We start from the raw sequence: 57929 nt of genomic DNA, 5'->3' as shown, positions 1-57929 counted from the left end.
CTAGAAACATGCCAGCAACTTTGCTAATCATGTTAGAAACATGCTAGCAACTTTGCTAATCATGTTAGAAACATGCTAGCAACTTTGCTAATCATGATAGCACCATGCTAGTGACATGCTAATCATGATCGAAACATGCTATCGACATGCTAGTCATGCTAGAGACATGCTAGCGACATGCTAATCATGTTAGAAACATGCTAGCAACTTTGCTAATCATGCTAGAAACATGCTAGCGACATGCTAATCATGTTAGAAACATGCTAGCGACATGCTAATCATGTTAGAAACATGCTAGTGACATGCTAGTCATGCTAGAAACATGCTAGCAACTTTGCTAATCATGTTAGAAACATGCTAGCAACTTTGCTAATCATGCTAGGAACATGCTAACGACATGCTAATCATGTTAGAAACATGCTAGTGAAATGCTAGTCATGCTAGAAACATGCTAGCAACATGCTAGTAACTTGGTAATAATGTTAGAATCCTCTATCTATCTTTCCGTCGATTGACAATCTGACCAATACTATCTATCTATTTATCTGACAGACTACATTCAAACTTTAAAACTTCTAAATATATCAGACTGAAAACCATCCAAACTTAAAACTTCTTAAACTATTTAAACTTTTCAAACTTCTTAACTTTTCAAACTTTTCAAACTTTTCAAACTTTTTAAACTTTTCAAACTTTTCAGACTTTTTAAACTTTTCAAACTTTCTGGTCCGGCTTTCTCAAGCCAACTTAAAGTTTGTCTTGACAAACTTTTTTATCTAGTTATTATTATTATTATTATTATTATTATTAATTTTATTATTTATATATTATGTACAGTATTTGTTTTTTAGTTTATCTGATGTATGTATACCCACTGTAAGTTCTGACTGAAATTAGAGTACTTAAGTTAGAGCATGTGAATGACACGCTGAAGATATTTTTAGTTTTATTCTGATGATTCTATACTAGATTTAAAATATTTCTTTCATTAGAAGGGTTTTGTATTGTGTACTATTTAAAGGGTTTTTCTTCTACTTGTCTCTTATAATTGTAATCAAATGTAATTGTATTTAAATTCTGTTTTCTGTTCTTGGGGTCAAGAAATAAAACTTAATTTGCTTGCATTTCCCTTTCTACAGTTCACCTGCCAACTGACTTGCACTATATCCTAATTTAATTTTAGGATTTTGTAATTGTTGTTTTACCTGTAGATGCCTGTCTAAACAAGTAAAATTCATACTGAGATAACATTTGTTCATCTTTATGAAATTGTTTTAACATGTAGGAAACATATTTCATTAAACAAATAGTTAAAAAAATAAACATGGCACAAAAAGCAAGCAAGTACACTGTAGCAAATCAAGTATGTTGTCACAATTTGTGTTTACACAGAAATCACTGGCAATGCTTATAACAATCATATACATCTTCAATATACTATTAATACTAATATCATTACATGATAACACAGATATTTTAGATGTTAAATCAACAAAAAAATGTACTCTCACATAATAATTTGAATTAAGAAAATAATAATTAATAATTTGAGTTAAAAAAAACTGCAAAAGCAAATTCTGTCAGCCTGTCAACAATCTGTCAGCCTGTCAACAATCAACAAGAATGACATTCAGATTTCTCTTTAACCTGTCACATGAAGTGCTAATAATGTGTTATTCCTTTATTTTTTTTCTGATTGTGATTGCAAATAACAGAGAAAAGATATCTGAGTCAAGTATAACTGTATTAATATTTGAAAAAGTAAAATAAATCAAATACAGTTCTAATAACAAATCATGAGTCTTATACAGTATATTGAAATCAACAACGACAAACATCATGATAATTACATGAAAAAAAAAAAAAATGGAGGCAGTCAGCTGCTACTGATTCTTCTCTCACACTTCTTTCAGCAGAATCCCATAAGGACGAATGGACTTCTCCACGATCTCCTTCTCTACTGCTGAAGAGGTGCCTTCAGGAATCTCAATCAGCCAGTAGTCCTTTCTGTCACATACTTTCCTCATCACTGGATTGATCCTGTTTTGCATGAGGACTCTGTATTTCTTCCCGGTCTTTTTGGATGTAAATTCCCTGCTGTAGCCAGAAGCCTGTTCAATGTCATATGTTGAATAGATTCCTCTCCCGTACTGTTGTCTAGGACCTGCTGTGTAATGGGTTTTGACGATACCTGTAGCACCCTCAACGTTGGTTCCATGATAGGAGACAGGCCACTCACCAGCCACTGAGTGACTCCTCCATCCATCCGTACCAAGCCAGGTGTTTCCATCAGGGTACTTGTTCAGGACTTTAAGAGCGATACGGTACCATCCACATGGGCGTTTGTATGGTTCATTACCACGCATGCAGACGGAGTTGTTACTTGTGTTTGTGAAATCATAATCAAAGCGTGGTTCGAAGAACTCATCCATGTCCACAAACATCTCCTGACGTACATCCGTGTTGAAACCTGACAATAATGCTTGTTGCGAAGGTGTATAAGATAGATATAGAAGAGCTTTGTCTAAGGCTATTTGCAGAAAGTTAAATATATTGAGCTCACCCAAGTTATGCTGATCCGACTTTACATTTAATGCCTTGTAAGACTTCACATTCGTTTCAAGTAGGGCAGACAGCGCCTCCAGAACAACTTCCCTGTCCATTTTAGATATTATGCTGATTTGCCTTAACAAACTGGAAGAAGTCAAATCTTTCTGCTCGTTCACAGTGATCTAGAAGCTTTATATGACTTGCTCGGCTTTAAATAGACAAGGAGTTGTCTAACAGCAATAAATTAACACAATAAATAACTTTCAGTTTCACTTTTTAAATGACCCTTCCACTATTTAGTTCTAGTCACCTGCTCATTATTGTGTGACATTGGGTCAATGTTAAAATAGTTATGTATGATAGATGAATTACAAATAGATAATAGCAAATGCGGTAAGCACCAAGACCAAGACAAATGCTGATGCTGATGCTGAAAACCAACAAAACAACAAATATCCTACTTGGAATTTCTTTTCTTAATAAATAAATAAATACATAAAAATCAGATGGATTGTTGTTTGAGGGTAGTTTATTTCCAGACAGTAGCATGCTTGCTCATCACCATTTTGAGCATTTTTGTGCTAAAACAAGGTAATGAAAGTGTTTCGTGAGTTTACACAAGCATAGCTTTCACCCAGCATAGCCAATTGTCTCCATGACAAACAATATAAAAGAGATCATGCTGACATATCATATCTTTTTTTAACTGCAGATACAGAAACTAGCGAACAGAGTTTTTGTAATCATTTCAGATGCATTAAAAAATAAAACAGCATCTGTGAAACTAAAAGCAAAGGTAAAAAAAAAAAGTTGAGATTTTTATTACTTAGAGTTTTATACATTTACGATATTTGTGCTGTAAAGTTACACCTTAAATTCTTTAGATAAAAGATATATATCACTCTAGCCAGAGGGAAGTGATGTATGTTTTTGCAAGACTGACAAGGTACAATGAACTTTGGAAGACAGTAAAGCAGATTTCAACACATTAAATGACAAACAAAATGTACAGAGTTTCGGTGAAAGTACAGATATTTCCATTCCAGCCACACCACACTGTCTACTGCTTGCTGTAATTGACAGCCAACATTCTGATTTTGCTCAAAAATCTCTTTGGGAAAATAATTTCTTTACCTTTTATTTAAAGAAGTTCTAGGACATACAGTAGTTTAAAACACAAATACAAAATGTTGAAATGGTTGTTTGGGAGGTCTTTAATATTTGGAGCATGAACAGTTTAGCAGCACAATGACAGAGTTGTAAACTTGTGTGAAATTGTTTTACAGTTTCACTCATTAAATTGGTAGCTATTTATTTCTCTGTATGGATTTTGATCATTCATACCAATTTGCTTCATTTGCGTCATTTGCTTATCTCTGAAGAACTGTGTGTAAAGCACAAAGAGTTTTTGTGTTTATGTGTTTCCCATAAATCACTTCAGATATTTCCCCTTTGGTTCAAACTGCGTCTGTGAGAGAAAAGAAAACTTGGTACACCCTGTATCTTGTGTACATGTCAGTGGTAGTAGCTTCCTGGACAATGTCATATATCAAACAGTCATTCAGATGCTGTTAAGATAGTATTTTAAAAAAAATTACTTCCAAACAAAGACAGAAAATAAGCTGTAAAAAATAAGTTTCTTTATTTATTAACTTATTTTCATGGGTTGGTTTTACAGTATGTGTACTTACAGTGTACTTACCCAAAAAAGTACTGCATAGTACAAAGTGACGTCATGGGTTAAGTTTATGGGTAGATTCAAGGTTAATACCTAGTTATTACCCAGTTAATTTAACTGTTATAATAAATGCATAGTATGTACATGTGAAACAAGACTGTAAAATAAAGTGCTACCAGTTTTATTGTAATGTTGAAGGGCTTTATTTGCTCATTTTGCTCCCAGAAATTGAAAAAGAAAGAAAGATTTGAGAAAGATCTCAAAATTCTTAATAAATATACTAACCCACACAGAGTACATGTAAAATCTGTAACTTGCATGAATGCAGGGAGTGTCTCTCTCAAAATATCCCTCATAGAAATCAGGTGCCCTTGTAAAAAGAGAACAATGGTTGTGTTTGATCAATTAGTTTTGACAAGAAAACTTCATTTACTAGTTTTTGTAACATATAAGCATATTTTTGCTTTCAGTTTGCATTTACAATACCATTCAGTAATAAAATATCCCAATTTACATAGTAAAAGCCACACAGCATACCTTCATATATTCTGATTCATATTGTTAAATATAAAAAGGGAATGTTAACACTGTTGTTTAATATATCAAAGGTTGCTCTAATCTAATGCTAACAAAAATAACTTCCGAGTAAAACTCCCTCATGATCGCAATTATGTCACAGTGAGCCACCTGATAGATTTAGTATAAAAAACAATTTGTTGAGTCAACTTAAAATAATTTGTAACCTGGCTGCCTTAAAATTTTAAGTTTAGTCAACTCCAAAAAAGTTTATTCAACTTGAAATGTTAAATTATACTAAGTGACAATTTAGATATTTGAGTTGAATCAACTTAAAATTTTAAGGCAGCTGGGTTACTTACCCATCTGTTAAGTTTAGCAAACACAAATATCCAAGCTGTTACTTAGTACAACTTAACATTTCAAGTTGACTAAACTTATTTTAGTTGACTAAACTTAAAGTTTTAAGGCAGCAGGGTAACAAATTATTTTAAGCTGACTCGACAAATTGTGTCTGTCTGCTGTCTCCCCATCCACACATATAACCCTGTTTTATATTAATATAATAATTTATACTTCTGACTCATCTCTTTCTTAAAAAATGGTTTAAAGGCTGAAATGTGAGGTTTATCATTTTAGATATATTTTTTTGTTTTTGTGAAAACCTCAACTGTAAATCATGTGTTACAGTAATTTTACAGTTTAATATGTTACTATAAACATTGCCCTACCCTACTCATATGGTATTATTTATTATTTTTAAATTAATTTTTGCATATTTAAAAAAAAAAAAAAAAACATTTAAAGGAGAAGTTCATTTCCAGAACAAAAATTTACAGATAATTTACTCACCCCATTATCATCTAGGATGTTCATGTCTTTCTTTCTTCAGTCATTAAGAAATTATGCTTTTTTGAGGAAAACATTTCGGGGTTTCTCTCCATATAATGGACTTCAATGGTGCCCACAAGTTCGAAATTCCAAAATGCAGATTCAGTGCAGCTTCAAAGGGCTCTAAACAATCCCAGCCAAGGAAGAAGAGTCTTATCTAGCTAAACGATCTGTCATTTTCTAAAAAAAATTACAATTGATACACTTTTTAACCTCAAATGCACATCTTGTCTAGCCTTGAGTTAACTCTGTGTACTCCAGTTCAAGAAGTTAAGGTATGTCAAAAAGATCTCATTTTCCTCTCCAACTTCAACATTGCTGTATTACCTTTTTTTGTAAATGGCGTTTGGTCAAGACTTCTGCAGCGATTTAGGACGATTTTGAAATTGGAGGAGAAAATCAGATATACCTGTTGAAACTGTCTTGAACTGGAATACACAGAGTTCACGCAGAGTTAGACGAGACGAGCAAGTCGATATGATATCTTAATGACAAGTCTGTAACATACTTTGGTTAAAAACAACACCCTTTTTACCATGTCAAAATCAGCCCTTTTCACAGCGAGCCGTTCTGTTGAATTTTTCTTTAAATGCTAATGACCTCTGCTCACCCTGCACCTCTCTGCAGTGGGATGATGAGCAGACTGTAAAACTTCCCTTAAACTATAGTTAAACTATGGTAACCACAAATTTTGCTACACTAACCATAGTTTAACCATGGTATTTGTAGTAAAACTATGGTTACAAATGGTAATCAATACAACAACAACAACAAAAAAAATGGTTACTACATTAAAACCATGGTAAATTTTAATATTTGTCTGATTTCTAAATACAACCTATTTTGGGCCACCCAGATAGTAATTTTTAAGCAATAGTTGAGTTAAATAAAACTACCCCGAAGGTTGGGTTAAACATTTTACCCAACTTCTGGGTCAAAACAACCCAGTCGCTTTTGTCTGTATTTTACCCAGCACTGGGTTGTTTTTAACCCAGCATTTTTATAATGATCATTTCAGCTTAATAAGAGAAAAACCAGTGATCACATTTTGGAATGGTTTATAACACATTAAAAATGTATTTCAATTTTACAGTTTCTCACCATTGTGTGGTTCACTCTTCACAGAAATCTTTTTAAGAAAGAACTTAAGACATTTCTTAAGAACAATTCAGACAAGTTCGTAAGAAGTTATATGAGAAGTTATGCAAGTCTTTTTTTTTCTTAGGAAGAAAGTGACAGCATTTGTTTCATTCTATTTGGAGATTCTTGCCAAAGACCTGCTGATCAACTTTAGAAAAATACTACACCTTTTTGTGCTGCCTTAATAATACACTGTGTATATTGTTATTTACAAAGATCCCGTCTCAAGAAGGTTTGTCGCTTTCACTTGTGCTCTGTTTTTTTTTTTTTGTGCTCACTTTAGAGTGAAGTCCTGTTTATGTGAGAGTTCTGTGTGTGTGATCTGTGTATGCGCTGTGTAAAAAACATATTCAGCCAATCTGATATGTTGTAATACTAAAATGAAAAACAAGGTACTTATTGGATGGCTGTTACTGACTCATCATTGTTTTTATGATCAATTATTGGTGTGACTTCAGAGAACTCCTGCACACTGAACTCCTAAAAAGTTATTTACAATGATTTTTAAAAACATTCTTTTGAAGCATTTGAATTCTCCTTATGTTTTGACTTAACAACAATCATCAGAAAAAAGAATATTCTTAAGGGAAAACAAAATATTCTTAATGTTCTTCTTATAATAAGAAAATGGCAGTTAAAAAGAATTTTATTCATAAAGGTATATTAACAAATATTTTAGATCAAAAAAAAAAAAAATTAATAATAATAATAAAGAGATAAAATGTAAAAGTTTTCCCCTTACCTGTTGCATGAACAGTGGTGAATAAATTAAAAGGGTCCTATTATGCTTTTTCACTTTTTGAATTTTAGTCAGTGTGTGGTGTGTATATTTGGGCAAAACAAAAAAGATCGAACCTCAAAGTCCACTCCAAAGGGTGATATTTTTTATTTATTTATTTTTTGTTTTATTTTTAAATCACTTTTCTAGAACTACAACAAATGGTTCCTTTGGACTACAGCATTTATTTTCCGGGTGTTAGGATGTCACAATGCGGTCCATCATTAAAATAAATCCTGCCTACAAAAATTCAAATGGTTTTGGGGTGGGTAGGGATGAGGTGGGGGATTAGCCTAACTTTAGCGATGCAGCGTGGAGAACCGCTTCTGGGACGCTTCAACAAGCCGGAACGGGTGCAGTATAGAGGGTCGAAACACATGCAGAAGTGCGGCTGGTGTAAACACAAGCATTGACTAGAGTGGCAACGATCACCTCTGGTGGCCGTGTCGGAGCCGTAATGCACAGCAGACATGTGCAGTGTGTGGTAAAAGATTTATTCATCATACAGTACAAATAGCTTCACTTATAACGCAACCGTTTTTTAAACTGCATAAACTTGCACAGACAAGGCAAGGCTAATCAGTGATGATGTTCTTTGCTCGTTTTCTGTAGCTGCTTTTTGAATTACTAAGGAAATGGCAGCATTATAATTAGTAACTTACAATGTTTTTATTCAGTTGTTGTCATGTTACATACAAATTAAGTCATATTAAAAACATGCTTTTAGCCTTATGCTGGAGTTGGTTTCGGGCAATGAAACTAAGTACGTAAATAAATAAATTAGCATGATAATATCATGTATTGGCGATCTCACAGTCTGACGATAAGACTCAACACTACTGTAGCGTCAACTATACCTTATATCCTTAACTATAATGGAGCAGACTGAACTTGCTGCTTTGAAAAGGGGCGTGGCAGCAATGAAACACGGTCTAAGCTGTTTGCCAATCACAACGCACTGGCACAGCTAACCAATCACAAAACATTTTGTTTTTTCGTAAGGCGGGCCTTCATCAAACCCTGAACTAATCGAGCCATTTGTGCGAGGCTGGCGAGAAAGATATTATAATAATGTTCATTATGTAAAGAAAAAAGAGTTTTTTCAAACCACCAAGTATGAGATCATCTAGTACACCCCAAAAACAAAATCAAGATTTTGTAAAAGAGCATAATAGGACTCCTTTAACTTCTGAGAAAAATCATACTTTTTTCAATTTGCTTCTCATTCAAATCACTCCACCTGCTAAACAGTGAACAAAGCCACAACATTAAAGAGATTATACAGATGAGTTGTATACTTGTTTAATGAAAAGAAACAATGAATGCAAAATAAACAACTGAAAAGGGAAAATCATGGATGTACGTAATTTGGCAGTTATATATCCAACAATGCTTGTTGAACATGTCATTTTATAAATACAGTACTACTAAACATTATCTTTTTGTTATAAACAAGGCAAACCATATTTAACTAATCATGCAATTAATCCATAAATGAAATGTTTTTTTTTACATCACTCTTATGCTTTTGTGCTCAGAACCATTTCAGTTCAAATCAGTATCTCTATTTTCTCCACAACATAATAAAAACAGCAAGAAAAAATATGGATATCCATCCCTGATTTGCATGTCTCTGATTCAAAAGAGTATCTTCTTTTTGCTTGTTTGTGCAGTTACAAACAAAAAATATGCAGTATTATAGCCTTGTTGAATTCTCATTAAAAAGGCTGTTGAGGACTAAAGGTTTTTTGGTTATAGAACAGCATTTCTTTCTCTGTCTTTGCATTATTTTAGCACACAGATGATTTCCTGCAGCGGGAGAGGCGGAGGAGGCGGCAGAGGTGGTTGGTCAGACAGTTTTAAGGAATTAAACTATTACACACACTTATCAGCATAAAACCATTCACACATTTACATCCTCAAATGGAACAGATACTGAAACACTAGAATATATGACATCAGGTCAAAACCATCAAGAAATCATGTTTGACCTAATGACTGATGTGAAAAGATAAAAAAAATATTCAAAAATGAAAATTCTGTCATCATTTACTCACATTCTTGTGGAACAAAAACATTTTACACACGAAAAACATCTGTATGACCAGTGAGTAATTATTAAATAAGTGTCTTCTCACTTTTGTACCTGGACAAACAGAAATATTATGACTGAATAACAGCTTAAATTACAGTATGGGATGATATGTGGGTGAGTTTATAATCACAGAATTTTATTTTTGAGCAAATTAAAGCATTACAAATGATAAAGAACTGCACAAAATGAAGGATATCTTTGTAAAACATGTATCATACAGTATTGTGATGATTTTGTTAAAAAAAAAAAAAAAATTGAAGACAACAGTTATAACAATTCTTAACAGTTATAAACAATTCTTAACATTTCATACCGTTACCATCAAACCCCTTCTTGTGAAAAAAAAAAGCACACTCAGACTCTCAGTGAGGCAGGAAATCCATTGGCATAGGCTGAAACTGACCTCCTAGGTTACAAATATTCGCTCCAGGAATGAATTGCATATAACGGGCAAAGAAAGTGTGCAAGCTTCAAGAAATCTCAGTGATTAAAGATGATATTTCCAGCATCCCCGTGCCTAAACAATCTTATTTTTCACAGGCTGGGTTTCCTGGTCAGCACTTTAACATTGTCTTCAGTTTGGCTTCCTTGCTGTGACTCAGTGAGGCAGACTTTGCCATGGCACCTTAGCGGCCTTAGCAAAGGTTGTGAAGACCAACAGGCAGTTCTAAGATGGCTGTTCACAGGGTGGGTTACCTGAACACTCCCACATTAATCGATAAGGCCACCTCTGGTTTTCGGTTTTTAGTTGGGCCCGACTTCTTGGACCCAATGTCTTGTGAACATTCTCCAATGGCAGGACGACCCCTAGTGGACAACATTCAAAAATAGTTTTAAAATTTTAGGATTGTTTTCAAATGAATTATCTTATGATAACAAAGGATGTGTTATTTGATCAAAATACAGTATAAACAGCAATATTCAGAAATATTAATACCTTTTCAAATAACCGTTTTCTATTTGCATATATTTAAAAAATATATTTTATTACTGTGATGGCAAAGCTGAATTTTCAGCATCATTACTCCAGTCTGCAGTGTTACATGATCCTTCAGAAACAATTCTAATATGTATTATATACATAAATAGTCGTGCTGCCTAATATTCTTGTGGAAACAGTGATATATCTATCTTTTTTAGGCTTTTCGATGAATAAAAAGTTCAAAAGAACAGCTAATACTACTTTTTAATACTACAAATTAAATAAAATGAAACCAGCAAAGGCTGACCCTTATATATGACCCAGGGTTGCCAGGTTTTCACAATAAAACCGGCCCAACTGCTACTCAAAACTAGCCCAAAAGTAGCCTAGTCGCATTTTGAAGGGGTCCCCCCATTAAAAATAGCATTACTTGAGATAAAATACACATTTTTTGGTGAGGTTCCCCTGGTAAATTTCCAGGGGATAAAAATTACGTTATTATATGACCACAAAACCAGGGTCAATAAAGGTAAATTTTTTTAATTGAGATTTATACATCATATAAATAAATACAGTTTTCATTGATGTATGGTCTGTTAGGGTAGGACAATATTTGACCGAAATACAACTATTTGAAAATCTGGAATCCAAGGGTGCAAATATTATATATATATATATATATATATATATATATATATATATATATATATATTTATATATTAGAATATTGAGAAAATCACCTTTAAAGTTGAAGTTCTTAGCAATGAAAATTACTAATCAAAAATTAAGTTTTGATATATTTACAGTAGGAAATTTACAAAATATCTTCATGGAACATGATCTTTACTTTATATCCTAATGATTTTTAAGCAATAAAAGAAAAATCGATAATTTTGACCCATACAATGTATTGTTGGCTATTGTTACAAATATACCCGTGCTGCTTGGAGAGTGACTATAAAAGTAAAACAAAAGATGCACCTTGTGTTTTGATTCGCTGCCTCCTCCCTGAGTCTCAGCTGACCGATCTCATCTTCCAGAGTGGTGAATTCTTTATTATTGTCTATTAGCAGATTCTACACACATGTAAATACAAACAAAACAAAAAAATGACAGAGTGAGGCATTGCTGGAGACCCCAAAATCTTACAAAACATTTCCTTAAAACATACTGGGAAAAAAATGCAACAAGCATATCAGACATTTTCCATCAAAGTGATAATGTCAGAATGTCCAACTACAGTATGTGCACGTTATTGCAATTATATGTTGTACTTTGTCTCAATTTATGTGTTCGAAAAATATATTTCGACCAAGCCGCAATGGTTAGACTCATTAAATCAAATAAAAACTCAATAAACCCACAAAAAAAAAAAAAAAAAAAAAAAAAAAAAAAATTGCATCCTTAAAGGGATAGTTCACCCAAAAATAAAAATTCTGTCATTAATTACCCTCATGTTGTTCCAAAACTGTAAGACCTTTGTTTATCTTTGGAACACAAATTAAGATATTTCTGATGAAATCTGAGAGCTTTTTCTGACCTTGCATAGACAGCAACACAACTGAAACATTCAAGGCTCAATTGTAAAATTGGCACAGAAAAAAAAGGCAAAATAGTTCAAATCATTATTTTTGTTTTCTTTATGCTCAAAAAGTATTTTCATAGCTTTATAAAATTAAGGTTGTACCACTGATGTTACATGAACTATTTTATCAGTGCCCTTACTACCTTTCTGGGCTTTGAACGTGTCAGTTGCGTTGCTGTCTATGCAGGGTCAGAAAGCTCTTGAGATTATTAAAAATATCTTAATTTGTGTTCTGAAGACAAAGGTTTTACAGGTTTGGAACGACATGAAGGTGAGTAATTAATGACAGAATTTTAATTTTTGGGTGAACTATGCCCTTCAATAGCTTCAAAGTAACTATTTTCTGCTAGCAACTAAAAATAACTCAGTAAGGGTACATAAAATTTGGGAGGGAATATCTAATTGATTGACTAGATGGGGAGTAGTTTAAATTTTAGCCACAGTTTCTACAGTAGCTTCCGCAACATTACTTAAAATAAACATATTTTAGATAGCGTTTACCTTGACACCTATAATATCTCCATCTTTCAGGTAAAATGGAGCTGCCTGGAGACTCTCAGCTTTCCTCTTCTTCTTCTTTTTTGAGACCTGTTGAGTCTGGGATTATTCAGAGGTGATTATTTAAGTGTTCTCAACTTTTGCCTAAAAATGTCTATTCCCATTTTCCCTCTCTTCTCACCCAGTTGGAAATGGGCATCCAGGTGTGTTTGTCAGGCAGGTGTTTAGCCAGGAGCAGGTTGTCAGGAGTGAGACCGTACTGAGAGGCCAGAGCAGCGTATAGGCCCCTGGGGGTGCCGTCCCGCCCTGCGTCCCACAAAAACTCCTCAGAAGGATAATACGCCTTCTCTCCTGGCACCCCCATCTGAACCCTCAGCAACAAATCCTTCAGGCTGTACAGATGAACAGAAAAGATTGATCAATGTTTTTTTTAAACGGTAAAACACTGTTTTTTTCTTCCATGGATTTGATCGCCTCATTATCTGAATTGCTGTCAGAAAGTCTCACCCCAGGTCCTCCTCTTTCATCAGCCTCTGAACACACACCTCCGCCCCATTCCCTAGCTTCAGCTTCCTACAGGAAAATTTCAATACCATATACTGTACGATGAAATGTTTCACACGCTTTTTTTCACCATCACTGTTCAGTGTTTTCATTACAGCACCATTCGGTGGAAAACAGCTAAGAGAGATGTCACACTAAAAAGAGCATGAAGGAAATGTAAAGCTGTCAACCTGAGTGTCTGCTGGTTTCCTCTGAGTATCCTGGCCAGTTTCTTGCCCTCTAGCAGCCATACACGCAGGAACGCAGGACTGGGCACACACACATCCTGAAGCGCCGGCAGTGTCATGATCTACAAGAGCACAAACGTGTCTTTTCTCAAAGGATGGTCTGATCTGATACAGCAGTGCTCATTTTACTTGCACCAAAATCATACACTACTATTTGAAAGTTTGGGGGGGGTGTTTGTTTTTGAAAGAGGTCTCTTATGCTCACCAAGGTCATTTGTTTGATAAAAAAAAAAAAAAAAATACAGTTTAAAAAAAACAAAACAAAAAAAACATGCAACATTGTGATTATAATTATAATTAAATTTAAAAAAAAAAAAAAAAAAACCTTTTCAAATTATTCTTGTGATGCAAAGCTGAATTTTTCAGCACCATTTTCAGTGTCTTCGGTCACATTATCCTTCTTAAATTATTATTCAATATGCTGATATAATGCCTTCGTATTGTTATTGTGCTGAATAAGCGTAATGAGCATACATTTTCCACACAAAAAACAAAATAAATAAATAAAAAAATAAAACAATTACACTGAACTTTTGACAGGAGTGTAGCATTTCTTTCTTCATTGGCTTCTTTTCTTTTAATAGTTTAATCATTTAATGATTGAAGGGTGATAAGTGTACTCATTTAAGGTAAAGGGTATAGATGGATTTATTTTTTCTCTTATTCCAATTTAATATGCAGTACTATTAATATCAGTACTGAATACACTAAATGTATAGGGAAATGAACTAAACAGAAAACACAGCACATTTTAAGTTGACAAATACAGTTTTGCTTTTCTTGATGCATTTTGCCAATAGAACAAACTTTTCTCTTTTTTTTTAAATAAGCAGCATGTACAGTCAAACCAAAAATTATTCAGACACCAGATATAATTTTTGAGATTCTTTTACTAGTGGGTGCAAAACACTATAGTTAATTTATGTAAGTGAGGATAGCAAAATAATAACTGTGATGTGTTATACCCAAAAATTCTTCATACAGTGGACTACTAGTAAAACTATTTGGGACCAAAAATTATTCAGACACTTTGACCTGACCATGTTTTCCTTAAGTGTGTTTTTTTATTGCTAATGCAACCTTTTCACACCACAGACTAAACAAAATTAAGCATTGCTTTGTAACTGGTCAACAAAGTATTGATAGTTGTGTAAATACCATCATACTAACAGTTGTCTGATTTTTTTGGTTGACTGTAATCCATTACATACCTTTCTATCAAAGTTATCTGTCATTATCAAGTTAAACTCTGAGTTCTTGTCATATTGTATTACCATTTCATAAATTATAGCGAATAAACTGTGATCATTTTGAAGGTGTCTGAATAATTTTTGGTTTGATTGTACATGCTTCTTATTTTTTAACAAAAGAAAAGTTTATTCTATGAGCAAAATGCATCAAGAAGAGCTTGCAAAACTTTACATGTCAACTTAATATGTGCTGTGCTTTCTGTTTAGTTCATCTCTCTATACATTTAGAATATTCAGAGAGGCAACCTACAAATGGGATATTAATAGTACTGCATATTAAACTGGAATAAGACAAAAAAAATTCTAAACTATAGCGAATAAACTGTGATAATGTAAGAAATGTTGAAGGTATCTGAATAAATTTTGGTTTGACTGTATATGTGTCCAATAGATTTAGCTGTTCCAGTTCATACAGTGTTGGTAAACATGGTTAAACTTCGTACACTGGCCTTTTGTTTGTTTGAAATTTCGTGTCCTCTAAGGTTATGGTGTCAATATACACAGTGGTGATTATCAAGAGTGAGTTATCACACAAAATCAGGTCTTGTGACAGATATTTTGTATATTTTCTGTTTTTAAGGGCTGTTAGGATTATGTGGCGAAAGTGCTGGGACAAATTTCTGCAATTACATGCTTCACCTTTAATGTTTTATTAATGCTGTGAGTAGCAGTGTTGGGCATGTTACTTTAATAAAGTAATTAGTTATAGTTACTAGTTATTTGTCACAAATAGTAACTGAGTTCCATCATTATAAAGTAACTAATTACCACGGAAAGTAACCATTGTGTTACTTAAAAAAAAAAAATGCTGAAATATGTCAAATAACTGAACTTAAGACTTGTGGTGGTGCTAAAGATATTGTTTGTAATTTAATGTTTCTATAAAAAAAGGGGGGAAAAAAACTAAAAATAATACTGATAAGATAAAACTACTACAAATTCTACTACTAATAATAATATAAAACACACCTAAGATTAATGAGCTGCTGGGTTCATGAATATTAATCATGCTGTCTGCATTCGCTTGACCTGGTTTGCTGAAATTAAAACGGGGATGATAACAGGTGAGCGCCAGCCAATGAGATTGCTGTTTGCGCATTAATTCCTCCTGCTACCAGCTACAAGCTGAAGAATTCCAAAGGAACTCTGTTATTTTGACAGGAAAATACAACAAAGAATATGGTTTACATGGTGCATGTTAGTTATGCATGGTAGACTTGCTCTGTATCTTTCTTTTTGTGTGTGTGAAACAAAACGACGGCTTGTGTGCCTTCACACTAGAGTTTACGGTTCGTCAAATACAGGTGAACTGAAAAAAAATTATAATAATATTATAATAAATTATAGTAATGCCACAATTTATTGTCAGTAACGTTAACAGTGTTGTTACGGAGGAAACAGTAATTCGTTTGATTACTCGTTACTGAAAAAAATAACGTTGTTTATTTATAACCCCATTACTGTTGAGTAGTAATGCCAACCTGAATCTTGAGGTCATCAAGTGAAGCCTCCTCTGATATTTCCACATGACCAATGAATCTCATTTCTGCTCCAGACCCCTCTGAAACACCAAGACACACATAAACAATCACACACCAGAGATATTTGATTTGACAGAAACATGAATCTCACTTGGTTTCAAGAAAATTTGCTAAAAGTCAAACCTGCGGTGATGCCCTCAATGCTCTGAGACTCTGCTGTGTGGTTCAGCTCAGGAACGCTGGAGCTGTCAATCATGTCCATGTACATCTTCACAGACAGCTTGAGGTAACCCTGAAATTTAGATGAGATGAAAAAGCTGTTTGATAAGTTTTATTTCCTTTTTGTACTACATAAGAAACCATTCTGAACTTAAAACACACCTTTGGAGGCAGTCGCCCCTCCACCAGCACCAGTGTGTCTCCATAAATGACTTTTGCCTCTTTTAAAGATGCATTCTGGGGGACGAGAGTAAACAGGAGTCAAATATTTTAAATCACTGAAAACTGAGAAAGAGTGGTTAGTGAATTAGTATTAATTATTATGTAAGATACCTCATCCATAAGTGGCTCTCCAATCTCCTCACACCAGTCCACTCTCCTTAAGTGCCACAACTCACCTAGATAAAGAAACATGCGGTTCATTAATAAATCTGAGAAACCTGGACAATGTGTTATTAAATAAAAAACATCTGAATGATTTTACCATCAAGTTTCGCCATCTGCAACATTTCCTTAAGGCACTGGAATTAGAGGAACCAATATTTTTGAAAAAAAAACTTTTCTTTTTTTATAACAGCTAAAATTTTATACAAAATCCAGAGTTCACCTCTTTGACAGTTGTAGACTCCTCTACAATAATCTCCAGCTCCTGACCAACTGAGGGCGCTAGACTAACACTGAAGTACAAGAACAACTGCATGGAGAAAATATTATTTCTCATTACAGAAGGTAAATTAAGTGAAATAAAAAGTAATGTGCATTCTGCATTACATTCACACATGACCAACTTGTATGAACACACCTGTGTTGCTGTTGGCACTGGTCCAGGACACAGGTAGAGTGAAGTCATCAACCTGATCCCTGCATCCCGAACACTCAAATGCTCATGCACTAGAACATACAGACACAGGTTTAGCATGTAAACCTTCAGAGCGGATCACATTAGCTAATGACTGTTTTAAAAAGGTACCTGGAGGTAAAAGTTTTCCAGTTCGATCCATTTGCCTCAGACAGCACTCAACACCTAAAAATAATAAAAATAAATAAATAAAAACACTGATCTGAACAAAAAGGGAGACACAATCCCTTCCTTGAAACACAAACATAATTTTGCTCCTTTATTTCAAAATACTACTATATTGAAAAGCATTTTCTTTCCAAGCAGCACTGATACAGAGTATAAAACAAAAAATTTCAAAAAAATAACTTGGATAAGAAAAGGCTATGGGAAGCATTTTTGGGAACATTACTAGATATTATTGGGTATTATTATTAAGTGTTATTACCACTGAGCTCATCCTGTAGGTGAAGTTCCTCAAGAGCTTTTTCCTTTACCTCTGCCAGCAGCTGCAAGAGTCACAAACAGCATATCAGGACACCTGTACTACTATCTGAACTGTGTAGAACAGAGTTCCCCAACCACCAGGTCGCAACCCCCAAGAATGTTCTGGGGAAAATTTGTATAGATATGATGCTCTGTTATTTATTGAGCATAAATGATTGTTCTAATTATTCTGTACTTTCGTTGTATGCTACTGATATGGAGTAACAATCTGATGATTTCATGTTAAATTAGTAAACAAACGATTGCTCTGATATGCCATGTAATCTATTAGAGCTTAAACAGACTGCAGTTGATCCGTGATAGTACGAACCAGGTCCAGACCACACTGTTCGACATGTGATTTGCAGATTAATTTGCCAATTTACACGTTCAAGCTATTTAAAACCACAAAAAGAGGAAATGAAACAGAGCTCAATTCATTACTCACACTCTATTCTTGCACACACCCAAAACGCACACAAGCATAGAGACGTGTTTTAGACAGCGCAGCATATCGAGATTCCTCTTTATGTCTCCCCGAATTTAAGTTTGCGGTTACGTCGCAGAATTAGAAAATATTTCTGTTCTAAAGGAGAAGTCCACTTCCAAAACAAAGATTCACATATAATGAACATCTTGGATGACAATGGGGTGAGTACATGTCTTTCTTTCTTCAGTCGTGAAGAAATTATGTTTTTTGAGGAAAACATTTCAGCATTTTTCTCCATATAATGGACTGGTATGGTCCCCCAATTTTGAACTTCCAAAATGCAGTTTAAATGCGGCTTCAAACGATCCCAAATGCGGTTGTAAACGATCCCAGCCGAGGAAGAAGGGTCTTATCTAGTGAAACGATCGGTTATTTTCATAAAAAACAATTTAAATACTTTTTAACCTCAAACGCTCATCTTGCCTAGCTCTCATTGAACTGTGTACTCTGGCTCATGACTGTTAGGGTATGTCAAAAAACTCCAATCGTATTTTCTCCCTCAACTTCAAAAATCATTTCAAAATCATCCTACATCGCTGCAGAAGTACCGACCCAGTCTTTGCAAAGTGAACATGCAAAGAAGATCAAAAACCCTTAACAAAAAAGGTAAAACAGCGATATAGGATGATTTTGAAGTTGAGAGAGAACATGAGGTTTTTCGACATACACTAACTGTCATGAACTGGAAAAAAACAGTCCAGGCAGAGTAAGACAAGACAAGCGTTTGACATTAAAAAGTATATAAATTGTATTATTCTTATGAAAACAACCGATCGTTTCGCTAGATAAGACCCTTTTTCCTCGGCTGGGATCGTTTACAACCACATTTGGGATCGTTTAAAGCCGCATTTAAACTAGATTTTGGAAGGTCAAAATCGGGGGCACCATATCAGTCCATTATATGGAAAAAAAAATGCAGAAATGTTTTCCTCAAAAAACATAATTTCTTTACAACTGAAGAAAGAAAGACATGAACATCTTGGATGACAATGGGGTGAGTAAATTATATGTGAATCTTTGTTTTGGAAGTGGACTTCTCTTTTAAACCAAGAAGGCGAGTCAATGGATATCACACAAGAAACGTGGAAACGTAGCGTTTTAGTTATGCCAGTGAACGTCATTTCACTATACAGAAAGAGAAAGTAAAAAAAGTGACAAAGTTTTCTAATGCTACATTAACGGCGCATATTCTCTCAGAGACGACAAGAGACGAATCTACATATGCCGATAACAGTGTATAACTGTCTAAAAATAGGCTTTCTTCGTTTTCAAGAGACAAGCTCACAGAGACCAAGACAGCAGAAAGCAAATCCTGTTTGCATTCATTATTTTACAAAGGCACAACGTTTCGTTGTTATTCTGAGTGCACACAAATAAACAGTCTTTACAGATTCTTTTATTTGTATGACCAAAAATGACGGAGCATTTTAAAAGCAAGTGACTGCATCGGCGCCTCTATCTGTCATGAAGTAAATGCGCTACTATTCAGCTTCCACACTCCGCACAGACACTTGAATATCGCACATTTTTGTAGGTTAACATCAGATCAAGCAGCCATGTAAAGTTGCTACTACATACATCTTTCAGATGAAAAGCTAAATTTGAGGTTGATGAACGATAAGTGAGTGTATGGACGTCCTGCCCGATGTACTACACTACCACAGACCAGCCGTTAACAATCTGTTTGTCACGGACTGCGTGAAATTTTTTTTCTGACTAAGCGACTAATAACATTTTGGTCAACCAAGCCTCTTTTCATCGACTAACAGTTAGTCAAATATTAGGGGGCAGCCCTAAAAATTAATCCATTTCAAACATTACAAAAATACTATAATAGTATGTAAATAATACATAAAATAGTGTGTGTCTGTGTATGTTTACGTATGTTTTAATCTTTACCATGTTCCCTGAAGCTGAGACTTTACTCCTTTTCTTCCCCTGCTCCTCCTCCTCTTCCTCCTTCATTCCACTCTGTGGGCAAAACTCGACTTGCAGCCAGCGGCAATCTGAGGGCGTTGTCACTGTAACTATGTCACCGCTGAGGCTGAAGATACTGTGGAAAATCATGGTCCTTCTTATATTAATGGTATACAACTTATCTATCCATGTTTTGAAATGCTAATTTTAAAAGCAGCACATTATTGCATTATATCTCATCATTACTTATTATATCAAAATATGTGAAAAAGGCACTATAATTGTAGACCTGCCACTGAAAATTATGTCAGTAAAAATAATAAAACTGCAATTATCACTTGAAAAATGTCCAATATGTCTTTTTACATTTCTTCGCTATTTAATACGGTGTTTAATATGATTTTTTTCTGCATTAAATTTTTTTTTTTTCAAGGGCTTTCTTTACCTGCTGTCTAGTTCTTCTGGCTGCAGTAGTAGTAGAGCATCCCCGTCCTTCAGAGACAGCTCTCTCAGTGTCCTCTGCATGTCCTGAGGAGGGAAAACCTTCCAACCACTCGCCCCACCCCCATTGGCCCCTGGACGGCTCTGCTCCTGGCACAGAAAGGCCTCTTGGGGCCCTAGAGCCTCTAGCACTGTACCCAGAGTGGCCCCACCAGCAAAGCCCTTCATAGAACGCACCAGACCGGATCCATCAGCGTCTTCAACTCCTGACACATCTCCACATCCCAGCTCCTCTATAGAGGGACGCAACACAGTCAGCAGAACAGGCTCCCATTCAACTCCAGTTTTCACCATCACACCACTGACCTGAAAGAAAGCAAAAGAGAGAAAAAAGGAAACATCAGTTTGGCTCTAATGACTTTAAATAGCAATCCACATATATCTCTTTTCCACCAACAAGGTGCTGATGTCAAAGCCAGTGCTTTTTTCTGGGCCAGGAAAATTTACTCTACCATTACGCTTTGCAAAAAGGTGCTAAATTAAGTGACTTTGGATGTTTGTGCTCTTTAAACTAGGAGAAAGATTTATAAATCAAGATCGTGAGGCATGTTGTTTGTTTGTGGGCAAATTATGTAGTATCACAGTCAGAAACATCAGTATCCAACTCTCAAGTCAGTGGAAATATGGAGCAGTTATGACAGAGATTCACTGATCCCTCAAATGAGCACAAGTAGAGCACCGACTCCAATACTTTTGTAGAGAAGGGATATTATCAATCTCATAATAAATCCATATGACAAAGTAGGTGCCCACCTCTCTTCCATTCCACACAAAGAGATCAGAGCCATTGGAAACACCTGCACTATACAAAGATATCTGGTCATCTGAAACAACATAAACATAAATAATAACATAGACATAAATGATCATCCACAATCACTACTCATGTAAACTACTACTTAAAAATGTTTTTTAAAGGTCTCTTCTGATTAGCAATTCATTTTAATCTAAAACACAGTAAAATCACTTATAAAATGTTTAAAATAAGTGTTTTTTTTATATATATATATTTTAACACATAGCTTTTTTCTTGTGACTGAAAAGCTGAATTTTCATCAGCCATTACACCAGTTGTCAATGTCACATGATTCTTTCTAACTTTCTCTGTCACATGAATCATTGTAACATGTGACCCTGGACCACAAAACCAGCCTAAAGTAGCACAGGTATATTTGGAGAAACAGCCAACAATACATTGTATGGGTCAAAATGATTGATTTTTCTTTTATGCCAAAAATCATTAGGATATTAAGTAAAGATCATGTTCCATGAAGATATTTTGTAAATTTACTACCGTAAATATATCAAAAATACACCTATAACATTTGTGGTCCAGGGTCACTTACGCTTTCTTATTATTATCAATGTATATATAATCAAAAATAGTTGTGCTGCTTTATATTTTTGTGATGAATTTATTTCAGGATTTTTTTGTTAAATAAAAAGTTCAAAAGAACAGGATTTCTTTGCTGTAGGAACCTTTTATGGTATGATATGGTCTCTTTTGCTCTTTTGATGTGTCCCTTTAAAATAATATTTTTTTTAAATAATCTTACTGACCCCAAAAAGTCTCAGTGTGTCTCAGAGGACTTAAAGTGCAAAAGTATAAATAATGTGTGTTTACCTGTCAGTGCATCATATAAATGCAACCCAGCTGGCACATTCTTAGCCAATGTCAGTGCCATATCTCCTTCCCAAAGGTCTTGCATCTGTGAAACCAAGGTCAATAATCAAAGAAAACTCAGCATATTCTGTCATATGTAATCTAATGGGACATTCATCTACATTAAAATAGGTTTTACTCGAAAAAATTGTGGCCAAAAATGACCACCAACTGTGCTGAAAATGAATGACATTAGGTCATACTGTCACTGAAAAATTGCAGTATGTGTTATGTATGAGGCACAGCTAAGGAAGGAGAACTAGAAACAGATTAGAGATGTCACCTGGTAGATGGCCAAACGCAGGTCTCCCACAGTCTTTCTCCGGTCAAAGGTGACTGTGATAATGGAGTCTTCATCTGGAGATACAGGGTGCAGTGCTCCATTTTGGTAGTGGTAATGAGGGGCCAAATGCAGCCGCACTTCAACGCTGTTGCTGCTGGCATCAAACTCAGCTCTACAAGAGACAGATTACTTTAACACTGCATAAAACACCCAATGCTGAGTGTATGAGTGTTTATTAGTGCGTATGAAGCCACCTTCTCTGCTGAAGTCTTGCATTCTCCTCTTCTACCATCTCCACCAGATGAGGAGGCACTTTGTACGCAGGGTTTCCTATGGCTGTTTAAAAAGATAGCCTTTTGTATAATCATGTTTTAGTATTTAAATTGATGTGCATCACATATGCACACACAGAATTCAAAATAAACACTTGCCAAGCACTAAACGCAAGTAAAATTAGCTTTTGTTTCACGTGTGGTTAAAAAAAAAAAAAAAAAGAGGCCATTGACAGGTGTAGCAAAGAGTTAATGCTGGACCCTGTGCACATACACACAACATACCCTCTGGAGGTCTTTTCATTGTTGTCTTCCTGTAAAAGAGCATGTAAGCACTCTCTTTTCCCTGAAACTGCTTCTCTATGTCCTTCATCGTAATAGCCGTCACAGTGGAGTCATTCAGGTCAAACCAATGACATCCGTCAGTGCCTTCAGTGTCTCCTGCTGTTTCTGGCTCTGTTTTCACTGGGCTGCTGTTGGCTGAAGTTGAACTGACTGGTTCTGTTGGACTGGGTTCTGTTGTTGCAGGAACAGCAGCTTTCAGAGTTACACGGGTTCCATTGGAGACCAGCATAAACACCTCAGGATGGTTCTGAAGAAACTGAAGGTGAAATTTTATTTTGAGGCACTGCTAATATTGTTGGCCTGTATGATAAAAAACTCACTGTGGATAAACATACAATTTAAATATTTAGGACCAGTAAGATTTTTAAAATGTTTTGAAAGAGGTCTCTTATGTTCACCAAAGCTGCATTTATTTGATAAAAAAAATGCAATAAAGACAGTAATTTCAAGAAATATTGTAACAAATAAATTAACAGTTTCCTATGTTAATGTATTTTAAAGGGGTCATCGGACGCCAATTTTCCACAAGTTGATATGATTCTTTAGGGTCTTAATGAAAAGTCTACAATATACTTTGGTTAAAAATTCTAAGTGTAAAACAACAACCTTTTTACCTTGCCAAAATTGGCTCTGCAAAATTCATCCTATTCTGGTAGAGGTTGCTTTAAATGTTAATGAGCTCTGCTCGCCCCGCCCCTCTCTTCTCTCTTTGGAGTGACGAGCCTGTTTACTTTAGCCACATTTAGCTGCGTTTAGCTGCTAAACTTGCTAACTAGCACGTTATTAGGAAAGGTGATGGCAAAGATTCATTAAAAAAACCCTTATACTCACTTCTGCTGTAAGTAAAGCTGGATCACGAATGATTTGCACATTTATGTAGATCGGGAGGCGCATTCACTTCACAAACAAACGTAATCCACTGCATCTTCAGCGGCTCAGATGTCGGGAGTAAATAACGACCACTATGTTCATTGTTACATTCAGCAACACAAAACCTCAATCACTCAATTGGAGATATTCTTGTCTAACTTACATCCCTGCTCCGGCATCGAAACAATGGAGGTCGGACTATTACAGCTGATCTAAGGTAAGACGCTCATGTCAATCAACTATCGTGGGTGTCACACCGACAGGCATCTGAGAATGGCTCGATTTGAAAAGGGGGATATTATTTTTACAGATGAATTAAAAACCACTGCATGGATTTTTATCATTATAGGGTAGATGTGTACATACACTGCCAACACACATTACTGTTCAAACAACATGTAAAAGTGAAGTGTGCATCCGATGACCCCTTTAAAATGCAACTTTTTCCTGTGATGTCAGAACTAAATTTACTCGTCTTCACTTGTCACATGATCCTTCAGAAATCATTTTAAATATTCAGATTTATCTTATTATATAATTTTTTCTATTGTATTAGTATTATTATTGTCGAAACTGATCTTTTTTTGAGATTTGACGAATAGACAGTTCAAAAGAACATTTGTTTGAAATAGAAATATTACTGTCATTGTTTGATCAATTTAACACATTCTTGCTAAATAAAATTTTAGCAAAGTTTTAATAATTAAAAAAAGTCTCCTTAGCCCCAAACTTGCATACGTAAGTGTATTATTGTATCTGTGAAGTACAGTATATAAATTCAGAAGCCAAACCTTGCTGATGGTGCCATACTGTTTTTTATATTTTTTGCTCCATGGTGTGCCGGTTTTATACATCAGCTTTTGGCCCAGCTGGTCCACAAGCACACATTTTGACTCCTCCTGACAAAAAAAAAAAAAAAAACAAGTGGAAATCAACATGTGAAATTTTATGCCCACAAAATTGAAGAAATATTGATTCCAGTTGTCCTGCATTTCAAAACATAGAATGCCCATAATTTCCCTTGATTGTGCTGTGAAGTTATTTTACTTTACGGTGTAATGACGTACCTGAGCCAGAATGTCAGTAAGAACAGAGAGTGGATTCTCTGTGTCAACAGCATTTTCACTCTCTTTCTTTCTTTCCACGACTTTGTCCTCTTGTCTCTGGGTTTTCACCTTCACTTTTACCTCTTCCTCCTAAGAAAAAAATAAAAATAAAAAAATACAAATACTTGTCACTGTTGGGTAGGACTGGTTAATTTTGAACCATACATAGAGACCGCAATAAAAAAAAAAAAAAAAAAAAAAACTGACCGGTGCCTCCCAGTGGCCAAGCTGATCAATGTCCTTGATGTAGACATGATAATGACCTCCATAACAGCCTCCTTTATGTATGATGACAGAGAAGAGCTCATACGAATACTCTGAGTCCGGCCAATTGTTCTGTCAAAAACACAGCACTTGTTTATGATCTGCTTTGAAATTGAGTTGCTGTGGTCATTATAGCTCTCCATCTAAAGCTGTGCATCTAGCAATTAAAAAGTTAGTCTCAACTTGATGCATCTGGAATAACAATCTAAACATTGCTAAAAGGACGGTAGTCTTCAGTGCATTCTATAAAACATGACCAGATATCATACACTGTTCAGTGCAGAATCTTCATAAGAATATATGAAGATATATACATGTCTAACACAGACTTATCTTACTTGGCTGGAGAGTTTGGAAAATGCATTTGTGTGTAATTTGGATATAGTACCTGCTCACAAAATGGTCTGAGGTTGAATGTTAGAGGAAAAACATAGTTCCCAGTCTCTTTGTAGCGCTCACACTTGGCAAAGTCAAAGTTGAACCTCAACAAAGAAATGGTCAGGAATGGTGGAAGTTTTCGCAGTTTAGCAGACTGCAACAAAAGACAAAATTAAGCAGGTTTATGGCTAACTACAGGCAACTCATCTGAATGTGTATCTAGAATAATGGTTTACTGCCATTAACATGTTAATAGGGATCATTATACATGAGGAATCAAATTTCCTATTAAAACCTTAACTACATATATCTGCACAATCCTGACAAATTGCATCATGGTTTTCACATAAATATTAAGTACAACTGTTTTGACCTTTGATAATAAATGTTTCTTAAGCACCCAATTCAGCATAGTAGAATGATTTCTGAAGGATCATGTGACACTGAAGACTGGAGTAATGATGCTGAAAATTCAGTTTTGCCATTACAGGAATACATTATATTTAAAAATATATTAATACAATTAAATAGAATTTATTATAATTAAATAAAACATAATTAATATAAAATAGTTATTTTAAACTGTATCAATAATTCATAATTACATAAATACAGTTTTTACTGCATTTCTAATCAATCAAACGCAGCCTTGCTGAATATAATAGAGACAATTCAAAAACATAAAAAAAAAAAAAAAAAAAAAAAAAAACTAATGGGCCTTAAGTTTCTGAACAGTAGTATACCTCAGGGTAAACAATGAAAAATATATGACATGACTCTTTTAATTAAAAATATACAAATGGAGGTTTTACAAAAATTCTCAATTGTGTAAAACCTTGAAGGACAAATTAAAAGTATTAACTAAAAGTTTGAGTTCTGAGAGGTGACTGACCTTAGCAGCCCTAACCAGCTGGTCACATCTGCTACAGCGGTACAGGTTATTACCCTCAAACATCTCCTCCTCCACAAACATGTTCCACAGCGCCTCCTCAAGTCCACTCACACCACGCACTGATACGGTCAGGTCCAGAAAGTCCTCCTGAGAGAACAGAAAGACAGTGAAAGAACAGCATTTATTTCGGTTTTAAATCTTTTGCAACATTATACATGTCTTTACTTTGACTTTTTGTGAGTCCTTGCAAAATAAAATGACTCATTTCTTAAAAAAAAACAATATAGACCCCAAACTTTTGAATGGTGTACCATAAATGTGACCCTGGACCACAAAACCAGTCTTAAGTAGTACGGGCATATTTGTAGCAATAGTCAACAATACATTGTATGGGTCAAAAATGTTTCTTTTATGCCAAAAATCATTAGGATATAAAGTAAAGATCATGTTCCATGAAGACATTTTGCAAATTTCCTACCATAAACATATCAAAAGTTAATTTTTGATTAATAATATGCATTGCTATGAACTTCATTTGGACAACTCTAAAGGCGATTTTCTCAATATTTAAATTTTTTTGCACCCTCAGATTCCAGATTTTCAAATTGCTGTATCTCGACCAAATACTGTACTATCCTAACAAACCATACATCAATTGAAAATGTATTTATTCAGCTTTCAGATGATGCATAAAAATATAAATATGCACTGTTTTTGTGCTGGTAATATTTAAAGTTGTCACAAACTGGACTGCTGGATGCAAAAATAAGTCGTTCCTGACCTGTCTCTCACTAATATTGCCACACTCCTTGCAGGTGATCTGGTTGACAAGCGTCCCGTGGTACAGCCGGTGTATGAGACTGCTGCCTGAAGTGCCTACTAAAGAGCTCTCCAGAGCACTGAACAGGATCCGGTTCAGCTCCTGCACATCCTGCTGCCCCATTTCCTAAAGACAAAATTAAAACATAAGATGAATGATTTTAACAAGCTGCCTGATCATTTCAGACTCTTTATGTGGTTTTAGTAGCTACTGTTTGGTCTACAAGCACACATTTTGACTGCTCAAACCACAGTAAAGCACTTATTCCTATTTCACATATGAAGGAGGAAGGGGGAATTTCTTAAAGGTGCAGTTGCAAAATAAACAGTTGCTGATTTGGCCTTGAGGAAGGTGATAGTTCCATGTGACCCTAGATTACAAAGGGATTGTCTTTTCAATTTCCACTGTTAGTACCTGCTAAATGAACAGAAAGCAAAGATCACAAAGCCTTTGTACCTCATTGTTCGTCCAGCCAAAACTGTCTGTCAGGTCTGTCGTGGAGGCTGTTTGTTCATCCACCAGCAACAGATGAGTAAACAGTCTCTGAAGCTCCAGAGGTATCACACGGACCTGAAATCACACAGAACCGGAAAGATCTATTCATCCGGTTCTTATAAAAGCTTATAAAGCCTTCTATTCATCTTCTCCTTACACACACTCATACACACCTTTGCCTCTGGTTTGTCCTTGTCAGCCAGACATCCTAATTCATCCGGTCCAAGTCGGAATAGCTCCTCTGCAAGAAATCATATTATGTCATAACACCACAAAAAAATTAATTCACCCCAAAATAAAAATTCTGTCATTCTTATGTTGTTCCAAACCTGGATTTTTTTTCCAAGTACATATTTTGACCACTCCATCAACAAAGTAAATCAGGACTTGGTCTGTCAAGCTTCATACTTACAGAAAAGTAATTATAAAGGAGATTTTTGAAATTTAATCTGATTCCTGAACAAATCATTAGTTGTGCTTACTGGATCAACCAATTCTTTGAACTCAATGCATCGAGCCCAAACATAATCACCTTTTATAAAACAATTGCAAATGAAAGTGCAATCTAAAATCTAAAAACCATTAATATAACATGCGTGTATAACTTGTATGTGTATACATGCATGTATAACCTGTGCTTTTAACAATTTGTAGGCTGTTCTGTGTGTTTTTGAGATGGCTTAAATGTTACTAAGTTTTCCAGTACACACATCTGTGTTTTAAAAAAACACCAGAGGACTGTTTCAACCATATTAGACACTGGTTCATGGGTTCACCAGATAAACAAACCATCGAAATTGCGATGACAATAAAGAAGCGTCGTGTGATGAAGCCACGTGACTTGTCCAGCTTCGAACAATTGATTCGAAGCAAATGATTCATAAAAGTTAGAAGCTTCATCAAGCATTGTTCCAAAAGCATTCATATCTAATTATATGGATTAGAGAGGCCAGAATAATCTTCAGAAGTAAGTAAATTATAATGAAATAATGTTAATTTTAGGCAAACTATTTCCTTTAAATAGTAATCAAATTGCACGTCTTTTTCAACTCATCTTACCCCTAAACTCTGGTGTGAACAGCAGAGTCTGGATCAGGGAGTTGAGGTAACAGGTGCCACCCTGATTCTTGATCCCGCAGAGTTTGATTTTCCCTCTAGGTGGAGGAGGCTCACACTCTCTCCCCTTCACACCTGTGCCAGGTGTAGAGGAGGAAAAGCCATCCCCGTCCTCCTCAAATAGATCTCCAAACATGACCACAGCTGCCTTGTAAAGCTTACTCTTGGTAAACCTCCTGTTCGTTAGTGAACCGAGTTTCGTTTACTGTGAAAGGAAAGTGTTTCTCTTCTTGCTATCTCATCTTGGTCTTTCCCAGCTCCCGATTAACAATCAATGGGCTCACTCTGGAATATGATGACTTCACAGGACTAAACATCGCTTTAAGAAGCCAAAATATGAAATTAATGCTCTTTTTGCCCCGTTTAAGTGTCGTGACGTTCCTCTGGATGAATCACGGGTGTCGTGAGTAAATCTCAGTCCTTAAAACGCAAAGTGGAAATCTGAGAGGTGACTGCACTGCTTCCATATTTCACCATTGAGGTTTAAAAGAACAATTATTTCTTCGTTGACAGCCGCTGTATTACTTTCGTTTTATTACACCGCTAACACATTCGGTAAATAATCTTTTAAAACTCGACTGTTTCATTCGAATCGACCAGTTTGTTAGTCGTAATAAAGGAAGAATAGAAATCTGAGTAGAAAACCATTAATGTTTTTAGGACGCAGCCATATTTGCTTGATGACACGTCAAGCCGCTATGCATTGTGGTACTTGTAGTTCTCCATGTTAACGGCCCTCCTTCGTGCAAGTAATCTTGTTTATCTTCGAAGAACTACATATTTCCTCCATCTGGCTGTTCCTTTGCTTGATGGGTTTTGTAGTTTAAAGATTACATATTTATATAATAAATTTGTTGTTATACACAAACGGCCTATATGCAGAATTAATTTAATACACATACATGTTCATATTTGAAACTGTGAAACATGAACACTGATAAAAAAGCTATAAAGTAAGATCAATTTATTGTAGTGCAAAGAACAAGAGGTAAAATACATTTTTTTACATATAAATAACATCATTTATTACATTATTTTACATTATTGATATAATATTTATTAAACAATGTATGGCACTTTTCACAAATGAGTGTATCCTCCTCATGGAAAGTGTATGTTGTAAATAAAAGTTATTAAAAGTTACACAGAGCCTAATATTCTGTGCCCTTATTTCACTTTCTGGATGTCCAGTATGCACAGATGTTAACTTCTTGAAAATGAATAGTTTTTGCTGAAGCACAATGTCATTTAAACTGTTTTAAACTAATGTAATTTTAGGACACAATTAAGAGATTCACCGCTGAAAGTTTCCCTTGCATCTTGGCAGTCCTTTTTTATGCAGATGAGGTAGTTTTCAGGAAGTATCAAACTCCATAATCCACCATGGACAGCTTGATTGACTTGTCTGACATTAAGTAGCTTCTCATCAAAGTGTTAGTGGTTTGTAAGTCAAGAGTGGAAGAGAGCAATTCAGTTTTGTCAACTTGTGTGGCATATGATAAAAATAAGCAAAAATCAAGCAATTGTTTGTGGCCTCAGTGGATCCTCAGCTTGAAGACTTTAGAGAGAGGTGCTTTGGCACTGGAGTACATCAGGTATGAACCTTCTGCTGAGGTAAAGAACTCCCAGTCACTGCATCCAATAGTAGGTAACCGATGGACAGGAACAAAACCCTCATATCCTTGCCACCTATCAGAGACAAAAACAATAAAAGTGAAAAAGAACTCTATCTTCATTTGTGTCAATATTCCTTATAGTTTATACTGATATGCTGTATCCTATGAAAGCCTGTTTTCTCCACAGAATAAAAAAAATATATTTAATTGATTCCCAAAATTATTTGAAGTCAGAACTGTGAGATATAAACTCACAATTGTGAGAAAATTGTCAGAATGTGACATAATTGAGAATTTTGATTTTTTTTTTTTTTTAAATTGAGAATTGTTATATTTAATTGCGGGAGGGTAAGTCAGAATTCAGATTTTATATCTTGCAATTCTGACTTTTTTTTGAGAGATAGTTGCAATTACCTGTTGTTGTTTTTTTTTGTTTTTAATATGGAAATGAGTTTTCATATTATCCTGATAACATCTGAGAAATAACTATTGAACACCATTTATAGATTAATTGTATCCTATAGGCCAAGTTGTTGTACATTAGATTTATATATATATATATATATATATTTTGTAAAATTGTTTGTTTGTTTGTTTTAAAGTGATACCATGATAAGTGAATTTATAGGTTTACTTATCTCTTACATTAAAATTGGGAAATAAGGAGGGGATAGAATAAAGTAATATCTTCACAAATAACATTAAGTTACAGATTGCAGGGATTTTTCCTTAATTTACAGTCAGGAGGAGGTGACTAGTTCCTGAAGTTATAGCCAGTTTGCTGATTTTGGGCAGTGTTGGGAAAAGTTACTTTTAAAAGTAATGCATTACAATATTGCGTTACTCCCTAAAACAGTAACTAATTATGTTATGTGTTATGTTGCTTTTGCATTACTTTCGTGTTACTTTTTAAATCTGGGCACGGCTTGTTTTTTATATAAAAACATTCATTGTAATATAAAAAGTTACATTTTTAGCAGACGTAACCTCTTTTACACCAAAAAGTGAAATTAATAACCCTCAGGTTGACGGAAAAGTAAATTCACATCTGTAGAACGTAGAAGAAAATTCAGCACTCTTCAGCAATAAAAAAAAAAAAAAAAAAACAGCACAAATGTTAGTTTATCTAAAATCATTTTTCTTATTAATATAGTTGAACTGGATCATCAAAGGTCAGCAGCAAAAATATTGGTTAATAAAATGGTATTAAAAGATATTTGTGTTATTTAATATATTTGATTATTGCAGTTTTAAATGCAGTTTGCATTTCACCGTTTTAATTGATTTTGATAAATGCTGAATCTGTTGGGATGAATTAATGCATGTTCACATTTAGTCTAGAACTACAGTATCACGTTTATGCCTCTGTTCAGTCAGTAAATGGAAAAACAAAAGTAACTGGTGTTAGTTATTTAAAAAAGTAACGCAGATAGTTTCTTGTAAATTAAAAAGTAATGCGTTACTTTACTAGTTACTTGAAAAAAGTAATCTGATTACGTAACTCGTGTTATGCGTTACCCTCAACACTGGTTAAGAGATTTTCACAGAAAATTAGATTTCAAAAGTGTGTATTCCAGCCTTTACATGTGGTATATCAACACAAAAGCCTGTCTGTTCACTAACCACATACAATTCAGTTTACCTATCTGAAGTGCTGCAGCATGTGTTGTGAGTGAAGTCATAAGTTATGATCTGTGTATAATGTTTGAGCTTTCAATCATTACCTGTATATAACACTGTTCAAAGAGTAAGAAGATCCATCATAAGAGTTGGCTACGACTAAGAAGTGCTCATCTCCAACCGAAAAGAATTCCCAGTCCACCGCACTGTCATACAAAAAGAAATCAAGTCAAAAGGTGTGAAATTTTTCACTCTGAACCCCCAAAACAACGTTTAGAATTCAGGCTTTACCTGTATGTTACAATGTCTTGGAACTTGAGGAACATTTTGGTTGTCATATCAAGTTCATAAATAGTTGAGTTGATTGTATAGAGGCTTGGTCCTCTCTCACACAGCATGTGTCCATTAGCAACAGCTAGGAAGACTCGGTTTCCAATCTGAAACATCTCCCAGTCTGTAGCCCCAAATGTCTACAGAAATAAACAAATATGTGTTGAGAAAAACAGATCTGGTCTGGTAATATTACCAGAAAGTCAAGGTAAAAGTCTGCTTAATCTATTTTACACAATAAACCTCAGATGTATTTCTATACTAGGTTAAGACAGTTGTAGTGTCTGACACATCTTTGGGAAACAGTCCTGCTGAATTGACACTGACTTCATCCACAACTTCATGAGATCTGTATCACATTACTGATATATGACTTTGATTTTGTTAGATGGTAAGATCTCAAGATTTTAATTATAGTGTAACATCTAAACACTTGATATTAACAAAAAACTCTTCTTGTTCTTTTTTTCTCCCCCCTGTAAAACACATCTGCACAAAGGGAAATTCCCATCTGAAACGGCTGACAACATCACAAGCGGTGAGTCTGTCTTGTTAAGTCTGTTGACAGGTACTTTGGATCAGTGATTTAGAGAAAAGGATTGAAAATGTTTAACATTTTTATAGACATGAATGAAAGCAGCCACTATGTTTTCGTCTGACTTCCGATTGCTAATTTTACTATTTCTATATACAATAAAATGTTCTGTTCATCTTATTTTTTAGGTATAGTTCACCAAAGAAATGCCATTATTACCCTAATTTTATTTTCTCTGTGAAACAAAAAATGATTTTTCCAAGCAGCTATTTTCCATACAAAAAAAAGTAGATGGTGACTTATATTATCAATTTGAACATCAAATCATTAAGACTACTTGCATGAATTTTAAAGCTTTCAAGGTTTTTATTTTTATTGTGGAGTTTAAACCATCTAAATCAGTAGTATTTATATATTTTAAAAAAATTAACAGATACAAATGAACAGACATTTTCAATATATAAGAAAAAAAGTATTGTATTTAGTCATTTGCAATGATGAATAAAAAGTTTGTGACAACAGGATTTCAAGCAATAAATCTCTTGAGTAGCAGTTCAGGGTCTCTATGGTGGTTAAAGCTTCTGTTCACCCTATACTTTACACAACCCCAGCAATACTACAGATGCCCCAAGGTGATTCTGCGAGAACAGGTGTCAGGTAAATTTAAAATAACATGCTGCAACTGGGAAACACCCTGTACATGAGTCCATCATTCATCATTTTTCATGTGTGTGTCATGATTTTCCATTTCATTTACCTGTAATATATTTCTTAATGTGTAACTCAGGATAGAAATGTGCCTCATGCACAGCAGTTTTTTCATTCAAAGTAAACAAGTTCTAAATGATCATTAAGCTTCAGATTGATCCGCTTGATTTTAAGCCATCAGAAAGTTCCAAGTCACAGGCTTTCTGAAATGAAGTGCCTTCTAAACTCACCCTTATAGTCTGAAAAAGCTGAAAGGCTCCACCAAGCCAGATGTAGATTGATGAATCTGTTTGGGTGGAGGTGCCATCAAATGCATTGGCCACTGCTAGGAAGTGGTAGGGCCCTACGGTGAAAAACTCCCAGTCGTAAGCTCCTGATGTTGAGATGGTCTGGTTCACCTCAAACGTCTTGGTGCCTGGGTTCCACTTATAAACAACGCTGTCAATGTTGTGATTCCCATTCTCTAAAAGGGATTACAGGAACGTAATGTAAGGGTTTGAAATTATAATAAGTGTGACTGTTAATCTATCAGTCTATAACTACCACTCAAAATTATTTTTTTATGTATTTGAAAGTCTCTTAGAGCAGCAAGACAGCATTTATTTGATCACAAATAGAGTAAAAATACATTTTCGAGGAAAAAGTGTAATTAAATTGACGCAGCTTCAGTTTTACATTTCGCAATTTATATTTTTTTATATACCTCAATTTGTTTTATAACTTGACCTTTTTCCGTCAGAGTTTACATTTTGCAATTCTGTTTTTTTATTCCACCATGAAATAAAAAATAAAAAAGCTAACTGTTACTTTTTAGTGTCATATTCTGACACGTCTTCTCAGAATTGCATGTTTATATCTTCCAATTTTGAGTTTATATTCCGCAATTCGAGATTAAAGTCGAGTAGTTTTATTTTGCATGGTGGAAATGGACTTCCATAGAATTGTGGGATGTAAACTCAGAATTCAGAGGGAAAAATCTGAATTGTGCTATATAAACACAATTCAGTCACAATTCACTAGTCAGAGTTTATATCTCACACTTCTGACTCAAAATTGTGAGAAAAAAAGTAAGAATTGTAAGATAAAAAGTTGCAATTACCTTTTTCAGAATAGCGAGATATAAACTTGCAACTGTGAGTTATACAGTCAGAATAGCGAGATAAAAGCTTGCAACTGTGAGTTATACAGTCAGAATTGTGAGATATAAACTTGCAATTGTAAAAAAAAAAAAAAAAAAAATCAGAATTGCATGATATAAACTTGAAATTCTGACTTTATAAGATAATTATAGTTAAGTTAGAATAAACTTGCAATTCTGAGAATATCAGTGTTTTTCCCTTCAAAATTGGAGTTTATAACTCTCAATTGTGAGTTTATATCTCATGATTCTAAGAAATTCTGTTTTCTCAGAATTGTGAGAAAAAAGTCAAAATTTTAAGATACAAATTTACAATTGCAAGGAAAAAAATAGAATGTGACTTTTATGTCTCGCAATTCTAACTTAATTTCTCAGAACTGTGACTTTGTTTTTCAGAATTGCGACTTATATCTCACAATTCTGAGAACAAAATCTGAACTGTGATTTTGAATCAAGCATTACTGAGAAAAAAAGTCAGAATTACGAGATGTAAAGTCGCAGCTGCAAGAAAAAAGTCAGAATTGTGAGATAAAAATTTGCAATTACGTTTTTACTCAGTGTCGGAAATGGGCTTCCATACAATATTCTTGCATTGTATAGCAAACGTATCTTCACATACCAAATATTTTGTGATAATCACATGAAAGGAAGTCATATGGGTATGAATTAAATTTTTTCTGTGAACATTTCTGGTGTGGGGTGAACTGAGAAGCATTTAGCACTATTTTAGGACAGTTATATATGAGCCTAGTTAGGCATCAAGGAATCACTTGGATCAGCCCCAGTACACCATCGTAGGACCAACCTGTTCGGTGATTAGCCACAGCTAAAAAAGCTTCATTATTAATATGAAAGGCCTCCCAGTCACGAGCGCTGTGTGTCTCCAGGGTCTGATAACGCACAAACTTCAGCCTCTTATTACTCCACCTATAGATCACAGACAGCTCTCGCGCTCCGTTTGCCGGGCCCACGGAGTTCGACACCGCCAAGAACATCTGGCACACATACAACACACATAGTGATAAATGAGCCTGATACAGACAAACAGAGATAAAGTTACACTTATCAGTCAGCCCGTCATTTGGCTATCATGAATCCAGCTCGCTATATTTAGAACAGCGTGAATATCAGGTGGTAGATATACTGTACCATACAGCCAAGTGTGAGTCATAATTTCACTCAGGCGAAGAGTTTAGTGATGTTTTAAGTGATAGAAATACAAACTATGTGATATAATGACAATGATAATAGTCGTAAGGGGGTTGCAGGTTTCAACAAAGAACTTTTATTACTTCCTATTCTTTATAATTCCAGATCTGTGTGATAAAATTAAGACTAAACAATTACACTGCAGACAGACAGATGTGTATAAGTGATTCATTCAGCGGAGGAAAAGCATCAGACTTTAAATTAATTTCTGTGATTGACTACACCAGTGATTTAAAGTTATTGCACACGTTTGTACTGAGTGTATGAAACACCACATCAAACACACCTGATTGAGTGGAAAACGTGCAGATCACACTCATGGTGCTGAACCACGTCTAGTGTATCTCTAAATCCAGTCTCAGTTCTTACCTGCCCTTACCTCATTCCTGACTTTAAATCTCTCTTAACGTTTTACCTCAGGCTTTTTCTGCCAGTAATTCTTTCCTAATGAAGTGCCAATCACTGCTCTTTTCAACTGTACTGTACAACCTTTGCCTGTTTAACAGCAAATTTAAGTCCTATATCTTTAGCATGTTTCAGTCACTGTGACACTTTTTTTATATTCTGAGCTATTATTTTTTATGATATTTTTGAACTCTTTTCCTTCTCATTTTTTTCCTGTTCTATCAAATTTTTTAAATCAGTTATTATTAAAACAGAAAAAATGTAAAACTGTAAACAATATGCACAATATACATTATACTCACCTTTAAAATAAAATAAAATAAAATATCTGAAAAACCATCAGTACAGCGAATTTGATTTGGCGGACTAATATTATCAAATATATTTTTAAATATTAGACACACTATTGACAGCATTATTGTCTTTTCTCACCTTCCTCCCTATAGTGAATTGCTTCCATGCCTGGGCCTTAAAGGTGCTGATGTTCTGGTAGAGCTGGAAGTGGCCATGGTTCCAGCGGTAGATGGCAGAACCTGGTTTGTTGTCCCGATGAGCCATAGCAGCAAACAGCCCAATAGAGGGGATCTGGAAAAGCTCAATGTCCAGCGTCTCTGAGGTGGTGTAGAGGTCCTGGTAATCATCTACATAGTGTAGTCTGTCTTTCTCTGTAGATTGAATAGCATTAAAAAGAGTTAAATAAATAAAACAGTTTCTGGGGGTTTTTTTTCATGATAATCATAAAATATCATATCATTACCCTCTGATATCATCACCATTGTCATAGTACTTTTTGGTAAAGGATCTCATCCATTATGCTTATGTTTATGAATAATTATAAGATATGAAATTTATATGAATGTTGCATGTTAAATGTAAATGTAACATGATTTTCTAAATCATAATGGCAGACTCCAGCAAATCTTGGTTGCGTGATTGTTTAGACTGTCGAAAAAATCTAGTAGGGCTCTATGTTTAAAGTATAGATACAGTATGTATAAAGATACAGTCAGTGTTGGGAAGGTTACTTTGGAAATGTAATTGGTTACAGATTACAAGTTACTTGATTTAAAATGTAATAAGTAGTGTAACTTTTCAATTACTTTGTTAAAGTAATGTAACTTATTACTTTTAATTACTTTTTGATTACTCTTCTAAATTTCTAATATTTTCAACTGTTAATCATTTAGAAACATTTAAACCAGGCAAAGTTAACCCTATAGTAGCACTCAACACTGATTACTGTCAGACTTTCGAAATCCTTTATTACTTGAATTAAAATTATAATAAGTAAGCGATAATATACATCTTTATTTTGCGATAACAACTGGCTGAATGTACATTTATCTTACTTATTACACAGCTGCTTGATAGATTATTTAGATGTTTCGTGTTAAAATTGTTAGACACGAAACACTGATCTGAGTTGAAATATTTCATGCTTCCATGAAGAAATCAGTTGCTAGCAAATGGCAAGTTCAAACTAGACATTTTAGGGATACAGTGCAGTCATACCAGTTTTCTTACACAACATTTCACCACATAAATAATTAAGTAGTAATACTAGTTTGTTAGTTATCTTATAATCCATTACAATGTACAAAAAAAAAAAAAATGGCAGCAGCTGCGTTTGTATGAAACAACAGAGCAAGTCCACGATACCAGGATGGCAGAATTAAGAAATTGTCCACATAATATTAAATTAAGCTTTAATATTTTATTAGCTAACCAAACGCGAAGCTTCCGCCAAGAAAAATTATCAAGCATATAGCACTGACCTAAGTTGCCCCAAAATAGTCTGAGCTGTGTAATATATTAATTTAAAGCACAGCTACCACAAATTCAGACTTTTTTTTTTTTTTTTTTAATTATATTTTTGGGCTTTTTATGCCTTTTATTGTGATAGGACAGTAGAGAGATGACAGGAAAGAGCTGGGATGGGAGAGGGGAGCGGGATCGGCAAAGGACCTCTAGACTGGAATCAAACTCGGGTCACCGTGAGCGCAGTTGCACTATATGTCATTACAAGATCATAACATCATAACAAGAAATAGTTTAATAGCTATGATACTGGGTTTGAAATCAAATGTTTGCATAGTTATGACAGAAAACACTAGCATCTAACAATGCATTAGAAAAACAATCTTAAAAAATAAAGTTTATGCATAAAACCAAATAGGAAATAAAACAGTAATCGAATAAGAATTGAATAAGCACGTGTCCTATTCTGTGTCCTAAACTCCTGAAACATTGGTGACTCATTTTAGAGCAGTCAATGCAATTTAAAAGAAGTCAGTTAAATCTGTAAGTAGGGGGTGGGTGTGTGGAAAAATTCAGATGTAATCCCCTTTGTAATCACTGGCATTTTTCAAAAGTAACTGTAATTTAATTACATATTTTTTCTCAGTAACTGTAACTAATTACAATTACATTTATTTTGTAATTAAATTGCGTAATTCCGTTACATGTAACTAGTTACTCCCCAACACTGGATACAGTTGAAGTCAAAAGTTTACATACACCTTGTAGAATCTGCAAAATGTTAATTATTTTACCAACATAAGAAGGATGATACAAAATGCATGTTATTTTTTTTTATTTAGCTCAGACTTGAATAAGATATTTCACATAAAAGAAGTTTACATATAGTCCACAAGAGAAAATAGTTCAATTTATAGGAATGATCCAGTTCAAAAGTTTACATACACTTGATTCTTAATACTGTGTTGTTACCGGAATGATCCATAGAGGTGTTTTTTTTTTTTTTTTTTTTTGTTTTTTTTTTAGTGATAATTGTTCATGAGTCCTTTGTTCTAAACAGTTAAACTGCCTGCTGTTCTTCAGGAAAAATCCTTCAGGTCCCACAAATTCTTTAGTTTTTCAGCATTTTTGTGTATTTCCCTGGTGAAAAAAACAGCATATGCTGGTAGGTATGTTTTGATGCTGGGATGCTGGTTAGGTATGTTTTGATGCTGGTTTAAGCTGGTCCTTAGCTGGTTTATGCTGGTCCTTAGCTGGTTTTTGCTGGTCCTTTGCTGGTTTATGCTGGTCATGTTGCTGGTCAAGGACCAGCATCAACCAGCAAAGGACCAGCATAAACCAGCAAAGGACCAGTTTAAACCAGCACCAAAACATACCTAACCAGCATCCTAGCATCAAATTGAACCCTTTCTAACAGTGACTGTATGATTTTAAGATGCATCTTTTCACACTGAGGACAACTGAGGGACTCATATGCAACTATAACAGAAGGTTCAAATGCTCACTGATGCTCCAGAAGGAAAAACAATGCATTAAGAGCCAGGGGTGAAAACTTTTGAACAGAATAAATATGTGTACATTTCTCTTATTTTGCCTAAATATCTTCTTCTTTTTTTTTTTTTTTTCATTTAGTACTGCCCTTCAGAAGTTACAGAAGATCCTTACGTGTGTCCCAGAAGACAAAATAAATTAAATTTACCCTGATCTTCAAATTCAAAATGTTTTCACCCCCCCGGCTCTTCATGCATTGTTTCCTTCTGGAGCATCAGTGAGTCCTAAATCATAAAGTCATTGTTGGAAATGGTTCAAATACATAAAAATGCTGAAAAACCAAAGAATTTGTGGGACCTGAAGGATTTTTCTGAAGATCAGCAGGCAGTTTAACTGTTTAGGACAAACTTGAACAACTATCACGAAAAAAAAACAGCTGTGGATCGTTCAGGTTATTAAAAACAATATTAAAAATCAACCGTATGTAAACTTTTGAACGGGGTCATTTTTATAAATTCAACTATTATTTTCTCTTATGGACTATATGTAAACGCCTTTTATGTGAAATATCTTATTCAGGTCAGTACTAGATAAAAAATAACATGCATTTTGTATGCTCCCTCTTATTTTGTTAATAATTAACATTTTGCAGATTCTGCAAGGTGTATGTAAACTTTTGACCTTAACTGTATATATATATATATATATATATATATATATATGTGTGTGTGTTTTTGTACAATTGTAGTTTCTTACCTTGCAACATAGAGTGCCAGTATGCACCATCACATAGGAAAAGGCCTCTTTTAAGAGTGTCAAACCAGAGTTGTCCCTGCTCTGCTGCAGTGCATGCTGGTTTAGACCCCAGAGTCACACGGACCTCTGTCTCTGAACATTGAAATGAGAATGCAAATATGTTTATGCTAAAGTAACATTTATTTTTGAATTCCATTTAAATATAATATATTTGATGAAATCTCTAAATAATGGATTAGTAAAATATATTTTTTCAATATGTCAATAAAACTAGATGACTATTTGTAATGGATCTACCTCATCAAAAGAATATGGATATGAAACAAGTGTTTCACCGTTTCATCACAGGAGAAACAATCTGTCTAGTCAGCTCAGGCTGTGAGGGTGTTAAAGCATTAACCAAGGTATGTAATCTAGATCAAAGCTCCCATTAGCTAATTTAAATTGTCAATGCAAATGATATAAACACAGCATTGTTTGTTATACCCGTGATGTGTGCCAGCGTAAACCCCCTCATCGCCCACACCCACTCAATCACTGACAGCTCTCACTGCGAGTGGCAGAACCTCTGTTTTCCTTCTGAGAGCGAAACAAGTGTCAGATGTTTAGTTTGGGACCATAACTCAGTCCGACCACAGGCGATATGTCATCAGTGTGGTCTTCCACACCACAGATCTGTTCTTTTCTTCAAATGTTGTGCATGGCTCCAGTCATGATACAACAATTTTTTTGTAATGGTTCATTGTAACTTAGTGTTAGCATTGGCTGTGTCAAAGTTTAAACAGCATATTTTCCTATAAGCATCTCTGTTTAAATTTTTATTATGCCCTTAATCATTTATTTTCAATGACAGCATCAATTATAATTGTTGAAAACTTCTCCTTTTGTATTCCAGTCTTCTGGGTTTTGAATTACCTTTAAAATGTATTAATTTTGTTGAATTTATTTTGTTAAATATATTTATTTTTTAGTTAATTTTTGTTATTATTTTATTATTTATTTCATCTTAACATCTTTCAAATTTAAATATTTTAGTTTTACCATACGGAGGGACCAGGCCGTCATTCATTTGGGATTTCACTGGCAAGTTTGACAGGATTGTAGGGATGGAAATTTCAACAAGTGATGGTTTGAAAGATGGACAAACACGTGGTGTCGCATCTGATCCAGGCAAAAGGACGAGCTGGCGCAGTAAACCCTTGAGAAAGCAGACAGATCATCATTTGACCAACAGGTATGTTTGCACATATGCTAGTATGTATTTTAAATAAAGCATAATAATTAGCAGTATCAGCGCTTACAGAGAACAGGCCTTTCCATTTCCTTCGACTTCCAATGTGGAACCTGGAGCCATCAGTGCTGAGATCAGAGGGAAATGGCTGTTTATGGACCCTGAAACCCATCAGGGGAAGTACATTATTCACTGTACAATAATAAACATCATGTGCTTCACTGTTTTGAATACTACTCTTAATAAAATGATTTGCTAAAATTTTGCTCTGAGGTCATATGCATATATGCCTATGCCACGTTGTGAATAGGATCTTTCTACTGCCGTCACAGACTCACAGTTCCAGCGGGATGCCACAGTCCAGGGTGAGGGTGGCATGGTGACCACTGACGGCTAACACTATGCTGTGCCAGTTGTTATCCGTAAGCCGGATTCTTTTAAAGCTAAGACGCTGCCTCCCCATTGAGCCCTGATAGATAAGATGGACTTTCTCTTTAGAGAAACGCAGGCCAAGCAGGAGTTGATCGACATCCTCCTTCACCACAGCGAACAAGTATTCATTCCTCTGAAAGACAGCAAGCACAGATTAAGTTCAGAGAGACATACATGTTAACTATATGTTGTAAACAATGAAGCTTAATAAAATACATTTTTGAAATTGAAAATATATTTAGTTTCAACTTTCATGTAGCAAAATATCTTTGAAGTGGACAATACGTTTACAGCAGCCCCTACATTTGTTATAAACAACAAAGTTTTTCTTCAGATTTGACATAAACAGTGTTAGGTATCACTGATTCATTTTTAGTTATTTTAGTATCAAGTTAAAGTAAATATTTTGAAATGTCTTATATTTACACAGTATAATATAGTTAGTGCAATATCACAAGAGTGCTGTTTGTGTCCCGAATAGCATGAGTGCAAATGTGGTTTTATACAATATTTTGATAAATAACTGTTAACAAGTTAATATTGTGTTACATTTACACACAATATTGTCTATTTTGCTTAGTTTTGCCAATGAAAATAATACCTATAAAGCCACATCATAACTGTTCTGCCTCTCAGACCAATGCATAGCAGTGTTTGTTTCTGAATATGCGTTTTGAACAATGGCCCATTCATTAAGAAAGCCATTTTCTTAATTCCTGAATGAAATAGGAAAGGAAAGGAAGGAAAGGAAAGGACGTGACATGTGGCCAAGTATGGTGACCTGTACTCGGAATTTGTGTTCTGCATTTAACCCATCCAAGTGCGCACACACAATAGTGAGTAGTGAACAAACAGCCGGAGCAGTGGGCAGCCATATTGCTATTGCATTTTCTTGTCTGATGCTTTTCACATTTAATATGGTGTAAGATTACTTTGCAATTAATTAATCACCACATCATGTAATTTAATTAATTTGATATATATATATATATATATATATATATATATGGTTGTTGTAACAATGTGAGTGAGACGAGAGGCGAGCGGATCTGTTTGCAAGCTTTTATTGATGGGACGAGGCAAAGACATGGTCGAGAAACAGGCAGGGTCAACACAACAACAAACAGGTATGTTAGGGCGAGGCACAATAGAAGTCCGTGAAACTGGCGAGGGTCGATCCATGGCGAACGTAATCTGTGAAGGGGAGAGACGAGAGAATAATCTAAGAAACGAGCTAGAGTCCAGTAGGCAGGCGGCGAGACAATCGAGACGAGATGACCAGGCGAGAAAGCTAAACAAGGGGAACTAAGAAACTAGGAACGATAACAATGGTAATCACAACAACAATACTCATCACAATACTCCGTGATCTGCATGGGGAAAGACCGGGGCTTTTATAGCGCCGCTGATTGTTCACAGGTGCTGAATGACAGGGAATGTAGTCCGGAGTGTGGTGCAACAGTTTTGAGTGTTGTGACAAGGTGAGAGCTACATCTGGTGGTGAGCAAACCGCAAGTCACCGACCAGATTCATGACATAGCCCCCCCCCAAAGAGCGGCTTCCAGATGCTCCAACAGAACAACAGTCCAGGGGAGCGGTGGGGCGGGAGCGAGACAGGGCGAGGGCTGGAGGACCAGGTCCATGTGGAGGACCGGTGATTGGGGCAGGACCGGCAGAGCAGGAACCCTCCAGGACGGAGCCAGAGGCGAAGCAGGAAGCACAGGAGCCCTCCAGGGCGGAGCAGGAGGCGCAGGAGGAGGCGCAGGAGTCCTCCAGGGCAGAGCAGGAGGCACAGGAGCCCTCCAGGGCGGAGCAGGAGGTGCAGCAGGAGCCCTCCAGGGCGGAGCAGGAGCCAGAGCAGGAGGCGCAGGAGCCCTCCAGGGCAGAGCAGGAGCCAGAGCAGGAGGCGCAGGAGCCCTCCAGGGCAGAGCAGGGGGCGCCGGGGGACTCCAGGGCGGAGCAGGGGGCGCAGGGGCCCTCCAGGGCGGAGCAGGAGACAGAGCAGGAGGTGCAGGAGCCCTCCAGGGCAGAGCAGGCACCCGCGTCATGGACTGGGACCTGGTGAGAACAGAGACAGAAGAGGTTGACAGAATAGGGAGAGAAGCAGAGAGTGCACAGGTTAATGTCGCCTCCCTAGGAGGTTCTACAGTGGCCGCTGACACCTCAGGAGGCATTGGCGCAGCTTCTCTAACAGGAGAGGCCTCTGGAGCTGACTTGAGACCAGACGGGACCTCTGGAGCCGACTTGAGATCAGATGGGACCTCTGGAGCAGACTTGAGACCAGACGGGACCTCTGGAGCAGACTTGAGACCAGACGGGACCTCTGGAGCGGACCTGAGACCAGACGGGACCTCTGGAGCGGACTTGAGATCAGACGGGACCTCTGGAGCGGACTTGAGACCAGACGGGACCTCTGGAGCGGACTTGAGTCCAGACGGGACCTCAGGGGCAGACTTGTGAGCAGACGGGACCTCTGGAGCGGACTTGTGAACAGACGTGACCTCAGGGGCAGACTTGTGAACAGACGTTACCTCAGGGGCAGACTTGTGAACAGACGTGACCTCAGGAGCAGACTTGTGAACAGACGTGACCTCAGGAGCAGACTTGTGAACAGACGCGACCTCAGGAGCACAGTGTGCAGCCCACACACACCAAATGGCAACCGCCATTAAGGGAAGAGCAGCGGCGGGTGGCAGGACCTCTTTAATGGTGGTTTTAGAAGGTGTTGATGCCACTGGGATGTTTGCTGCCCTCACTGACACTAGTGGTGGATCCAGCACGCTGGCCATCATGATAGGCCGTGACCTTGGGATGTCAGACGAGACATGGCGAGGCTCTGGGCGGTGAGACGAAACATTGTGAGGCTCTGGGTGGTCAAACGAGACATGGCGAGGCTCTGGGCGGTCAGACGAAACATGGTGAGGCTCTAGGTGGTCAAACGAGACATGGCAAGGCTCTGGGCGGTCAGACGAAACATGGTGAGGCTCTGGGTGGTCAAACGAGACATGGCGAGGCCCTGGGCGGTCAGACGAAACATGGTGAGGCTCTGGGTGGTCAGACGAGACATGGCGAGGCTCTGGGCGGTCAGACGAAACATGGTGAGGCTCTGGGTGGTCAAACGAGACATGGCGAGGCTCTGGGCGGTCAGACGAAACATGGTGAGGCTCTGGGTGGTCAAACGAGACATGGCGAGGCTCTGGGCGGTCAGACGAAACATGGCGAGGCTCTGGGCGGTCAGACGAGACATGACAAGGCAGTGGGTGGTCTGACGAGACGTGACGAGACGTGACGAGGCACTGGGCGGTCTGATGAGACGTGGCGTGGCTCTGGGCGGTCAGACGAGACATGACCTGACTCTGGGCCGTCAGGTGGGACGTGACTTGACTCTGAGTGTTGTGACAAGGTGAGAGCGACATCTGGTGGTGAGCAGACCGCAAGTCACCGACCAGATTCATGACAGTTGTCAGTCGGATACAGTTTTAAATCTAATTAATTACATGATGTTTTGATGAATTAATCCAAATAATCGCAAAATAAATTTGACTGTGAAAATACCCACAAAAGATTATTTAAAGCTATTTTTGTATTAAATGACAAAGTATTGAGTAGACATTACAAACTGTAGCTTTAGAAAGAATATTTTATTTGATTCAACAGAATTTATTAGACAAACATTTAGGCTGCAATGTAACTATGGAACATAGAAGATGATAATTTGAGAAACATCTCAGTATTTTTTGCTCATGGATGAAAGTCACCGGTAACCAAAACAGCTTTGTTACCAACAGTCTTCAAAATACCTACTTTCATGTCCCACAAAAGAAAGGTTTGAAATTACATGAGGGTGAGTAAACAACAGAATTAAAAAATTTTATTTTTTATTAAATTAAATGTTTTTATTCTTCTTTTTTAATGAAATGATACTCTAAATAAGAAACTAAATCTGCCAGCAGGTGGCGGTAAATGTCTATGAGTCATTCATTTATTCATTGATTCATTCAAATGGCCAATTTATTGAGGAATAAAATAAATGGCTCTCTTTATGAATGGGCTTTTGAATCATTGGTTCACAAATTTGTTCAAAATGCAGATTCATTCAGAAACTAAATGCTGCTGTGTTGGTCGGAGACTATGGCTCCAAAGATAATATGTTCTCTGCAAAATTGAGCAAAAACATAATATTGCATTTACAATATAACACAATATCAACTTCTTATTTACTGAACTGTTGTATAAATCACATTTAAGCTTGTGATAGATCGGGACAAAATCAGCACTCATGTCATATTGCTCTTGCTGCCCGTGTGATATCGTGATATATAAATATGAGACAAAACACATACAGGGGAATTTTTTTTTTTTTTTTTTTTTTTTTTTGCACCAATATCTTGAATTTTAGGACACATCTGCATTTATACATTCCATAGGCATAATGTTTTTTATACTGTACAAACCATATTTTCTATTGCCCTACACCTACCCTACACCTTAACCTAGCCCTCACAGGAGACTGCACACTTTTACTTTCTCAAAAAAAAAAAATCATTCTGCATGATTTATAAGCCTGTTTCCTCATGGGGACCTAAAAAATGTCCCCACAAGGTCAATATTTACTGGTATTACTATCCTTATTTGGTCCCCATAATATTATAAATACCAGGTACACACACACACAAACACAGAGAGAGAATGGTGCTTAAAAGTCTGGGAACCCTTGAGAATGTTCTGTATTTCTAGATAAATATGACCCAAAAGACCATCAGATTTTCACAAGTCCAGTCAAACAATTGAGACAAAAATATATACTTCGTCATTTATTTATTCTGGAAAATGACTCAATATTACATAACTGTGAGTGGCAAAAGTATGTGAATCTCTAGGATTAGCAGTTAATTTGAAGGCGAAATTAGAGTCTATCTGTTCATAGGTGTTTTTAATCAATGGGATGTCTCTCAGGTGCATGCCCTGTTTTATTTAAAGAACAGGGATCTATCAAAGTTTGATCATGTTTGTGGAAGTGAATTATGGTACAAAGAAAAGGTGATCTCAGAGGGCCTCAGAAAAAGTTGTTGGTATTGCTCAATAGGGTGGAAAAGTTTACAAAACCATCTCTAAAGAGTTTGGGCTCCACAAATCCACAGTCAGACAGATTGTGTACAAATGGAGGAAATTTAAGACCATTGTTACCCTCCCCAAAGTGGCTGACCAAACAAAGATCACTCTAAAAGACGTGTAATAGTGTGCGAGGTTGCAAAGGACCCCAGAGTAACTTCTAAGCAACTAAAGGTCTTTCTCACATTGGCTAATGTTAATGTTTATGAATCCACCATCAGGAGAACACCGAACAACCATTGTGTGCATGGCAGAGTTGCAAGGAGAAAGCCACACCTCAGCAAAAAGAACACTGCGGCCCATCTACAGTTTGCTAAAGATCAGTCGACAAGCCAGAGGGCTATTGGACAAATGTTTTGTAGACAGATGAGACCAAAATAGATCTTTCTGGCTTAAATGAGAAGCGTTATGTTTATGTAGAAAGAAAAACACTGCATTCCAGCATAAGAACCTTATCCCATCTGCGAAACATGGTGATGATAGTATCATGGTTTGGGTCTCTTTTGCTGCATCTGGGCCAGGATGGCTTGCCATCATTGATGGAACTATGAATTCTGAATTATACCAGCAAATTCTAAAGACAAATGTCAGGACATCTATCCGAGAACTAAATCTCAAGAGAAAGTGAGTCATGCAGCAAGACAACGACGCCAAGCACACAAGTCGCTCTAGCAAAGAATTGTTAAAGAAGAAAAAAGTGAGTTTAGACTAAAATATCTTTAGTCTAAGAAATAGACTTTCTTTAATAATTAAGCTGACCTGGACACATTAGATGTGCATTACATGACTTTAAATGTCTATGTCATTATGAACATACCTTCATTTTGGTGTGAGACACTTTAACAGTGGCCACTATGGAGAATTCTGCAGGGAAGAAAGGGCAGTTAATGAAGAGCTGAGATGATGGAAAGGTGTTTGCCTGCGTAGGACTGAAGAACTGGACCCCACGAGCGCCTCCCTCCTGCACCATACGGACCCCAGACAGAGCATCTCCGTTACGGGGCAGCACTCGAGACAACAGGTCCACTGGATGGAGATCTGGAGAGGGAGAAGAGAATGTTTAAAGAGAGATGCTGAAGAAGTTGAGGCCCCATTCCAGAAACAAAGCTTGACTAATCAGCATATTGTCTAGTTAGCCCTTGCTGGTAAAAGCAGTAACTGCACCCTCCTTATACCAAAACTAAAGGGTACATATTTGTACCTTTTTACCACTAATTGGTACACATTAGTACTTTAAAGGTACACATTAGTACCTAAAGTGCCTTAAAACTGTGAAATAGACAGCTCAACATACAGTAGTTGCTAGTCAAGGAGAATTTTGGACTGTGCGAGTTCTTGTGATGCTATCAAACAATCAGCTTTGTCAGGACATTGTTTTCCTTGTGGAGCTACTTATGATTTTATTACTCGGGTGATTGCCTCAAAATGTCTGTGTCTAGAATTAAGTGGCCATTAGTGAGGATGGGATGTGAGCAGGAAGGTGGCATACTTCTGAGTTTGTGTGGAACAGCTAAATAACTGTCATAGAAAATGGGAACACTAATGGATGGATTTCTCCAGGTATTACAGACTACCTTGATTCCATTATGTTTGACAACCAGTAAGGATCCATAATTATTTTTTTGTATTAATTTTGACCATAGTTGTATTTTTTAAACCAGAAAAATAAATCTCTTTGTGAAATGACATGCCTGAAAAGTGTGCTAGTGCCATCATTCTTTAAATTAAATGGCATTTGATTTTATACATTATTTAATACTATTTACATTTTACAGTTGAGGTCAAAAGTTTACATACACCTTGCAGCATCTGCAAAATGTTAATTATTTTACCAAAATAAGAGGGATCTTAAAAAATGCATGATATTTTTTATTTAGTACTGTTTACCTAAATATCTGGGGTTTTTTTTCATTAAGTACTGCACTTCAGAAGCTACAAAAGATACTTTACATGTTTCCCAAAATAATTTAAATGTGCCCTGATCTTCAAATTCAAACTTAAAAAGTTTTCACCCCCCGGCTCTTAATGCATTGTGTTTCCTTCTGAAGCATTAGTGAGCATTTGAGCCTTTTGTAATAGTTGCATATGAGTCCCTCAGTTGTCCTCAGTGTAAAAAGATGGTTCTCAAAATCATACAGTCATTGTTGGGACCTGAAGGATTTTTCTGAAGAACAGTGGGCAGTTTAACTGTTCAAGACAAACAAGGGACTCATGAACAACTATCACTAAACAAAAAAAAAACAGAGCTGTGGGTCATTCAGGTAACAACACAGTATTAAGAATCAAGCGTATGTAAACTTTTAAATGGGGTAATTTTTATAAATTCACTTTCAGTTTCCCTTGTGGACTATATGTCTTTTAAGTGAAATATATGTTATTCAGGTCAGTACTAAAAAAAATAACATGCATTTTGTATGATCCCTCTTATTTTGGTAAAATAATTAACATTTTGCAGATTCTGCAAGGTGTATGTAAACTTTTGACCTTAACTGTATTTGTTTGACAGGCATTATTTTTCCAAAGTGACTTACATTGCATTTAATGTACACATTTATTCACGTCTTGCTTTTCTTGGGAAAACATGCGAACCCATGACCTTGACATTGTAACACCATGTTTAAGCTACGGGAAGGTTAAAAAAATCCATTCACGTGGCTTCAGAATCTGAATACTTTTGGTGGCTGGATCTGCGGATGGGAATAGCTCCTGATATAGTTTATCTCACGAAGTATGCAAATTTCCTTCCATGCAAAATATACAGAGGAAACAGGGGAAGACAGAATATTTATCAGCTCTCCTAGGTTCACAGGGTTAAAACAACCCTGATTTGATTTACTGTCATTCATATACAATACCATGGTTTAAAAACTTTTTATTAGCACCCAAGTCTATGACTTTATATGACCATTGTTTTTCTCAATAGTATACATAGTTTTAATCTAAACTATGTAATGTGATGCAAGTATACATTAAGTAACAGCATAAATAAGTTTCAACTAATACTCTCGCATATATGTTTTACTTACTTTCTTAATTCCCAAACTGCAAATCAGTGTGTAGGATGCTTCAAATGAGAACACACACACACTGATGACAAAAAGATGTCATCTATGGATGTTCGCTGACAAGACTGCAGTTCCCTAAACATTCTCAGCATTCTTTGGTTCATCCACATTATTGTGGTATTTACAGCTTCTATTGTAATAACAGTCCTTCAGCTGAGCTCATTGCCCTAATTATGGACCGTTTAGATGGTTTGCTCTTGACATACAAAAGCAATATTTTAAAATACCACTTAAGGAATTTACTTTGGTGATCTTCTGGTAAACTCTTTTTCATATTAGCATTTTTCATTTTCTCATTTCTTTTGCATTGGTATCTAATGTAATTGCCTTCGTGGTATGAAAATGGGAAAATTTAAGCCCCAGGGATGTCGCCGGGTTTGGGAAGAGTTTTACATTTTTCCATTTTAGAGACCAAGCCGTGAATCAGCATGACAACATGGATACACCACCAATCTTGTGTAGCTGCCCATCTCTCATAGCGAATGCATTTGTGTGGCACAGATTTCACAAATTAATAAGCATTTGTTTTTTCTATTAAAGGGATAGTTCGCCCAAAAATGAAAATCCGTCATCATTTACTTACCCTCAAGCTGTTCCAAACACAGAAGATATTTTGAAATATGTTGGTAAGTCTACAGTTTCTGTTCCCTGTTGACTTCCATTGTATTTTTTTTCCATGCTATGGAAGTCAATGGAGACCAGCAACTGTTAGGTTACTATCATTCTTCAAAATATCATCTTTTATGTTCAGCAAAAGAAAAAAAGTCATGCAGGTGAGCTATCTTTTTAAGTGACATTGTGGTGGTCACTATTAGAATGTCTGATAATGACAAATTAGATTTTATTGTGTGAAAATGACATTTTTACTAATATTGTGACTGTCCTGGAGTGTCATTTACACCATAACAAACAAATTTGTCCCTTGAAATATGTTCTTGACACAAGAAGTATGAAAAAAAAACAAAACTTTTTTCACATAATTTCTAATTGACTTGTAGACTTACAATTTTGTATTATGTGAAGAATGTAAAAAGTATCATCTAATTGGGTGTAAATAGGATAAATAAAATTCTACCTATAAAAGTAGTCTAGTACTTTTAAAAATGTTCAAAATACAATTTCCACGATCATTTTGACCACAATTGTGAATGACATGGTTGTAATTAGCATCCATAGCTGAAGAAATACTTTTCTATACACACTCAGATTGAGGATTCAAGATCTTTACAATCTGGACCAGATCTAATCTGAAGAATTTTATTACGGAGGAAGTCACATTTTCTTAGTGTCTGCTGATAGAGAGATAAGCACATTGTAGGACTAGGGATTCAATGACTGAAAGACGAACAGTTTGGTGCCATACAACAAACAAAAGGCAAATCAACATTATTCAGCTACTGCATTGAAAATACTGTTTACTAGAGAGCAAACAAGCATGGTTATGTGCGGTATCTCACCTGTACAGGGTTTCCATGGCACTACAGTCACACTTTCTGTCAGTGGCAGAAGAAGCAGAAACAACTGCAGTGCAAGAGTCCATGATGATGCCACAAAGTTCTGCTGTCCTTCCATTTGATGTTGATTTGTTAATAAAAATGTCCTTATAAACTTTTGATTGGCCTTGGAATGATTCAAATTTGCCCGCTGGTCAAGATGCCTTTATGTCCTGTATTCTTTGCTCCTTGAACTGTCCAGAATAGAGTCTGTCCCTCATTGTTTAATTTTAATAAAAGTTCAGTTCAACACTAATGAGCCATTAGCTACCTAAAAAAAAGTTACTTCTTAAAAAGAATCGCAAGCACTGGGTAATATCTCAATACACAATACAAACTAAATTCATGTTCCCAAGAAAGTCCTTCCTCATCCACTTAAATGCTAATCATTAACAAAGCAGGTCAAACAAGTCAGAGCCAAAATGTAATCAAAGTCCTGAACATCCACAAGCCTGTGCTTTTCCCCTCTTCCTCTCTTTGCTCAGGTGCGCAGAGGCGTCCCGAACGCAGCAGCTAATTCACCTGTCACCTGCAGGGTCAGATGAGCATGTTAACAGATCACAACTACAACTGAGAGCTCAAGGGGCAAAAGCGGTGTATTTAGAGAGACATTCAAATGAAACCATGTCAACACGAGAGGAGGGGCTCAGAAGGAGGTACAGAGGCTGAGAGAAAGGCAGACGGAGAGAGAGAGAGATTTCCTGCGGTCCTAATCTCAGTATTTCATTGCTTCATAACCCCTTCCTCCCTCCCTCCCTCCCTCCCTCTCCCTCCCTCTCTGTTTTATTTTCTGCCTCTGGGTGGAGTCCCTCTCTGTGTCCTGATCTGGTTCTCAGAGTATTTTTTTCTAGCTGACCTTTGCTGATCTGCACTCAAATTTCTCCTTGGCATGTATTTCTTTTCTTGAGCTTAATTGTTCAGTCTTTTTAAGCAAGATAAATTATTTAAGAGGCAACATTGTATAGTAACATATTTAACATATATCTAACACATTTTGAATTAATTGGCAATCATTTGTAAGTGCAACCATAGTTACTTTAAAACCAAGTCACCAAGTTGGGCTTAAATGATGACAAAAGAAAATGAGCATGGCTTGCAGCGCTTACATTAAAATACTGTGTGTGAATTAATAAAAAAAATGTGTTGAAATAATGTGTGCTCTTATCATTTTGTGGACAAAATCCCACAAAATTCGCTCCGATCGGGAGCTGTATAGAGGGTTTGCACTTGTCACGATTTGGTCAGTTACCTGAATGTGTGGTCATACTGGCAATACTCGGATGTAATCAACAGCATGGATTGCATGGTTAATGTACTACTGAATACATCGTTCTGCTAATTTATGCTGACTAAACCACGGAAAAACATGTGGAAGCTGCTAAATCATATAGAGAACAACTTAGTAAGCAGGAAATATTTTGACAAACTAAAGTTAATAGGTGGTAAAGATACATACAAGCAGTATTAATTAAGATATTAGCCTAATATTTAATCTACCTGACCGGAAATGATAAGAACAAACGCAAATGTTTTCAAGATTCTTGCCCTGGAAATCCTGGTTCAGTTTGGCCAACCACAAACGCCTATTGTTCCTCAGACAGTTTTTTGCACTCTTCTCCTTGATTTGTTATAACTTTTGGCAGCCTATTGTACTATAGTACCAAATGTTTTTCCAGGTCCGACCAATTAGTACAGCCCAAAACATGAATAACTGACCATTTTCAGCAGCAATAATCAGTAAAATATGCGAGTTTCATTCAGTTCAGCGGCACTGTTTACATTCAGTTCTGCCAATATGTCCAAATGATGACCTGTCATGAAAACACTGCATGTGCCCTCATCTGTTTCCAATGCAGCTAACCTCACATCGTTTCATGTCATCTTCCCACTCATTAAACTAAGACAGGTGAGTTACTGCAAAAAGACAGTCATTGCGACACTATAAAGTGATAAAACTAAGTGATGAAAATATTTAACATTATATTATTGGCTCAGAATATACATTAATTTGACTAGAAACACCAGAAACCGGAAATGTAAAGCATATTGTTACAGTCGAACGAGACTTCCACGTTCATGAAAAAGGTGAATAAGCTCCCCAGCTAATGATCACATTATTCTAACATTCTGATTAGTTACATTAACATGAATGACCATCCAACTAATGAGTTTAAAATAAAAAGTTTCATGAACGATAATGCTTTTGTGCCAACATTTTGAACCAAGATCAACATGATTTTCTGGTCTGTATCTTATGACCTTCATATATCTTCGAAACACAAATTAAGATATTTTTGATGAAATCTGAGAGCTTATGCTGCATAGACAGAAAAGCTTTCAAAAACCCAAACTTTCAAGACCCAGAAAGGTAGTAAGGACATTGTTAAAATAGTCCATGTGACATCAGTGGTTCAACTTTAATGTTATGAAGCGCATGCGTCGTGGTACTATTGTGAACGAGTATCAACTAACACAGAAGAGAAGAAATTGTTGAATAAAGTTGTTATTTTTGTTTTCTTTGTGCACAAAAAAATATTCTTGTAGCTTTATAAGATTAAGGTTGAACCACTGATGTCACATGGACAATTTTTAACAATGTCCTTACTACCTTTCTGGGCCTTGAATGTGCCAGTTGCTTTGTTGTCTAAGCAGTTTCAGAAAGCTCTTGGATAACATCAAAAATATCTTAATTTGTGTTCTGAAGATGAACAAAGGTCTTATGGGTCTGGAATGACACAAGGCGGAGTAATTATTGGTAGAATTTTCATTTTTGAGTGAACTATCCCTTTAAAGGAGAAGTCCACTTCAAAACAAAGATTTACATATAATGTACTCACCCCCTTGTCATCCAAGATGTTCATGTCTTTCTTTCTTCAGTCATAAAGAAATTATGTTGTTTGAGGAAAACATTTCAGGATTTTTCTACATATAATGGACTGGTATGGTACCCAGAGTTTGAACTTCCAAAATGCAGTTTAAATGCAGATTCAAACGATCTGAATTGCGATTGTAAGCCAATCCCAGGTAGGGAAGAAGGGTCTTATCTAGTGAAACGATTGGTTATTTTAATTTAAAAAATACAATTTAAATACTTTTTAATCTCTGTGTATTCTGGCTCAAGACAGTTAGGGTATGTCAAAAACTCCAATTGTATTTTCTCCCTCAACTTCAAAAATCATTTGAGAATCATCCTACATCGCTGCAGAAGTACCGACCCAGTCTTTGCAAAGTGAACATGCAAAACAAAAAAGGTAAAACAGCGATATAGGATGATTTTGAAGTTGAGGGAGAACATGAGATGGGAGTTTTTTTGACATACCTTAACTGTCATAAACCGGAACAAAAACAGTCCAGGCAGAGTAAGACAAGATGAGCATTTGACATTAAAAAGTATATAAATTGTATTATTTTTATGAAAATAACCAATCGTTTCACTAGATAAGACCCTTCTTCCTCAGCTGGGATCATTTACAACCATATTTGGGATCGTTTGAAGCCGCATTTAAACTGCATTTTGGAAGTTCAAAATTGGGGCACCATATCAGTCCATTATATGGAGAAAAATGCTGAAACATAATGTCTTTACGACTGAAGAAAGAAAGACTTGAACATTTTGGATGACAAGGTGGCGAATACATTATATGTGAATCTTTGTCTTGGAAGTGGACTTCTCCTTTAAGACAAATGAATTATAGGTTCAAACATGATTGATCTCCAACCATGCAGCAGAGGCAGCAGGAACAGGAAGTCAACATGTAAAATAGTTTGGTTTTATCATCCACTGTGAAGAAAGGGCAAGTCCAGATCACTTAAATATTAACACCCCAACTCTTCTCAACAAGTTGCATGCTTGAGGTATCACTTATGTTTGTTACGTCTCAGCCTAGCTTTGCCAGTAGATGCACAACCCGCTAATTTCTAAATGATGTGGGTTTGACTAATTAGTGAGGCAGGTATTACAGCTTGCGCTCTTCAACACATACATAAAGACCAGCATGCAGTTCACCTGACCCCACTTCACCTTTGTCACTTAAAGCCTTTTTCACATCAAAGCTGGCTGAAAAGAAGGAACATTAGGGATGTTAAAAGGGGAGGAACACAGCAATTGAAATTCCTCTTTGAGCAGCACAGCGGCCTTTGACAAACAGCTCACTTGTAATATGTAGTGGATATTAAAGCGCCGTGCTACTAGTTCATGAACTCCTGACAGAATCCTGCCTTACTAACCTACATATTTATACAGGCTAATGAAATTTTAATCCCATTGGAGGAAAGTACATAACACTCGATTCTGACTTCCCAGACAGATCTTTATCACAAAATGGTGTTTCAGTGCATGTTATTATACTTCAACTTATGTTACTTCATAGTTCCGATGATTTTACTACTTAGAAAGTGAAATGAAGAACCACCATAGACACTAAAGGGGGACAAGTACTCACCAATAATTTGTCCAGCCCAGTTTAATATTTGACAATATTTGACAGTTACATCTTTAATTTTTTACATTTTTGATGGCCAAATTGTCACCCCCAATTGATATCTGACAATATTTGACAAAGTTTTAAAAGTTAATTTTACATTTTGATGGCCAAATTGATATTTGACAACATTTGATATTTTTTTTTTAAATATACAAAGTTTTTAAATATACACTGATGGCCATATTGTTGTCCCTAATATGTCCCCTTTACACTTTTAATGGTCAAACTGTCACGCTCAGTTTCATATTTGACAATATTTGATAAGCAATTTTGAAAGATACACTGATGGCCATATTGTTGCCCCAATATTTAATATGTGGCAATATTTGACAAACAGTTTTTAAAGTTATGTTATGTAAAGTTGTTTTCTTTACACTTTTAATGGTCAAATTGTTACCCCAATTTAATATTTAACAATATTTTAACTTTATTTTATCATTACACTTTTAATGACTAAATTATCATGCCCAGTATAATATTTGACAATATTTACACTTTTAATGGTCAAAGTGTTATCCCCAAGATAATATTTGAGAATAATTTAACCTTTTTTTTATCATTACGTTTAATGTGACCAAATCACGTATCATGCCCAGTTTGATATTTCACCCCAAATTTAATATTCAACAATATACACAGCAAATTGTCCAGTGTTCATTTAACTCCACAAGTGTACATTTTACACTTCTCTAGTGTATATATAGGTCCCACCAGTCTGGTGTTTAAGTAACACTTTCAAAAGTGTTGAATATATACCCCTTGACAGAGTATCTTGTTTTACACCATAAGTGTACAATATACTCTAGTGTAGACTGTATTACTCTCTGCAACAGTGTATTATTTATTATTTTTTACACTGACAGGGTAAAGCGCCTAACACACAGGTTTATTCTTAAAACGTACAAAGATTAATTGTGCTTTTAGTGCTCTGGAATTAAAAACATTTGTAAATTTCCTAATGTTCACCATTTTGCATTTATTTTATATATATATATTATATCATTACTTTCAATGGCAAAATGATCTAGCCCAGTTTGATATTTGACAATATTTGACTTTTTTTTTCATTTTGCATTTTTAAAGGCCAAATTGTCACCCCCAATAATTCATCTCTGACAAAAAGTTTTAGAAATAATTTATTTCTCTGTCGAACAGCAAAGGAATTTCAGTACGGTGCTTAAGTTTTTAATGGTGAAAGACTGCGAGGTAAGATGTAAGTAACTGAACAACAAACTACTTGACATTTTGTGTAAAATTTAATTTTGGATTAGAAAAATATATACGTGTCATACATGTGAATCATTTGATTCATAATTGAATGTAACGAGACAAGAAGCATTTCTCCATTTAGAACATACTAAGCATAGAAAATAAAATCGAATGGGCATATATTTTAAAATAAAAATATTATTTGCA

General features: G+C 35.8%; 2 protein-coding genes across 2 annotated transcripts; both read right to left on the bottom strand.

The window, feature by feature from the left end:
* Positions 1–9879: 9879 nt before the first annotated feature.
* On the bottom strand, positions 9880–29969 carry usp40 (ubiquitin specific peptidase 40). Its single transcript, XM_051112628.1, has 31 exons — positions 29074–29969; positions 28188–28255; positions 27976–28089; positions 27481–27645; positions 26700–26846; positions 25818–25961; positions 25373–25501; positions 25127–25255; positions 24851–24958; positions 23130–23445; positions 22827–22908; positions 22573–22744; positions 22251–22335; positions 21380–21450; positions 20571–20932; positions 20108–20261; positions 17681–17741; positions 17365–17418; positions 17197–17285; positions 17002–17088; positions 16879–16915; positions 16728–16792; positions 16557–16631; positions 16359–16467; positions 16176–16255; positions 13388–13506; positions 13161–13226; positions 12835–13045; positions 12657–12752; positions 11552–11646; positions 9880–10455 (listed from the first exon to the last, which is right to left on the bottom strand). Exons 1-31 carry the CDS (start codon positions 29264–29266, stop codon positions 10341–10343), a joined length of 3798 nt encoding a protein of 1265 aa, XP_050968585.1. The 5' UTR covers positions 29267–29969; the 3' UTR covers positions 9880–10340.
* A 143-nt stretch (positions 29970–30112) lies between these two features.
* On the bottom strand, positions 30113–52670 carry tspeara (thrombospondin-type laminin G domain and EAR repeats a). The gene is made up of 12 exons (XM_051112650.1): positions 51994–52670; positions 48289–48509; positions 42266–42492; positions 41998–42088; positions 41738–41894; positions 40697–40828; positions 37124–37356; positions 35883–36072; positions 34170–34402; positions 32658–32836; positions 32471–32572; positions 30113–30819 (listed from the first exon to the last, which is right to left on the bottom strand). The coding sequence occupies exons 1-12, from the start codon at positions 52106–52108 to the stop codon at positions 30666–30668; spliced, it is 2034 nt and encodes a 677-aa protein (XP_050968607.1). The 5' UTR covers positions 52109–52670; the 3' UTR covers positions 30113–30665.
* Positions 52671–57929: the final 5259 nt, after the last annotated feature.

Source organism: Labeo rohita, chromosome 6, assembly GCF_022985175.1.
Source record: "Labeo rohita strain BAU-BD-2019 chromosome 6, IGBB_LRoh.1.0, whole genome shotgun sequence".
NCBI classification, from domain to species: Eukaryota; Metazoa; Chordata; class Actinopteri; order Cypriniformes; family Cyprinidae; genus Labeo; species Labeo rohita.
This window is presented reverse-complemented; position numbering and strand designations above follow the sequence as displayed.

Coding starts and splice junctions, on each gene's coding strand:
- usp40 (XM_051112628.1), bottom strand. CDS start 29,266: ATGTTTGGAGATCTATTTGAGGAGGACGGGGATGGCTTTTCCTCCTCT. Junction 16,468..16,556: donor AGGGGCGACTGCCTCCAAAG/GTGTGTTTTAAG, acceptor TCTAAATTTCAG/GGTTACCTCAAGCTGTCTGT. Junction 13,507..16,175: donor TTGATGACCTCAAGATTCAG/GTTGGCATTACT, acceptor GTGCTCTTGTAG/ATCATGACACTGCCGGCGCT.
- tspeara (XM_051112650.1), bottom strand. CDS start 52,108: ATGGAAGGACAGCAGAACTTTGTGGCATCATCATGGACTCTTGCACTG. Junction 48,510..51,993: donor GCCATGGAAACCCTGTACAG/GTGAGATACCGC, acceptor CTCCCTCTCCAG/ATCTCCATCCAGTGGACCTG. Junction 36,073..37,123: donor AATTCACTATAGGGAGGAAG/GTGAGAAAAGAC, acceptor TATGTGTGCCAG/ATGTTCTTGGCGGTGTCGAA.